General features: G+C 40.0%; 3 protein-coding genes across 4 annotated transcripts; 2 read left to right on the top strand and 1 right to left on the bottom strand.

Moving 5' to 3' along the window:
• Positions 1 to 12,259: 12,259 nt before the first annotated feature.
• Positions 12,260 to 15,821, top strand: LOC308135295 (adenosine receptor A2b; the record flags this gene model as incomplete). The annotated part of the gene is made up of 2 exons (XM_080503200.1): positions 12,260 to 13,061; positions 15,526 to 15,821. 2 exons carry the CDS (start codon positions 12,260 to 12,262, stop codon positions 15,819 to 15,821), a joined length of 1,098 nt encoding a protein of 365 aa, XP_080359326.1.
• Positions 15,822 to 21,380: 5,559 nt separating this feature from the next.
• On the bottom strand, positions 21,381 to 26,298 carry cyb5b (cytochrome b5 type B). Of its 2 annotated transcripts, none has more exons than XM_080501147.1 (5): positions 25,882 to 26,298; positions 24,552 to 24,680; positions 23,493 to 23,519; positions 23,169 to 23,200; positions 21,381 to 22,920 (listed from the first exon to the last, which is right to left on the bottom strand). In XM_080501147.1, the coding sequence occupies exons 1-5, from the start codon at positions 26,071 to 26,073 to the stop codon at positions 22,830 to 22,832; spliced, it is 471 nt and encodes a 156-aa protein (XP_080357273.1). In that variant the 5' UTR covers positions 26,074 to 26,298; the 3' UTR covers positions 21,381 to 22,829. The 2 variants fall into 2 exon arrangements, with proteins under 2 accessions (XP_080357273.1, XP_080357274.1); XM_080501148.1 differs by having other exon boundaries at positions 23,493 to 23,511.
• Positions 26,299 to 27,593: 1,295 nt separating this feature from the next.
• dhx38 (DEAH (Asp-Glu-Ala-His) box polypeptide 38) lies at positions 27,594 to 46,200 on the top strand. The gene is made up of 27 exons (XM_080502204.1): positions 27,594 to 27,757; positions 29,214 to 29,562; positions 29,863 to 30,059; positions 30,370 to 30,525; positions 30,621 to 30,783; positions 30,938 to 31,056; positions 31,150 to 31,223; positions 31,347 to 31,502; positions 31,587 to 31,748; positions 31,897 to 32,004; positions 32,524 to 32,648; positions 32,758 to 32,895; positions 33,026 to 33,212; positions 34,071 to 34,256; positions 34,396 to 34,536; positions 34,859 to 34,969; positions 35,194 to 35,310; positions 35,426 to 35,533; positions 35,651 to 35,763; positions 37,310 to 37,518; positions 38,734 to 38,888; positions 40,072 to 40,227; positions 40,486 to 40,620; positions 41,056 to 41,181; positions 41,265 to 41,360; positions 42,293 to 42,414; positions 45,227 to 46,200. The coding sequence occupies exons 2-27, from the start codon at positions 29,219 to 29,221 to the stop codon at positions 45,306 to 45,308; spliced, it is 3,786 nt and encodes a 1,261-aa protein (XP_080358330.1). The 5' UTR covers positions 27,594 to 27,757; positions 29,214 to 29,218; the 3' UTR covers positions 45,309 to 46,200.
• The last annotated feature ends 20,186 nt before the right edge of the window (positions 46,201 to 66,386 follow it).

The following is a 66,386-nucleotide window of genomic DNA, read 5'->3' as shown; positions in this document are numbered from 1 at the left end:
AGCAATCCAAACACTTGTTATGCTGTTAACTAATGCCAAGTAGGTAATTAAGTGTGGCGTTAGAGGGGATGCCAGCCCCTCTTGCTAGCAAAATGACCAAATTGCATGTGTGTTGTTAATGTCCCATCCCCCTTCAGAATCTCAGCAGGTAGCGAGTGCATAGAGGCAGGCGAATGTGCTGGATTTAGTTATATCTGATCTCACGGGTTGTCTGACATATTGATTTTATGCATCGATAACGTTTGTGTGTGTTACAATCGAGGCTCCCCTGCATCAACACACCTGTGGAATAGTGTAAATACTAGACACCTGTTTTGTGTCTTTGGAAAACAACATGGCTTTTATAATTGCTCTCACAGTGCAAGACCCCCCCCCCCCCTTGAAGAAAAGAACAAATTGTCTGCTGGTACTGCTTACCACAGATGTGCAGCTCCAGCCAGCTGTAACGGCAAATACAAGTATGAATGTGGTGTGCTCATACCAGCAGGCCCATGACTGACGGGCCGTGGGCTCCACACTTCATTGTCCTGGTGAAGAGTTCTCTGTTTGAGTGCTTCATCACTGTGTTCTCTACTTTTACATCAAAGTCAACTCATACTTTTAAATGTAGCTTTTTTTCCCCTCTCAAACTAACCCGCACCTGAATATAATGCTGTTGTTTAATCTCGTATTCTTTTTCTCCGGCACTGCTTTGATAAATCACAGGTGCTGGGGGAGCGGAAATGACAGTAAATGGAGGGGATGAAAGAGAGTTGTCGAGTCTGTGACACATGGGATGCAGCAACAGCCGCCAAAAAAACCCACATTTCTCACTCCGTGTCAGTACGCCCATACTGCAGTCTTCATTTGATGGAAGTGATGCTGCCAACATTCATATTCATTAGCGCTATTGCTGAAATATTAATGATTCATTGATGGGATCATTGTTAGGATATGAGCTCAGAAACAGTACAACCTTTACATTAAGTGCGAAGTCATTTGACAAAGTGTAAAATGATAGAGATATGATTAATTGGGGCGAAAAATATGTTAAAATAAAGAAAACACTTTTTGCTTATTTGGTTGGTCAAATGCTTTCTACAGGTGGAAGAAAACGGTATAAATGTTGTATATTGTAGTGATACTGTGTTTCCTCTTGACCAGACTCAGTATGGACTTGCCTTTGTGAGGCTTGATTTTAATTACACCTAAATGTTTTATCTATTTCATGGCCAAACTAGCTTCATGTTTATATACTGCAAAAAACAAGTAACGTAGACAAATGGTTTGATGAGATATTAATGTGAGTGAAACCTGGAGGTCTGATTAGACCTTGCAATCCAATTTTCAGTGTCTCCTAATTTCCTTTTAGGAAAGAATAAATATAGAAAGACTGTCACTAACATAGTCATTTATTCTCCTATTTGTTGTACTTCATTGGCAACAGTATCAATCCCAAACATTGATGGGATTAGGGAAAGCGTGATTCAAATGTTTATCTAATTAATACTGAGCTCCTGTATTTTTGCAAGATTTCATCAACTATTTTTTTCCTTCCAATGCATGTTGCCTCCTCGTTGTCATAGAAGAGGAGTGGTCCTGGTCTCTGCAAACAATAAATGGCCTTACCTGTACCCTCAGGTGCACAGAGGTAGTAACTGATGTGGCAGCAGACCACACAAAATACATGATATGGACGCACGCAGGTTTTCATATTTTTTTAGAAGAAGAACAAAACCTTCTATTCAGTTTTTTGGTTAAAACTGAAAATATTGGCTCAGTAGTGCTTCGTTAGTGATTTAGTATACAGAGTGGTGCTGGTACAACAATATGTGAGCTGGTGCACAGAACCGCTGTCATACTTCCAGTATAAGTAATGTGTTTTGCTGAACCCCTGAATTCAAACCACATTTCTGCGCTGCTGTCTTTTTCACTTGATTTATGGTTCATTCATCACAGCAGAAACATGATGGAGCTGTCCCAGTCTTTGATTTTTTTTCAAAATGTTGACCACCTTTTGTTTTGACTCATGATACTCTTTGCTGAGATGTTATCCTGCAACATAACATTTGTGTAACTCATGTAACAGCTACTTCAAGATTTTCTCGTTCGAATCGAATAATTGCAGTTTCTAATTGTGAAACCGTGACTGGCTTTGTTTTCTGCTCATCTGTTCTGGTCTATAAGGCCAGTCCAAACAGCTTAGACGAAAACCTACCAATTGAAAGACCATATACTGTGTGTATTTTGTATTTTGTGGACTCAACCTTTTAGATATAGAAATTAATTGTAGGAATTGGTGCAATCTTTGTCAGCAATGAAGCATTTTGCAGCTCTTTTGGATGGGAAATGCATTATGACTCACCACAGTCCAGAGAAACGGAGGACGGGCTGTTCCCTCAACAGGTCAGACACAGACATCTTGTGCCTTCGCAAACTGACAGTGGAAGATAGTTATCATGGAAAAAAAAATTGAAGTGTTGCATTTACACAAAATATTTAAAAAAAACAAACAAGGCGGATGGCTGTAACACACTGACCGTTATGTACCGTGACTATGTGTGAACACGTATATCGTGTCAGCTGCCATTTCTTTGTGTATTTCATGTCTTGTGATGTTTGTTAAAAGGAATTGTATAATTGTTATGTTTATTCTTTTTAGTCACACACAGATAGCAAGGGCTTCCAACATATGAATGGCAAACAAGGTTCATATGAAGCTGAAATCCTGTGAGATCATGCTGCAAGCAACTACACCGACTTAGATAAACAGCAGTGAATCCAGAACAGGAGGGGATGTTGATGGAGGGGGAGGGGAGAAAAGATAAGAAGGGAGGCATGCTCTCTAAATATAGGGCTGTTATTCAGTAATGACAGATTGTAGATGTCTGATGGGAAATGGACAGTAAATGAGCTCAGCGTCTGATTTTACATTTCTTTTCATTCTGGATGGATTTGGTTGCAAATCAAAAATGGAATTGTACCTCTGTTTAAATCGGAGGGGGGGATTGCCAGAAAATGCAATATTAAACTTAAATGCTTATGTACGCATGGTAATAAATCGTACATACTCAATTAAAATCCTATATTGCATGCGATTGAATAATTTTTTTGTTTAACAACTCCAGGAGTAACATGTGACAGCTTCGATGTGCCATCGTCAGGTAAAATACTGACAGTCAGTTAACTTTGATAACATCAGCTGGAAAAAAAAAAGCTTCAGAGTCAGACAGCGCCATTACTGATCCTTGACAACAACCAGGGCCACCCCACTGAAAATATTGCAAGAAACATTTTTCTGTGTGGAAATGAAGCCTCTTATCTTATTTTGCTGCTAAAGACTCCTGTGGCAGATGAAAACGTATCTCTCTAGTCACTGATCTTTTCAATATGTTCCTGTTTTCTCCCAACAGATTTTATCGATATGAATGTTTTGTTTTCATGATAAATAACGTCATTTTAATCATATAACAGATGGATTTAATAGATGCTCATTATAAAGCTTGACAGCACTCCTCAGGCTGGAGACAACAATCTGACAGAATGTGATATTAACGCTGCTTTTTTGTCTTCATATGTGAATGTGAAGCTGTTGAATTGGGCTTTCCACTTTAATGCACGCTTAAGACACACTTAACACAGTTAAGACAGTGAACCAGTCTATGTGCACATGTGTGTTTCTACAATCAGAGGGAAATGAATCATGGGAGGCAATACCACAACATACAATTAGTGTAGCAATTAGTGTCTTTAATTGTGAACATACCGCATTTATATGTAAACTGTGGTGCTTTAATGTTGTTTTCAGATTGAATTACTCATCTCCATTCAAATACATAAGCGTGTCTAAATAAATAAGCATTGGACTTTACCTAATTAGATTATGAAACCCTTCAGTTTTAATTTCCTATCAGCTGTTTTAAACTCGTAATTTAGGCCAGTAGCTACATAGCTCCAGGCATTGGAGAGCTGATAAATTCAAAGAGTCTGCCACTTTGATCAAGAATGAAATGTCTTTGAATAAACTGCATATATGCAAAGCACCTTGGTGATCCATATTCTTTTCAATCTTTAGTGTCACTGTGAGCTTTATGATTTTTTGTTGAGTCAATGTGCTTTGATTTCTAACCAAATGCATTATTATAAACCTCTCTGCCATCTATGTATTCATACATTCTTTTGATAACTATCAACTACTTCTAAAAAGCAGGGGGCCACCTGTCATCACATGATCACAATGTAAAGTTACATTGTGAACATGCTGCCATTCCACCCAAGGTTCAACATTGAAAAATGTGCAATCATACCCCCCAAAGCATGTCTTTTAAACCCTCCATTTGGGAAAGAATGCAAACACACAGACACAAAGAAAGATCCACTGGCCAACAGGTTTCAGACGTATCGGAAAGGTGACGTAATACCCAACAGTGCTTTTTTGAAAGCATCGGTGCCTGGTGACGTCTGAAGGCAAATCTATTTTTATAATTTAAAAAAACAAAACAACAACAACAACAACAAAACAGCCTGTTGCTGGATGGATGTTGAGTGAAGGCATATCAGGTTGGTCATAACCTCAGCTATTTCTGATGAAAGTACAGAAATTGAACAAAACCATTGCCAGAAATGTAAGGGCAGAAATTTCCGGCACAATATTCACTCAGTGGGCTCATTGTTATTCTCTGCATGTTACTCAGCATCAAAGCCGTGACGCACACATGGATGACGTCACATAATAAACATTTCTCTGCACAATCAACAGGAACTGATGGAGGAGAAAGCCACTAACTATGCTGGCAGACTTGATTTTGATTGAAGCTCGTCAATGCTGCTGTGCTATGCGACCTGAGATGTGAATTGGTTATACAACAGGTTACAAGGCAACAGACAGATTCTATCCTTGTACTTTCCGTTTGGGTTGGGGAGAAGCCCTATACGTTTTTACTGGAGTCATGCTGCAAACAATGTTTTCCCTTCCTCTGCTACCTGACTTTTTGCCTACATACTGACATAGTGGCAGAGGTCGGATGCCCAGTGCATAAAATGTTGAGAAAACTGAGCAATTCAAGGAAAGTTAGTAGTATCTCCTGCTTTTTCTTCCCTTTTCCCGCCCCCCCAACAATGCTGCTACTGTTTTTCATTTATGATTAAGCATGTTTCTACATAATTACCCTCACTAATTGAATTAATCATCTCACTGGCAACATTTACTAAAACAAAGGTAATTATATTATTGTGGTTTGAATAATTTGTGAATAGAGGAACACAGATGAAGAGTAGGTGATGGCAAAGAGACAACTACTGTACTGTGCTGTGCAAAAGACCCATGAAATGTATTAGTGTTAAAGTTATGATTCATTAATACTGTCTCTCAAAGGTCTGGCGTTACAGTAACCCATTACTTTAAACTGAGTTTATCAAAACATTGGTCATTAGTAAAATGTGACAGTTAATTCAATTTCCAATTTCCAATTGGCAGAGCAGGTTGTCTAATTTTCCCTATCTCACCCTTGTCTCATTGTGCAAGCATCCTTGAACAGGAGACTGAACTTCAAGTTGCAACCACTTGCCTGCCATCCATTCTGATCTGCTTAATTGAGTTTATGTGGATATTGTATGTTTGGGAGAATTGGTCTGATCATGTAATGTGCACTGCAAATGTTGAAGCAGGAGGAGTTTGGTTTGCAAATGAAGCCCATTTACCATTTAAAACATGGTGATTTTGGGTCTATCTATATAAAAACAATAGTGTTTTTGTCCTATAACTTAAATGCAGAAATGATGATTGTTGGGTTTTAATGCGGAATGTACAATGAGTACTCGACATCAAAGAATGCCGAGTTACAGTAAAATCTTCCCTAAACGTTTCTGTAGAAAAAAACATTCTTGCAATACCTTGAAAATGGCCAGCTCAGTGGGAAGGATTCACAATAAAACTACATATCAGCAAGGCTGAGGATGGATAGTGGTTACCTTGCTTGTGTGCTTAGGCTTAAATTGCAGCCACTGGGAGAAAATTAAAGATCAGTACCAAAGCAGGATTTTCCCTGTTTAGCCCAACACTACCCCAATGCCTGGAAACCTTTTAGGGAAGAGAAAATGAAAGTTGTGTTGTTAAAGCATAAAAGAACTGCTGAAATACAAGTAATTTTAATCCACGGGTGATTTTCCGAAAACAAGGCAAAAAGATCTTTCAGGATATTTAATACCCAGGATTTTAAATTAGGAAGGGAATATATGTTATGATGAGCTGATGCTCTCGCCTCACCATAGATATTTTTGTACAACAAAGTGAAGCAGAGGCACTATGACATAGAAATATTGTGTAACGAGGTCAATATGTGCTGCTTAAATTACAGAGGATTCTTTAGCAAAGAAGAGCTCACCAAGTATGTTTCTCAAACCCTTTTAACAAGCTTGCATCAAACTTTTAAAATGCAGGTCTCACTGTTGTCCTGTTGCTTCTGTCTTACATCTGGCATATTTCAAAAGTGAGTATCAAAAATAAAGGAAACCTCCTGCTTGAAGCCTTTTTTTTTTTTTTTTTTCACAGAAACGACATTGGACATCTTTCTCAGTACTTTGATAAAGACAGTCTTTAGATTAAAGTGTGGAATCATGCAGAAGTAGATCCATATATGTTATTATTTGCTGAAAATTTCCAAGTCAGTTGTGAATATGAATAATATATACCTCTGGCTTTGATATGCTGTACAAAGCACTACACCACTTACAGGGATCTCTCTATTCAGCTTCGACACTTATCTCTGTGCACGGCATGGGGTAGGCTTCCGTATTTAAGTCCACAGGGAGTATATTTCAGTCAGCACACAGAGGGTATATGTTAGACGCCGACTTAATAACTTCCTACCTGCCAGGCTGGTTTAGTGTGTGCTGGCAGAATCCTGTTATCAGCTCGATGGACTGTCAAAACAGGCATCAGGTTTTCACACAATTGTCCATCAAACGTCTCCGCGATACTATCTCTTTCTAAATATCATGCATCGTCTCTCATTGGTAGAATCAGATACCGTTACTGCCCACACAAACACTCACACGCATGAGCATGGATGCACAGACAGATCAAAATCAATGGCTACCTTCCTCCACATCAGGAAGTGCTGTACAGTAGGTGGCCAATGGAGGAGTCCACCCACTCACAGGATATTCAATTGCAAGCATGTACAAATTCATCCTCTCTTTATCTCACTCGTGTCCGCCTGGGATCGGCCGCATTTATACATGCACCTTTGGGCAAGTGCTGCTTGTGTGTACACACCCACACATGTAGACCCAACATAGAAACAAGCTCACAACGCTTGCACTTTGTCACTTAAAAACACCTCAGGATTTTGGCCTCACAGAAATACTGAATTCATGAATGAACTGCAAGGTCACGTAAACAGGCGGAAGTACTCATTCTTCTTTAAAATGTGCTTAAGGTTACTGTACATACTCACCAACTTTATCTTTGCACACATCATGACGAGAAACATCAAATGGTCTTCTTCATGTGAATAACCATAACATTTCATGGACAAACTAAATGAATCAGTACTGGCAGAAAAGGAAGGTAAATAAGGTTATTTACAATTTTGAGTGATTATTATTTATGTTATTCTTCTCAATTACTTTGGTCATTTTCAAAGGAAATACTATATTTTTTTCTATCTGTATTCAACCATCTTCAGGATATGTCTTAATCTGGCTATGAATAATATTAGAAATTATTTTATCATTAACAGCTTAAATCTAATGTGCCACGATATAACAGACATCATGGATGAAGAGACAATATGAATAATCTAGATAGGCCAGTATACAAACATAAAATAACCTGGTAATTACATGCAGAGCCCCCTGATGCCTGTTTGGCCAGGATTTGGTCTGGATTTAAAAGCACATGATGAGTCTCAATGGCAGAGTGTGTCTCCTGTAACAGGCTGACAGCTTGTCCTGGGAGAAGAAAGGTTTCCTCATAGGTGTCAGTGCTGGGCCGCAGGGGAAGCTCGGTGTGCTAAAAAGGTGAAAGCCACAAAAGATGAACCAAGAATGTGAGGTCTGTGCCTGTTACATTTACTGCTTCGCTTGTTATAAATAACGACGTCCTGCTGAAAAGAGAGTCTTCCTTTCAGTGCCTTACCTGTATTTTTACACCCATACTCAATTAAACAAATAGAAATAATGCAATTATGATAAAAGCATTTGCCTTGCGGGTTTGCTATTTCATAAAACAGTGGAGTTCTCCTACCCCTCAGCAGCCTTGAGAAAATAACTTTTACTACATGCAGCATCTTGTAATTCATGTACGAGTGCCTGGTGCTTACACATGAGCCTGGTAAGGGAAATGCAATTGACTGTGCAATGGACACAAAGTAATGAAACCGGGGGAGGAGAGTCAGAATATTAACCCAAAAGCCTCAGTCCAGTTCCTCCTCCAGGCCTCGTGTTAGACGTTACCAAGAGAAATGGGCTCATTAGGAGCGTGAGAAACACATATATCAAACACAGATAGCTGTCAGTTCTCCTCTGGGGGTTCTAGTAACAGCACCAGAACAGCAAAGCTCTATACCTCAGGCCTATGTACTGCATATGTATATTTACTGCCTGTCCTATGTGTATGCAGTAACTTGTGCAGGACTCCCTTGACACAGCGTAGCATCTGCTGTTAAAAAATTAATAATATTAGCTCTGAGCGAGAGGATTGATGACCGCTGCAGGATTCTGCAGTGAAATAGAATCGCACAGTTAAAAGTGCAATAACGTGATCCAAGTTTCATATTTAAAAAATACACCTTTTCATTAATCTAACTGTCCCATTCACAATATAAAAGCATGTTAATTCGACTGATTACATGCACGTGTCTTGTTCACTTCCACAAAGCGCTTTGCCTTAAAAAAAAAAAAAAAAAATAGATAACAGTTGTAGTTTGAATGGTTCATTAGGGGCTACTAAGATGTGTAAGATTGTTCAATAAATCATTGCTGGGATTATTGTCCCTGGAGATGCAGAGAGGCAGATGGAAGAGTCTGCCAACATGTGTTGTTTAATGAAGGGACTGTCACACACAAGAATACCTCTGAACCAGATGGTTACCTGAGTTGGAAAGGTCAGTGACTATCTTTGCCGCTCTTTCTTTAGCCCATTGTGCGATGTTGTAATTTTTTTTGAAGGGGTAACATTCGCCGCCGCCACTCCACAGTGTAGCCCTCAAAAACAACAACAACAAAAACACTTCAGTTTGAAACAGCAGGTGAAGGAAAACCGGTGGTGTGTTATTGTTGAAATTGAACTATGATTGGTTGTGATGTGTCAGGCTGACAGAGTTTACGTCTTCAGGGGGACCTCTGTGGTGGTGATAAATTGTTGACTGACTCATTGTTATTGCTGATGATGAAACCTGCCAAGATGGAGAGGCCTGCAAGCTTGCTATGTGGAATAGGTTGGGAGTGCAGTTAGAAGTGGCCTTTTTCATTTGCTCTCACATTGTTTTGCAACAAAAGCTACTTTAACAAAATAATGGTGATGAAAATGCTACATAAGTTCATATGCACAGCAATTCAGGCGATCTCGTACATGAATGTAGTTTTAATAGAATTAGATGACCCATTTAAAACACACAAAGAAGGTTTATTTGCTCCAAACTATAGGATGCAATGAAAGCCCAGAAATGTGGATAGTGTCTCACTAATAGCATTAATAAAGCAAAGGAGAGAGCAAACAGGTCAGCTTCTACATACCGTTTGCTTAATAGTAGTTTCGCCCACTAACTATGCATAATGGACTGATGACTAACATTCCACTGTGTGCAGTTTGAGATTTGCATCTAAAATGTCCATGTGCTCTATATTTATGCAAGACCCACATGTCATATGCATGAACTGAAGGAGTTATGTCTCTCATCTTTACTAGAGCAGTCATGGAAAAATATCTAAAAATAATCCAGTATTTCACTTACTATGTAAATGGAATAAGAACATTTCACTAATATTCATATGCTGAAACACAATTCTATATGAACCAAAGTATAAACAATTCAGTGATTCTAACTATTCCCCCATCAGATAATCTCTTACTGATACTTTGTACTATTAATTACTTTACCTAGTAGATCAATTATATCAACATATTTGTATTATATAAAGAAGGCTAAAGGGAAAAAATACAATCATATTTCCATATACATTCTGAGAATTGTGAAAAAAATACTTGACAAAGCATAGCTTTTTCCAATTTGAAATAATTGAAAATTATTCTGTTCCTTATTCAAAATCTGCCGGAGATATCTTCTGTATTTATAGAAATATATCCACCCTATACATATGAATAATTCAAACTACCGTAAACATAATGAGGAGATGCGGTGTACCCAGCCATTGTGTCAAAAATGATATAGTCTCAGAGAGATAATGAACTAAACTAAATATTTAAATTAATAAATACCAGAGAGATATACTTCCAAAACAGAACACTTCAAAGAATGTAAATGTGATCAAATAAAAAAATTAAGTCAATGAATCAGCTCCAGCTCCACACATATTTCATCTGCGTGTATACCAAGCACATTTTTTAGATACAAACAAAAACTAAACAACTCTTCATTTCCAGGTTAGATTCATTTACTGACACTCTTGTCACAATTATAGTCTGGTATGGTACTTTGACTGAATTAGAGTGGTACATAAACTATATGGACACACGTATCCAGACACCTAACTGTGACACCAACAGGGACTGTATTGCTCCAGTATTCAAATACATGAACTCCATCTGCAGCTATAACAACAGCTCCTCTTCTCTGAAGGCTTTCTAACTTTATTGAGTACTTCTATGGAAATGAGTGCCAATTCAATCTGGAGAGCATTATGTGACCTGCGAATGATGTTAGGCCAGAAGGCCTGGATCATAATCCAGTTCATGCCAAGATTGCTTGAGGGGTTGAAGTCAGAATTTTGTTTAGTCCTTCAACAGTAAACTCACCAAATTATGTCTTAATGGATCTTGTTAATTAAATTTGACCTTGTACATTCAACCCATCCTATTTATAGTTAAGCTTAACTACACCTGCTATATGGTGGACTCGGCTGCTCAGTGAACTGCTGTCAGGAGTGGGATTCATCGCTGACCCTGCTGTATGCAATGGGAAACTGTTTTCCAAATTTGTACTTTATGTTTATTATTAGTACTTGATATAATGGGAATTAACATTTTGTAAGTTATCGTTGTTTCATGCATGTCTATTATAACCACTGTTCACTGTTTCACACCTGCAAGGGCACGAGTCTTTGTATTATTGAAACTGTACCACTCTGAGACTCTTCAAGGTCTCTGGCCTCTGGGCCGGGGGACATCCTATCTGAGACTCCTGCTTCAACTGTGTGAACCATATAGAAGTGTAAGCACACACACACACACACACACACACACACACACACACACACACACACCCACACCCACACCCCCCCCCCCCCACACACACACACACACACACACACACACACACACACACACACACACACACACACACACACAGGCCTGGAAACCAGTGTTAACCTGCTTTGTCTGTGTATGAAAATGTAACCGCCTACTCTAACTTTGAATAAAACGGGGCAGAGAAATGAAGATCGGGGCAGATCGGTGAACTTCAGCTCCTGAGGTGAATTCATTTCTCTGTCCTTGTACAAGCTGACTTATTGTTTTGACTCTTTATTGCTCTCGATACTGGGGTTGTCTCTCTTTTCATTCTTACAGGTTTTGAACCTAACAGAAACCATCATATTGAAACAGAGAAGGCCATTCCCCAAACTGAAACCACAAAGTTGGAGCCATACTATTAATTAAATAGACCAGTGCTGAGGGGTCGGATTGAAACATTACAAGTTCAGTAAATATCAATTACAAGTATTTCACGTAGGAGTATTGGTGGATTTGGCCTCTACTTAATTGTTTTGATTATTTCTTAACATAAGTTAAAGTAATCATGCAAGGAGAGCACCCCCAGATCTTTCCTGCTCCATCTTAAGAGTTTTCTGACGCCCCCCAGGGGAGGCAAAGGGCCCTCGCTTGAACGCCCTTAATTGAGAGGTTTTTGAGCCTTAACACTTTCCGTCCAACACTCATTATAGCAGGTGTGCAGATAATTGTTGAGGTCGAACTAACCTGCAACTTTCAGACTGAACTCGTGTCACTGCACGTCGGCAATCACACTTTTGATATATTTTAACTTCCCATCAATGTTTGTCCACTTTTCTCTCCACCTGTCTGATGGTTTGTTGAAGAACAATGTTTGTGCCACTGAACCTCACAGCTCCTGACGCATCGAACCTGTCGGCTGTCGAGCCATTCGGTCTGCACGAGCTCACACACCGGACTGTCAAAATCACCATCATCGTAGTTCTGGGCGCCATGATCACGTTGGGAAACATCGCCGTGCTTCTGGTGATCACTTCATCCGTAGCCGGATGGTCGAGAAACTCCCGGTACTTCCTCCTGTCACTCACCGCTGCGGACTCCGCGTTTGGACTGCTCGTCATGCCCTTGAACCTGCTGGTGAGTCTGCTGAAGGACTACACGGAGGGGCCGGACGCTCTCTGTCACCTCGTGGCCTTCTGCAACTCTACCGTCTACTCCACGTGCATGTATTCTCTGGCCTCGATCAGCCTGGAGAGGTACATCGCCGTGTTCTACCCCCTGCAGTACTCCACGCTGTTGACCAGGAAGAGGACGCTGCTCCTGATCGCCTTCGCCTGGTGTTTCCCTCCGTTCCTCCTCATTCCAATATCCTTCCCTCAAGGCATCATCGAGGTCCATTTCTCCACCGCGTCGCTCGTCTGCAACCCTTCCTACTCCACGAATGTCGGATACAGCCTCAGCTTAACGTGCTTCATATTCTTCCCTTGCTCAATCGTCATGACTTATGCAAACCTGAGAGTTTGGTGCGCCGCCAAGAGACAGAGACTCAAGCTGCGCAAATTCGCCAGTGCGCGCAGCAGCCGGCCCAACGTGGCTGCCAGGGTGCTGGTGCCTGTGATGGCAGCCTACTACACCTGCTGGACCCCCTGCATGGCCGTCATGATCTACAATGGTAAGCACAGTAACCGTGTGCGGACTATTAAGTGCAGGCCACATTTTTCCAGGGGTGAGGCGCATTATTTTCTACATAGTGCGTGTTACGCTGTGCGTACAAGGTTTCATCGTGGAAGGTGCTGTGCACACTATTTTTCACAAGTTATACACATTACTTTTTTTTTATCAGATTAAATGGTACAGTAAACATCTGTTTGTGTAATGGATTAATGCCATATATTTATAGTAATTAATAGCAATATTTCACACCATCTCTTTCACACCTGGACATGCCTGTTTGCTTTGATGTTCAGGTCTAGTCAGGTCGCCACAGCAGGGGGGCTGGCTGGCTGGCTGGCTGGCTGGCCGGCCATCTCTTATTCACACCTGGAAATGCCTGCAAGATCTAGGATGAGGCTCGATGGATCATTGCTGCAGCTTCCACACAGTAGAACGGCTCTGATTGAGCAAGTGGGAGTGAGATAGCACTTGGAGGATGCTTTTCCTTCAGTGCATTTAAAATACTTGACTTGGTTACGGCCCATGGTTATTTATTTGCTGAATTAAAACCTCAAGGCTTTGCTCAACAAACACAACAAAGCAATAATCACATTTGCAAAGTTCCAAATATTTTCTCAAATACATGACTTGAGTCATTAACACTAAATTAATATCAACAAAGCACCTCAACAAATGTAGTTTGGTTTAAATACACATAATACTGTGCAAATGTTTGTGTCTATTTGTGTAAATATATCGCTTTTTGCAAATTGAATCAGCAGGACAACTCTGACTGTTGTATGAGGATTCGTTGCTTTCAATGCTCACAGTTTTGGAATTAACTTGCACAGAGGGTGATTTAAAAAAAAGGGTGTCAAACATACAGCAACGGAGTCAAATGTAGGGCATCAAGGGTCCAGTCTGGACCACAAGATGCCATTGATTGAACTTCTATACTGCTTTAATTAGTTTAGCCTCAAAGGGCAGTGCATCCAATTCCAGCTGATTTGGGGTGAATGCAGGGTATATCAGTGATGCAGCAGTAAAAGATTTTGACGAAGTAGCATCAAAACGATACAGCGAGGGAGAAATTGTAAATATGTTTGCTGAAAGCTATGACATGCCACAAAGAGCACTGCGATTTTACACGTTTGTCTATTTTGCAACCACAAGACATTGATTTAAAAAAAAATATATACAAAGTTCACGTCTTTCAAAAACATTTTCCAATAAATGTAAAGTTTTCCATAATGTATTCGTGTTTCTTTGCACTGGCACAAAGGAAAACACTTGCTACCATTTTACTGCTCTGGCCCACTCAAGGTCATATTTTGGCAGTATGGACTACAAATGGTTTGTCAAACATCTTGGATTTGCACAGATTTTCAGAGGATGTAGTCTGGTTCAGATTCTTCTGTCTCTTCATGTAAACCCACGCAGACTTTGTGTTTCTATCTATGTGAAGATCAGGGCTCTTTGGGGCCAACTTCATCACCTCTAGGACCCCTTGCTCTTCTTTATGCTGAAAGTGGTTTTCAATAAACACTGACTGTTATGTTTAGGGTTATTTTCCTCTAAAGCAGAATACATTCAGAGCCAGTCCAACACCTTTCTGCTGATATTACATGATCATCCAACATGTAATATCAAGTGTTACACAATACCAAAACACAATTCTGTAAAAAATAAAATATATATATATATATATATATATATATATATATTTGTTTCTTAATTTGGATATGTATTGGAAATGTCACCCTAATGAGGAAGAAATACGTGTAAATATTGAAACATCCATCTGGTTAATGAGCTAATCAACACTGTTTGGCTTTTATAATTCATAGACATATGGAAGCAGTTGGCCATATGGTGACAAAAAAAATAACCCCTAATTTCATTTTTTTTTAATGGTGTACATAATATATTTTGTGACTTTGACATTGATGCATTATGTGCTCTCGTTTCAATTTCAAATGGAGCTTAAAGTTGGTGCAAAAAGTTTGACTTCAAAAAACTTCTTTCGCCATCTAGTCACAATTCATCCCTTCACTAAACATTCTGTGAATTTTATGTAGATCTATGCTAAGTCGAATGGCTTTTAAGGTTATTTATGTAAATATGGGCATGAATATACAGCTACAAGGCCAGAAGTGTGACTCAGCCGATGATTGGAATAGTTAACAAATGCAAACACTTTCTTTCTTCAAGGAATATACAATAAAGTTTTAGCTGCAACATTTTTAAGTAAATACTTTTTCCAAAAGAGTCTCTATTTAATGGGAACTAATTATAAACTCAGCAATATGAAGTTCAATTGGGCGCAACTCCAAAGTGTGCTGCTGTAGTTTATTCCTCTGTTATGTCAATTGGTGAATTTGACAATCCTTTATCGAGATACAATTCTGGAGGGGATTTTTTTTTTTTTTAATATATATTCTATTTTTTTTTTTTAACTTCATTCTTTGTTGTCTGCCTTCCAGCAGTCTCAGGCAGCAGCATACCAGACTGGATTGAATTTGTGGTGGTGTGGCTGCCGACCTGCAACGGTTTTCTCAACTGCATCTTCTACTTCTGGATAAACCAAAGCTTTCGGCGGAAATTCCACCTGGTGGTCCAGAGGATGTCTCTGGCCATCTGTCCGGAACTCGCCAACACCCTTGGGTACTCTGGACATTCAAAGACCCAGTTTGTATCGGGAATTCTCGACAACAATAACAGTGTCCATGAACGGTCCTCCAGTGTGTCCTCCACCTGCACCATGTTGAGTTTGGCTTAGAACCTCTGGTCCTGAAGAGCACCACTGGCATGGTGGAGGAATTGGTCAGTACTGTCTTCTTTGTGCTTTGTTGTGTAGCGTTGTTGTTTGGTTGCGTCGTCTGGCTGGCTGGACAACCAAGACGACGATGTTGAAATGTCGTCACACAACGTATCAAGGGCAAGATGTGAAGTGTTGGTTTGTAGTGCAAATGGGTAGATACTGAGATGAGATGTGATGGCTATTATTTCAAATGACCACTGTACAGTCTACATCATTATATTCTTAATCTTAAATAATGCATGGTTTTCCCTTTTTTTATTTTTTTATTTATATAAAAAAAATCAATCTATAGACAGTGTTCAGTTAGCTGAAAATGCATCAATTTAAAGTGTATTTAGTTTTTTGTTTGTTTTTGTTTTACTCATTCACTCTCCTGCTAAGATTTGATATACTGTCAGAGACGGTCTCTTAAAACACCTTTTTATTTGTTTTATGATCAGCCATCAAACTCGTATATTACCTGGAAATGCCTGCCATGATTCCGCATACATCTGCATTGTCCATCTTTTTAATAGTGTCCACCATTGCCTATTTAAGCCTGTTGCTTAGGCCAGCATATGACAGACACAGACATTTCAGTCCCATCAGTTAGTTCATCACAAGAAACTGATATTTTAGCTTCTTCTCATATTGGTCGTTTGTGAACGTCACTATCCGATTACAAGCACTTTGAAGAATGAAGGCCATCTCCCTCTTCTTCAATTTAAACTGTGCATCAAAGACCTTGGCATAAAACGGCTCCGAGAAGTTAACCTTTAAGTCATAGCATTTCAGTGTACACAAGGAGGAACGTAATTAAGCAGCTACTCTGGAGAAAGGTCACCACATTTGAGCTTGGAAGATATACCTTGGGGTAACTTCTCTTGACTATGATTATTTATTTTGAAGTATTAAACCCAAGCTCCTTCTCTCATGTTAACCTTCAATATGGATTCACCTTGAGCGACACACGTCTCTAAGTAGTTTTCTTTTACATGAAGGCTAATACTGAAATATCTCAGGAGTGTAAACAAACAGAAATGCAGTCACATTTTATTCAGATTTTTTGTTTTTTGCCAGCTTCAGGTTATTTCTTGTAGTTGCTGGAGCTTGTGCTGTGGCAAATGGTAGTTGAGCATAAAAAGTTGCTGAGCTTAAGGAGGAAACAACTGACTTGATATTATGATTATGTAAATATATTGTTTCTAAATGTTCTTATAAATTATGAAAAAAAAGGATGTTTAATAATATTAATTTGTGGACACTGTATAATAAAGCATTAATGCCTTTGAATTGTTTGTCTTTCATATAAGTGGGTATCATTTTTGTCATTGCAGGATTGCTCCAAGGACGAGGTAAGTAACTTAAGTGCTGCACATCATATTACTATAGAACAGAATGGTTCTGTCAAAGTAACCGGGCATATCCGTGTAACATACTCCAAAGTCTCATGAGGTATTTCACTTCTGTGGCATCATGCACCTGCTTGAGCAGCTCTGCTATGTCGGGCTGAATTCAGTGTGGTTAGATGTCGGGGGACATTTCTGCTTCTGTATGCCGAGCATTTTTTTTTCCAGAACTTGTAGACAGGTACAGAGTGTAACATTGCAATGAGTAGATGCCATTTTTTATTTTTTTTCTTCTTCTTGAAAATGGAGTGTCATTGTGAGAATGGATTTCTGTGTCATTTGTTGACAGGGCTTTTCTAGGTGGATACAATTTCAATTAATAGGTTTTCTACAAATATTCTACTTTCAATCTTGAGATATTCCTGTTGGGCAACTGCGACAGTATATTGGCTGTAGCTGCAAATTTGCATATCTAATTGGAGTCTCTCTTTAACTAACTGGCAACCTGGTCAGAGTACATGAGCTCTACACAACCCATCTAGGAAGAAGTAGGTATGGAAGATGGATAGATGCTGAAAATAGATGTGGACGCCACAATTCCCAATGTGCCACATGGTCTTTTCTCAGTTGTGTACAGACAGAGTATGGTCTTGCATGAAGTAGCTCATCTGAGTTGTTATATTCTGTGTACTTGAGATGAATGAATAATCGAAAAATATAATGCAGCACATTCAAATAGTTTTTTTTAGTCGGACCATCAAAAAAATGTAATTCACTAGGTTTAATTTAAAATGGCGGAAAATTATGACTTAATGTTCCATATGCATGAAATATGTAATCTTTGTGTTTGCACACTCTTCTTCTGACAACCTGTTGACTTATGATGATGAATAATTACATTATGCTAATTGCTACCTACACGAGCCATGTCAGAGTGACATGTGGACTTGAAGTCCATTGGATAATATAATAAAGATGTAATCAGAAAATAAGCTAGTAATGTTACTGCATAATGAATTGGAACAAAGTTGATTGTGCACCTGCTGTTCTTCACAAAGTATTAACAATAGAACAGTTTATATAAAAGCCAACAAATGATTTGTGAGTCAGTTTTATAAAATTAGTGTGTCAAAGTATAAGGTTAGTCATTTTAGTTAAGTACTATTATTTCCTGTTTGAAGATGGGTTGACTCTGTTTCACAAATTAACAGTGAAGTAGTTGTTGGATAAAATAATATACAATGTGAATGGATGTAAAGAACTTGTATATTTAGGAAAATTAATCTTCTCTTGTTTGGGTCTGGTGTCGCAGTGAGAAGATGTGTCAGATTAGCTTTTTGGCTTGGAAAAGTTTCGGTGTGGAGATTGTATGTTCTCCCGGGGCTCATCTCAAAGAAATCAACAGCATGTGTATTCGGGTAGATCTGAGCCTTTCAAGAGTGTGTTATTCTCTCTGTCATGGAATAATGACCTGACACTGACTACAGTGCCCCACATCCCTGAGTTGAGAAAATGTCTAGAGAGAATAGATAATTGGAGGGATGCTGTTGTTTATCATTTAGGCCCATGCTTCCAAATGTTTTTAAATTCAGAAGAAAAGATCACTTTATTCCTTGGGCAAACATGTTTTCATTTGTCTTTGACCTTCATTTGAGAAAAAGCTTCATATATACTCAGATTTTATTTTTCCACCAAACCTTTTAGGCAGTTGTTGGTGCAAAAACCACATGGGAGAGTTTTTTTTTTTTGGGGGGGGGGGGGCAGCATTGTGTCTCTGCTACATCAGTGTACACATATGAAATCAAAACACAAATCTCATTCAGTTTCCATGTTGTCCCCTGCAAACCAATCACTCCAACTCTGCTTCCCTAGTATGTGACCTTTTAAGCAGATGCAGACCTTGTTGAATATCATGTAGCATCTGCTAAGTGTTTTTCCAGCTGTTTGAGGTTTTTGTCGAGCAGGTCTCTCTGGACCCTGGAGTGTTTGTGCATTAGCAGCTTGAACTCTCCTTGTGGATTTCTGCGAGTGGAAATGACAAGCTATCCAGTCATGAGGAATGACGTGTGTCTGTACTGTCTTCTAAGACTTGCTATTTTTTGTAGTCAGTTTATTACCAAAGGTAGACGTAAATGGCCTCGAGCGTCTATTTTTCCCTGAATGCTGAGGACATAGCAATAAACTACATGATGTAATTCCAATTCATAGAATTTAGTTATTAATTGTATAAAAAAATAGGTGATAAATATGTGGATGAAATGCCGTTCATGCACACCAAACTGGTGCAATTCTTCTTGAGATTGAGAGAAATAAATCAATTTCACTTCTGCATTTCACTCAACCACAATACAAAATGTGCGGGTTGCTGTTTTCATCACTGCAGGGCTTTTATGGCTGTTGTAATGATGTATTTGTGCACTTTGCCTATAAAAGCGAACAAATTCAGTCATAATCAGAAATGAGTGTATACATCAGATTAAACATGGTAGTAACAGTATAGTTTCTAGTCTTGCAGCTTCTGGCTAAAGGTAAGCGATTATTGGTTTTGGCTCTTGGTGTTGTAGTGCCATCGTGTGTTTGTATTAAGTATAACATCACAAAAAGTACCGTACAAATGTCTGTTCATCCACCTCGCACAGGAACAAGGCGACCATGCAAACTCCACACAGAAAAGCCTTCAAGTCCAGACTTGAACTGGAAGTTTATTTTACAACTGCGTTATGTTTTAATTTATGGCCGACATTTAGAGGTTCAGTCAAATCTATAATATAACACTGTTACTGATTTCTCATGCACATCAAGTGATTTCTTCCTATATAATCAAATTATGAGTTCTTAACTGGGGAGGTGAGGATCTCGATGTGTTCCACCTGATTAAAAAAGTGTGATTGGATGAGTGAGTACTGATTGGTGCTTTCCATGGTTTGCTGGCCATGAGCACTCTGGTGAGAGGGCCCTTGTGGAGCTTGCTGATGGAAACGCATGAATTTTAAACACCCCTTCCAGCTTTTCTGTACTTATAATTCTCTCTTTTCTATGCAACACAGGGAGGCCGTCATGAACAGAAATCAGTTATTATTCCAGTATTCCCTTGTATCATAGTAAAAAGTGTGAACCCTGAAGAAATTCAATCGGACGATAAAGTGCAAACCCTTCATCCGCTACCTAACTCTAGGAGTTTACATTATAGTTTACACTATATTTGGATTTCTGCCACTCATCTCTATGCAGGATAAAAAGTTGACCAACTCTGTTGTAAATCTGTTTATCACAAATGTGTGTGATACCATGTTCGATTGTCAGCTATTTGTCAACAATGTTCATTGCGGAGATACAAAAACCAGAGAATAGAGTACAGAATGAAATTAAACCTCGTTAAATATTTCATAAACACGGTCTTTTAAATTACCAGTGCTCTAGTGACATACTGCTCAATATTAAGTTCATGAATATTTAAAACCGAAAGAAGACCATATTGTCTCATTCATTATTGCGAGATTCTCCCTAAACCGATCAACCGAGTTGAGGAAAATGCAGTGGAGTTTTTCCTGTAACTGCAGTGGCCCTACGGGGCACAGAGATATCTCACTGCTTCAGAGGCAGCTCCATTCACTCCAGCTGCTCTGAAGGCAAACTAATGAGGGTGTGAGAGCAGATCACTTCTGGCTATAGCTGCAATTTAAGGTGTTAGTTGATGCAGACCTCCAGACTGCTTGACAGTAGTTTCACTCGCTACCCTGTAATTTTGTGTGGGCTTGTTCCCATCATTATTCTTACATTTTCCAACTCAACGGTAGTGGCGGTCGAACTTTTGGCTTGAACAATTCAATTGCGACCATAACATACAATAAAAGTACTTCTCCAGAGCAGCACCAGCTCTACAGTTTGATACCTGGTGTCAGACAGATCAGTCCTGCTTGTAATAACTCTTTTAAAGCTGTGAGAATGAAATAGATGTTGAGAGCTCGCAAATTTAAGCAAACATTTTGTTGTGATTAATCCTGTTCATCAGATGCATGGCCAACATGTCTTCCATTAACATACAAATGCCACACCAACAACACCCAGACTTGAAGCAGGAATAATTGACATCATTCCAATATTCATATATCATTCCTTGTTTAAAATGATAAATTACCAGTCAGGCTCAGTTTAGTTTTTTCCCCAAAGAGGCTTTTATTGACAGGCAATGGCAGTTGAAATGCAAATGTTTTGCTCTTATGTGAAATCCAATTTGAACTTTCACATCAGCATGTCATCACATGTAAAAATAGCAGCAAGTTCTATTCATAAACTCAGGAATTGATGGGTGGTAAATTGACTTCAATGATCCTCCTAACAGTTAAATACACTTTAAAATATCTAATATGGAACATAAAGAATCTTATTTTATATTCAATAAACCTAATGATTTTATAAATGTTACTATGCAAAGATACTTAAACCCAAAACATTTTTTTTCCTTCCAGGAACCAAATTAGCAACCCAGAGAATGCATAAAGATTTAGTTCGGATTGATTATTACCAACTATGGCCCGATACCCCACAATGGCTTTTCATGTCATCTAGTAAGTCCCACAACAGCACCCTTACATAAAACACCCCCCTGATTTTACTGAAGACAAATCAAACTGTGGTACGAGTCACACGCTCCATTCTCCCAAAATGTAAAATGAAGAAGCAGAACAATCAAAATGCAGTGACAAAGCATCAGTTAAATAACAAAGACATAATGAGGAAAAAAAACAAGTCATGATTTCAAAACATAACTCAAATAACAGAAGCTGTTATGTTTCAAAGGTATTATGTCAGTCATTCACTAGCATCTGTTATATCTGGGCAATGAAACGGTTAAGTTTCATATATTGAAACGATCAGGCATGTTGAACATTTATACAAATCCCCAACAAGACTGTAGGGGGGAAAAATGAGGGGGCAAATCAAAACATGTCTTAAATAATCTGTGACAATATAATTCACAACGATTTTCAAAAAGCACCAAACAAATGTTGACATTGTATTTACACAACTGGGAAAGATCATGGGTTTGTAATCGAGTGAAAAATGCGAGAACTGCTTAACATAACTGCAGGAGGGAGGGGATGAACTTAAGTTTTTTTCTTATTGGAGGTTTCATAGTGCTAAATGTGTCTTTTTAACCTGCCTAAGGACATATTCAGTTTATGGAAATTATCAACCGGTATAAAAAGTACAACAGTGACAGCCGACAAACCTGATTTCATTGCAAGGCTTGCAGATCAAATGTCTTTCATTTTGTCTGTAACATTGATATGATGAATGGGGAAAAGGCTGCTGAACATCTGGAGACCAAACTAACTCAAATGCATATGAATGTTTAAGTTAAAGACAACGCTGAACATTAATGACAACAGGCATAGTGGCAGAAAACAGAAAAACAAAGTGAAGGCAGACAATTTAATAAAGTCTCTGTCCGACTATCTATTTGAGGCCTCCTGTAAATGGACAAGGACAAAAGTACTTTATCAAACTGTTCTCTCACTCTTTCTTGTTGTAGACGATGCGACACTCGCGTGTGCGTTCAGTGCGCGGAGGGTTTGGTCAAGCATTTCAAGGCCTCCAGATTAAAAGAATTGCATGAAAAGTAGGATGCTCGCACTCATGAGGACTTGTGTTCAAACACATAATAGCGGTAGACGATGCCAACGACGGCTGCAGCCACTGCAGGTAGCAACCACATGGTCCAGGAACTGCAGCAGAAGAAGACATCAAATCAAAAACACACACTGAGGTGTCCTTTCTCCTCATTTCTTAAAATTCCATTTTCCAATCTCTGAAACGTTAATCTGAAACATCAATATTGCAATAGGACTTTGTTTACAACACACTGCTGTGATCAGTGTTAATTTGCGGCAACCTTTTTTAACTATACGATAATTAAAGTAAAAATACTCCTGTGAAAACTAAACTGTGACACTGGGCAATTAGAATGACTCACCTGGACTCGCTTGAGTTTGTGACTGGTACATCCTGTAGAAAAAATAAGGCATTTGAAAGTGGATTTGTAAGAAAAAGTCAGATAAAAAAAAAAAAAAAAAGAATCCCATTGAAAGTGCACATATGTTAATCCAGTGATTCTTGAAGACAATATCTAGAAAACCCTTCATGAATCTCCTGCTGTAACCACCACAAACCTCTTCACCACCCTTTGCCTTCACTCCATGATTTCACCACAGAAAAGAATTACATTGTGATTTCATTGACTTTTTTTTTTTTCAAGCAATCTTTTGTTTTTAATTAAAAGAAATGTAATGCAACTTACCGTGGCAGTGCTCTTTTTTCTGTCATCCTAAACCAAAAACACAAACATTAAGATCATAGAATTTTGAACAAGTCAATACTGAGAATTTTATTTCAATCAAAATACAGAGTAATTCAGCAGCTTAGTATCGTCTTCATTCATCATCATAATAGTTTAGAACTTTGACCAGTGCTGCTGTTAATAACCAAATTACACCTGTTGTAAAGTATCATTATTCATTCACGATTTCTTTACCGGAGAGTGAGACATCGACGCCCATCAATTCTAACATATAATTTCCCACACCAGTGTATATCACAAAAAAACATGCATGGTGTGAAGTCAGTTTCCAACAGAGACAGACATGATATCTGTGTTGGAATTATGTTGTCACTCAGTCCATCAAAAGTCACTGAAAGGACATCAATGTTCTGTAAGTTTTTTTTTTTTTTTTTTTTTTTAACTGTGAGAACAGTTAAATTAATAATAAACAACAAGGAGGAGTTTGCAGGGTAGTAGACCTCCAGGGAAAGCATCACTGGTTGAAATCAAAGATCTACAGCCTCATTTCAGCACCAGTTGAACTTTGGAAAGTAATTTTTACTCACAACTTATTTTCATTCATCACAGCCAATGAAAGCACATTAAAAAGGGATTTTCTCCAAAGTCTAACATGAACAAAATGTTTTTTGAGTAAATTTCGTTAATCAAAGCTTATACATACCAAGACCAACTTAATAAATGTGAAAACATTCATTAATGTGAGGCTTGTAACTGAGAACCATTTAGCTTTTTTTTTTTTTTACAAAAGACAATAGAAAAAATGAACGTTAAACTGAATGTGCTATAAAAGGGAGATCTAAGCAAGCGTGCTTTAATATATTGTGGCATTCCTCAATAAATCCACCACAATTGTTCACTCTAATTCTTATCAAAACTTGAAACCTTAAAAGCAAATAACCACTGGACCTTCTTGTGATTTCAAGCTACTTAAAATCCAAACAAAATAATCAACAATGGTTTTAAGGAAGCAGATCAACTTCTGTAACAAAAGGAAACCCCAATACAAGTTGTTCTTACCATGTGAACCTCTCCAACGTAGTACTGCTCCAGCATCTCCCTGGCATCCGTGGAATGACCAACATCCTCAAAGCTTTCTGAAGCGTCTGCGCCTGCCTGCTCCAGCAAAACCTCCTCTCCTCCAGGGTGCTGAAATCGTACAAGTTCACAAAGTAGTTATTTTCCCTTCTCTGACTCAAATGCTGGCCGTGTTCCCGAGCCTGATAAACATTTTGTGACAGAAGAAACATTTTATGATTGTCTTATTTTCTTTGCATAATTCAGTGATAGAATAAACTCTTTAAGCGAAAGATCTTTATTTATGATCTGGTTTACTTCTAATTCTTTCCATGGGCTAGGGTCAAAAATGGTTGAGCAACTTGAACTCTGCTCCCTTTACTTATGTACCACATGATTATCTTTGTTGGGTTACTGAGACAGACTGGCTTATTTCACACAATGGCGCCCCGACTCCATTCTTCACAATACATTGGAAATGTTTGAGAACTCGGTAAAACATTTTCAGGCAGCTCAGTTAACGAAAAACAAAAACGAGAATAATTGGCCAAGTAATCCACAATATAACAGAAAAGTGGGTGGTTTATAAAGGGAAAACACAGGTTGTGAGATAGTTAGAAATTGAGGAGCTTCCTTTGTGTCAAGCTTGAATAACTGAAAATAAAATACTGAGAATTTTCTGTTTTTAATGTTTTACTTAAGTTATATAAACAGCACTGCTGGACAATCTTTAATCAGGATTTATGCGCAATGGGATTAAAAACCATAATCGGAGCAGATTTAAGAGACTTTTACAAACTTTAAGGACTTTCCCATTTTGCTGCTTTTCTTCAGATCTAAGGGTATTGAAATAATCATTTCTACTTTTGATTGATAAGCACGGTGGAGCAAAGTATAAAAGGTTAATTAACCACTTCATTCAAGTTAGTAGATGTGCTTTATATGCAGAAACTTGTTTTTTAATCTACATACAAGTCAAACTAGATCTACAACAAGCGCTCCTTAATCATCTTAATGCAAACAACGCTGTCATGAGTGGAGGAACTAAAACTGCTATTAAATTCAGCTAATGTAAACATAAGCTAATATCGCTTGAGCGAATTTAGCATTTCCGAGAATATAAGAGAGACTTTCACCGGAAAACCTGGTTTGACCCGAGATAACGAGCTTTTTTTTGGTTAACTCGAGGTCAGTGCTTGTATTCCGAGGTCGGGATAACAAACACGTCAATACAGTAGTTTGGCACTTCAAGGAAATGGTCTCAGCCAACAACACATAACCAACAACAAAACTTTTGATAGGATTAAAGCTCAAACCAGACAGTGTTACCCACCTCTTCGAGGAAACATGTTATGTCATATACTTTATCGTGGATGATGAGCCATGTGTCATTGCTCATATTGTGCGCTCGGATGTCCTCCAATGTGTAATATTTCACACCACTATCCACCGTTTCTCCATTTTCCTCAGCAGCGGTGCTCTCGGTGTCTGCCTTCACAGACCTGTCGTTAGTTTCCTCTCCCATCGTAGCGTTCTAATCTAAACAGTAACTACAGCTAACTGGTGTTAGCTTCAGCTAGCCGGCTGATGACGGAAGGCTGGGCAGCTCGCTCGATTTATACTCCGTGTGAATACAGTTATCAGTGCTCGGACAGCTTTTAATGCTACCGCAGAAAATAGATACCGCGAATGCCTCTCAAATCTGTTAAACAATGTTGTATTACGAAATCTTCCGACAGCCAGCACCCGGTTCATCAGCAGACATGTAAGCGGACCAATGGCATACTTGTTATTGTGCCACCAGGCGCAAACATGGCCGGCGACCAATCAGAATACGACTTCCAGAGCGTCAGCCAATCAGATTTTACCCGTTTATGATCACGAGACGTGGATGTTTGGCAAAGGTCGTCAAGTGTGCGCAGTCAGTGCGCATGTTGAGAATAATGCGTCACAACTCATAACCTAATAAATATAAAATACTCGGTTTGTCTGAAATTTTAGATATAAGAGAGAAACTTTACATAGTTTTAGAATTTTAGTCGATCTAAAGACTTTTTCCCGATGAGGGTTGCAAGACAGAATTTAGTCCTATTTATTAGAATTTAAGATTGATAACAGAGTTCTAACATAACAGATAATGGAGTTTGTTTAAATCAGCATATTTCTTCGCTTATATTGATAATGTCTCAAGACAGTTTGTCACTTTCTTCGCTGATGGGGCCCCTTCCATTGATCACTGATAGGACCATATCTATGGATAGGACAAGGTTTGGGCCCTGCCCTATCCTCAACTTTACTTAACTCTTCATCTTCATCTTTTTTTTTTTTTTTTTTTTTTTTTATTAAAAGAAAGACATTTTTAAATATATTACAGTCATTCCAATTTGCTTTTATAGAGAAAATAGAAAAGCCCAACTCTTCATCTTTAACCGAACATACACTCAGCATCCCAACTTCCACTGGACCTCCATCCCTCTACATCCATGCTTAATTTTCTTTGGTTATTTTCTTTGGTTCTGTGTACAATATTTTCAGTTGCAGTTCTGGAAAGCTCAGCCATCTGGCGGTAAGATGGCGTCATTACTCGGATCACAAAATGGCTTAATTGTGGTAGGTGTATGTATACCTTTGTTTCAGAACTGTGCGACTTTATTTGAGCTCTTGCGGGCCACGTAATTTCCTGTTAAAAAAATCGAATTTGTTTTGGTCTGATTTAAAAGAGGTTAAGGCAATAGAGTCTCTGAATGAATGGATGAATGAGACAATTTCAGAGGATGGGGCAGCAACAGGAACATATTTATCCCCTCATGTACTTTGTCCCAGTAGATGAGGTGGAGATCAGCTGAGCAAGAAGGCGTTTAGAGAGAGAGACCACCTTCACCCCCACTCAGGTAACGTAACTGGTTGAATAAAGTTTGAATATTTTGGCTCCCTCGCCGCAAAGCATTGTGGGATTGCAAATGGCTGCTCCCTTGTCTGTAAACAAACGCGTTGCGCACACGAAAGCCGCCATTTAATTCTGTTCTTGGACAGCAAAGAACCGCATTTTCTGCACTAATTTTTCGTCTCATAGTATACATTTTTTTACGTCCATGTGAGACTCCCTGCGTTTCCGACTCAAAGAAACAGGGGGCAGTTTCCTCGCAGTCTGTCGCTCTTGTGAAGAGAGACTAGCTCACAGGCTAGCAGCGCTAACTGCTCATATCAAGGTAAAGAAGACAACAAAAACTACTATTCCGTGTTTAATTAATCTCTGATGGCTCATTTATTAACCACCAGTTGAACACAGCCTCGGCAAAAAAGTCACCTATGGTGGAATTATGTATATTACCCGCAAAAAGTTTGGATGTTTGGCTTTCGGATGGAATCTATGGAAAGTTGACGCTATAGTCTAGTTGTCTCGGATATAATATGAAGTAGAAGCATGGGATGGTGATTGTCTCACCTCAAACAAATATTCTAACAAAAGCCAATAACAGTAGAGTGTTGACCACGACAAACGTGTCATGTGTACACAATCAAAAATTACAGCTTCACAACGACATGCCTTGCTGCTCTAGTCTGCCGAGGCATCAGAGCATCCCGCACTTCTTGATGGGCGTGAGGTTCTGAGGTACAGAGTTACGAATCTCTACACGGCAAGGTTATAGTACAGGTTTGGTTCATCCTGAAATTTCACCCGAACGCCAAATATCTCTTCCTGTTGTTGTCTTTCAGCAAAGAAGGGGTAAGATACCTTTCCTCATCGATTCACGCTTGGTTACATTTAGTTATTTTTCACATAAGAAAATATCGTTAGTTATTAACTAAAATTAGCTTCACATTTTTTTTTGCGCAACTTCAGTTTAAAGTGAATAGTTTTAGCTTTATTTATTTTAGATATTCAACAAAATACTAGAGTCCTTTGGCATAATCTAGTGAATGTGGGACTGAAATAAGCTCATCTGATCAGAACGATTATTTTAATATCATTCAACTATATGAATGATTTATTATTTAATAAACAAGTTATTTATGCCTTGCTCAGTTGTTTGTTTATTGAGCACGTAGTGTGTAATAAGTACAAATGATAAAGATTACAGTTAAGTTGTGGTACATTAACAGGACTGCCAGGATTTTAATCCACATTAAAAAAAATAAAATAAAATAACTGATGGAAAATATTACTTGATATGTAACAACAATTATCAATTGGTAGAAACGGTAGGTCACTGTAAGGAATGCCATTTTTTTTAAAGGCTGTGTTATTATCGATGTATTACTAGTATGAATGTAATTGTTGGAAAAGGATCACATTTGATTGTGGAAGCATTTAATTCTGACTTAGCATCCTCTTTCAAATTCAAAACTGAACAGATCATTCTTAAAAATAATAGAGATCAATTTCTTGTTGCCTGATCTTCTACGATAGCAGAGAAGGTAGATTTAATGGTCTATGTGCTTTATAGAGTGTCTGGCTGAAAGGAGCCCATAAGAGACATCTCCTTGATGTTTCATCATAACGTCAGTCATTAGTATATTTCTAGTTTCAAATTCCATGCCGAATCTGCTACTCTATAATCTTACAACATTGGATAGAATCTGTTGAGCAATAACTAGGTATTGCAGGAACTGTCAGAAGGTTTTTAACATATTTTCACGGCTCTCGCATGAATATTTCCACAGGAATAATGGATGACGATGTGTCCATGCACAGACTGGAAGGGACAGATCCAACCGCCCAAGTTGGTGGGCTGATTGTAAAGAAGAAGAGTGCAGCTGCAGAGGCTCACGTCTTCCGGGCACCGACACCCCGCACATCTTTACTGGGCTTGGATCTTCTGGCTGCTCAGAAGAGGAAGGAGCGTGAAAACAAAGAACAAATGGATATCGGCGATGATGACAGAAACAGAAAGAAGTCAAAGATCTCTTCTTACAAGGACTGGGAGGAGAGTAAAAGTGACTCTGGGTCTGATGATGATGATGATGAGGATGATGAAGACGATGATCAGGACAAAGATGCTAAAAAAGAGAGGTAATTGAATACTTGTCATGCAGAATCATATTTGTGAATGGCAGTGGTATGCAAAATATGTATGCAATCCTTAGAAAACAAATTAATATACACTTGTCTTTATATAGTGTAATCTTTCATGCTGTCGTTTTTATAGATATGAAATGTTTTGGACCGCCTGCTGCGTCATAATTTAATTATTTTTGGCAAATATCAAATCCTACAAATATTTTTTTACTGTCAAGTTTTGTTTTGAAATTTTCATCAGTGTCCAAGCTTTTTGTATCAATTGTGTCATTTTTCCCCCTAATTTCTTTAAAGCAGGACATACCGAGTGACGGGGTCTGAAACGCCTTCCAACCCCGGAGGTGTGAGTGAAGAGTTCAGACGCAGACACCAGCAGAGAGAGAAAGACAGACGTGAACATGGAGTCTACGCATCGTCCAAGGAGGACAAGACGAGAGAAAAAGACAGAGAAAGGAGCAGAGACAAAGGACGAGACCGACGGAGCGAGAGAGGTCAATTTCTCACGTTAATTTAGTTTGTTCCGGACTCCGGAGTAGCAACTGGTTTTGGAAACTTTAGAGTAATATGTAAAAAAAAAAAAAAAAAAAAATCAACTGTTAGAATATATATCTGTTAGGTAATTTATCGTTGTACAACAAGTAGTCACATTTTGGACTCAAGTGTCTCAAAATATGCAGCGGTTTTTGATGCATTTCTATTTTTTAGAATTGGCTTAAGTCTTTTAGCAAGTTCGATTCATTATTGATTACCAACGGTATAATTCCTTTGTAATGTTGAGAGTAATTTGTTGCTGCCTTGTAGATGAGCGTGACAGTGGCCGCGGCGGCAGCAGCAGCCGGTCGGAGCGTGGGGAACGCAGTGAAAGAAGTGAGCGTTCGCAAAGAGATGGCTGGTCTGATCGCCTCAGTCGGGGTAGTAAGAGAGACGAACCCCAGTCACCACAGCAACGTCCCAGAGGTTTGGGGTTTTTTTTGTTACTTCTTTAGTGATTTATTATAGTCTTCGTGCAAATGATCATGGACTCGAATTAAAAAACAAATGTTTATTTTTAGATGGTTTTACACCTTCACGCTCCAACTGGGAGGAGGATGAAAGTGGTTATGCCAGTACGAGGCATTCCCAGTGGGAGTCTCCATCCCCATCCCCGTCTCACAGAGAATCGGATCGCTCCGAGAGAAGCCATCGCTCCAGCCGAGAGAGTGAGAGAAAGGACAGGTAAATAAGCCCCTGATTTGTCTTCATACAGGGGATAGTGGAAGTATGACTGCAAATCAAACAAGAAATTGATGAAAAGCTCATGGTTTGCCATGTTTCCCTAATATTTCTCTGCTCTGTGTGTGTGTGTGTGTGTGTGTGTGTGTGTGTGTAGGTCGGTCAGAGGTCGTTACCCCGACGACACACCCCTCCCTACCCCATCTTACAAGTATAACGAGTGGGCCAATGATCGAAAGCATTTAGGCTCTACGCCTCGTTTATCACAAGGAAAAGGTACCATTCAGGGATAAGCAGGTTTCCACTTGCATGCAAGATTTTGAATTCTCCATATCTGATTCCATTTTTCTTTTCTTGCTTCTTTGTCAGCAAGGAAAGATGGTGAGGGAGGATTCATGTTTGATAATGAAGACGAAAAAGAACAGTGGGAAGAGGAGCAGAAAGTAAGTGTCACTATTATCCTTCACTTATGACTCATTTCATTTTTGAGCATTTTCTGACAAAAATCATAAACGCAACACATTGTTCACATCTTCTTGTTCTCTATTTGCTTCTCCGAATTGCAGCAAGCTGACAGAGATTGGTACATGATGGATGAAGGCTATGACGAGTTCCACAACCCTTTCACTTCCACCTCTGATGATTATATAAAGAAGAGAGAGCAGACCCTCCAGAAACAGACTCAAAAAAGAATATCTGCACAGAAGCGACAGATCAATGAGGTGCAGCATTTCATACAAACCCAATTGGGGGGTTTTTTTTGGGTTAAAAACTACCTCTGCTAACAATTATGCTTTTTATCTCAGGATAACGAACGGTGGGAGACAAACCGTATGTTGACCAGTGGTGTTGTACAAAGGCTAGAGGTGGATGAAGACTTTGAAGAGGACAATGCTGCAAAGGTTCACCTTTTGGTTCATAACCTGGTTCCTCCCTTTCTGGATGGAAGAATAGTGTTCACAAAACAGGTAGGAAAAAAACAAACTTTGCCTTCAACAGTTTCTCATCACTTGGGTTTTCATCCTCTTGTGTGTCTGACACGATACAAATATATATATATATATATATATATATTTAGCTTTGCATGATTGTTTTTATTCTGCTGTCTTCCTGCAGCCAGAGCCTATCATTCCTGTGAAAGACGCCACCTCCGACATGGCCATCATTTCTCGTAAGGGCAGCCAGCTTGTTCGTAAACATCGTGAGCAGAAAGAACGTAAGAAGGTAAGCTGGATCAATAATTGTGCCCAAAGTGGTGAAGATTAAGTATCGGCACTCAATGTGACTGTGCTTCCTTTGTCGTTCAAGCACATGCACCCATGTACAGAATATAAAATATTTAGTAGCAACATAAACAGACATACAGTTGCATAAAAATTGTTTAAACTATTAGACGTGAAGTAATTTTTACAAGATAAATTGTGTGTGTGTGTGTGTGTGGGGGGGGGGGGTCAATTAATTACCACACTAAACATGCTGTCAAAATATGGAAATTTAATTTATTCTTTCTTCCTTCTTGTACATCAGGTGGTTTGATGTCATTTCCATTGTTAACTGTAATCTGCTAAGTGAAACAACTTGACACCAGATGTTCGGTAGATAGAAGCATTTGCATTTTGCAAGTGGAGATACAGGCAGCTTAATTATAATTTACTGTACTGCAGCCATCCATCCATCGTCTTTACTGGTTTCCCCATTGTAGGGTTGCTTTGTACATAACTAGAGAAACGTTTTTTTTTTCAGGCACAGCACAAACACTGGGAACTGGCAGGCACCAAGCTGGGGGATATCATGGGCATCAAGAAGACGGAGGAAGAAGATAAGTCTGGTGGCAAACCGGTAGGAGAGGACGGCAAAGTAGACTACAGGTGAGCAGACATTTCACATGTTCCTTTCAGTGACTAATTGGGATTATTTGATAGATGTGGAAGTTTGTATTTGGTTCGTTATCTTTTTTTCCTCTTGTTTTTCTTTCAGAGCAGAGCAAAAATTTGCAGATCACATGAAAGAAAAGTCTCAAGCCAGCAGTGAGTTTGCTAAGAAGAAGACCTTTCTGGAGCAGAGGCAGTACCTGCCTATATTTGCAGTCAGGCAGCAACTTCTCAACATCATAAGGTATTTGTATGGAAACTGTCTTTCCCTTTACAAATTCTTAAAAAAAACAAACCCCCAACATTACACTTTTGACACATTATTTTTTGGAGTCATATTTTTGAAGAAACAAAAATGTGAATGCCATCTGCAGGGACAACAGCATTGTGATCGTTGTTGGAGAGACGGGCAGTGGGAAGACTACCCAGCTGACCCAGTACCTGCATGAGGATGGCTACACCAGCTACGGCATGGTGGGGTGTACTCAGCCTCGAAGAGTGGCGGCCATGAGTGTGGCCAAGAGAGTGAGCGAGGAGATTGGCACCAACCTTGGAGAGGAGGTGAGGCAGCTCCAGCAGACTAAAGGAAGCTGGAAATCCTTTCTATGCCAGACCCAACCTGTTCACTACATTCAGATTTGCGTGTTGTTTTAGAGCAGCAACCCCCGAGAGTTCATTTCTCTGTGGTGTCAAATCCTGGTTGTAGCAGAGAAACCATCTAATGTAAAAACTATCGAAGTCTAGAGTGTAACTGGGAATAACTTGCTCTTTTGTAATTTCAGTTCAATTATGTTCAATTATTGAGCATTTAAGTTTTGCCATTGAATATACACAATTTAAGTTAAGATTTGTCTGTGGAATTTTTGCTTGCATCTTTAATTCTTCATTGAAATTTGTTGTCAAATCTTTTCTCACACAAATTACATACATGGACGTGATGGTAAAAAGAAATATAGACAAAATATTTGCAGATGTTCAATCAGAAAGGAGCAGCTGTGAAGTAGAAAATAAAACTTTTTGATTTAATACTTGATGCACTTACTGTTTTCACCTTCAAAAGCAAATACATAAATATAAGGACTTGTTTAGTTTCATGAAGTTGGCTGAAACAACTGTAACACAATCTCTTTCTCAGTCTGAGGGAGTATCTCCCTGTCATTTTCTGGATATTATCGCCATCTAGTGTCCTAAATAAGGATCTGCAGTTGGTAGTGACCTGGTGCCTATCACACTATGGAGAAAAAAAAAAGAAATGTATGAAGGCAACATCACAACTGGATATCTCTCCAAGGTGTGAAGGAACCTTCCCAGGAAGAAGTCAAATTTAAAGTGATCCTTTTTATCAGATATGCATGTGGCTACAATGGTGGTTTAGCTCATATTTATTCTTTTGCGTCATTATTTTATTGTTTCTTGCAGGTTGGTTATGCAATCCGATTTGAGGACTGCACATCTGAGAAAACACTGATCAAATACATGACAGATGGAATTCTGCTCAGAGAGTCACTGAGGGAGTCGGACCTGGACCACTACAGTGCTGTGATAATGGACGAGGCTCATGAACGCTCCCTGAATACAGATGTGCTGTTTGGCCTGCTGCGCGAGGTTAGTACTCAACTTCCCAATATAACTCACAGCAAGTTCTCTTCTGCTTCTTGCCAAAATTATTAAGAAATTCTCTGCTTCGATGGGGAAAAAAAACAACAACTATTAAATGGTCTCATTCTTACCGTCTTCCTCCCAGGTTGTATCTCGACGTACTGACCTGAAGCTCATAGTTACATCTGCAACTATGGATTCAGACAAATTTGCTGCATTTTTTGGCAACGTGCCCATATTCAATATCCCAGGAAGAACCTTTCCAGTTGACATCTTGTTTAGCAAGGTATGTTACTTCCTCTCAACAGCTTTGCCATTAGATCGTTTTGTGGACTTATTATTATTGATAATGATTTTATATATAGATGCAGTTTGTCATAGGTGATCAAATATATTTCATAATAATGGGCTTTTATTGCAGTCCTGGGTACTTTAAAAAAAAGAGAATTGTATTAACAGGACAAAAACATTTTTTTTGTAGTTGAGTTTTCATTTAATACCCACCATATTATTGACTATTGCCACAGTGTTATAATGTGAAATATTTTAACTGTATGTGTGTTTATCTATTGATATCCAGTCCTTATGTGTTTTCTTTTTCTGTGCAGACACCTCAGGAGGACTATGTAGAGGCGGCTGTGAAACAGGCTCTCCAGATCCACCTCAGTGGACTGATGGGAGACATCCTCATCTTCATGCCTGGACAGGAGGACATTGAGGTGACTGACAGAGTTACTTTTCAGTGTTTGGATGTAATATCCATGACATATGCATAATACATTATAATTTGATTTACATTTATATAATGTCACTATAATAAATAGGGATGTTGTTTTTGTTCCTTACTTTTTTTCTCCCAGAAGTATTTCATAGGGATTGAGAGGAGAGGGGTTGGTGTTTTGAGAATGTATTTTTTTTTAATAGAATTTGCTTGTTCTTTCAGGTGACATCGGATCAGATTGTGGAGCGTCTGGAGGATTTGGAGAATGCTCCTGCTCTGGCTGTGCTGCCCATTTACTCTCAACTGCCTTCTGACCTGCAGGCCAAGATTTTCCAGAAGGTTTGTTTTCTAAGTTATGTTTGTCGACACATAAAGGAACCATCTTAATTGCATATGCTCTTAAATGTTCTCATAGACACTCTTGACTACTTGGCTTGATTCCATTGTTTACTAGGCTCCAGATGGTGTGAGGAAATGCATCGTTGCTACAAATATTGCTGAGACTTCCCTCACCGTGGATGGAATCATGTTTGTTGTTGATGCAGGATACTGCAAACTTAAGGTACTTCCAACACCTTTGTATATTCATCTTTTGGTAAAAAAAAATGTATATATAATTTTCTTGTGTTTTAGGTAAGCTGGAACTGTTCAATGTTTAAATGATGTTGACTTTCAACAGGTTTTCAATCCTCGCATTGGAATGGATGCTCTTCAGGTTTATCCCATCAGTCAGGCCAATGCCAACCAGCGAGCAGGTCGAGCAGGACGTACTGGACCAGGACAGTGTTACAGGTAATACTCAGTCCCTCATTACTCCAAACATACACAAGACAGACTAATTCCTGTGTGTTTTCACAGCTTTTATTTCTTTGTGTACGAACTGTATTTCTTGTTCTTTCTTTGCTTCTGCTTCTTCCACAATTGGAAATGAACCAATGATACAGGGTGTTTCTCTTGTTGCGGTGTTGCGTCATTCTGTCATGTCTATTGGTCAAATGTATTTTTTTTCTTAGCTTGGAGTCGGTAGAGATCAGTGCTGTTTACGAATGTGCACTCTGGGGTTCTAGATGTGTGACAAGGCGAGGCTTTCAAAACAGTCGCAGACAGAGGAGAGTGAGAGAAAGCCAGGACTTTAATCTCCAAAGGATTTCATGCAGTTTAACTCTGTTTATGGCAGGGAAGTGCGGAACAGTAGATCCTGTTGGAGGTTTTACTTGACCTCTCTCTATTGCCGCATTAAGTAGAGACTTGAGTGTCACACATGCATGCATAGTTAAACATTTTGCATCCCTAATGAGATGGGATTCTTCTCAAAGTCTGCATTTCAGGATAAAAATCCAGCCTACCTGCACTTACACACAAGCTCACAGAAATCTATGAAGAATCAGTTTGAAGCAGCTTTAACACCGAGAGCACAGTCAAGGTGTTTGAGTATCTGTGGATGGGTATATGTGTTAGAGAGCTCTCACCGAGTGAGTCACGCTGGTTTACTCGGCTTGCGTGGAGAATTTTCCTCTCAAAGAGGCTTTCAGCTGTGACTGCAGGCGCCCACATGCAAGCTCCAAACCTTCATATACATTCAAATCACTCTGTAATTATAAGCTCCGCCATCACACAGCTGTAATTGTTTAAAAAAAAAGAGAGAGTCCTCTACTTTACCGCAGGCTCTGGATATGTCCCTAAATAAATTCTTGCCTCTTTAATATGTTTGGGAGTTAAACTACTTCATGTGCTCACTTTGAGTTTTAAGTGTGTGAATATACATCAGAACAAAGTCATTTATGATAACACCATGTGACTAACGGTGTGCAGGGAAGTATATTTCCTGTCACAGATTGTGCAGTGTTTCACATGACATAAAATTTGAAAATATTTACACATGGTCTGACTGATGATTTTAAAATCTATCAAAAAAACCCAAAACAATGTGAGAGCTTTGTATAAAACATTATTATATTCATTTTGAGTACCTCGACCTAACATCTAGCAAAGACTTTGCTAGACATTAGTGTGAGCTACTTTGGACTACTATTTACGGGAATGGACTCTGCTGCAAATTCCATAGCTGTAAACTGATGAAAGCTGAAGGAGTACAACCAACAGACGTCTGTGTTTTGGTAAACCAGTATCGATATACAAACTAGAAACTGATTTTAATTTGCACCATTGGAGGGTTGTTAATAAAAGCATTTCGCTTTACTTGTTTGCTTTTGTTGACCATGTGTCCTTGTATTTTCACGTGAAACAGGAAATACGTTTAAAAGCGGGGTTGATACATTTTCAAAGGTCAAACTTATACTTGCCAAGCACCAATCTGATCTTATTTTCCTCTACTCAGGCTGTACACACAGAGTGCATATAAAAACGAGATGTTGACCACCACAATACCAGAGATCCAGAGGACCAACTTGGCCAATGTCGTCCTGTTGCTGAAATCTTTGGGTGTTCAGGACTTGCTCCTCTTCCACTTCATGGATCCACCACCTGAGGACAACATGCTGAACTCCATGTACCAGCTCTGGATCCTGGGAGCTCTGGACAACACAGGTGAGTCTTGGAAAAGGAAAAGGTTGCAGAGTGTTTTTCGTAGGTATGATGCACAGTATTAACAATCTTTACTTAATTAGCTGTGTAGCTGTGAACTCCGTTCACTTATATCTTGTATGAGACTTTTTCTCCCTGTAATTTGACAGTTTTTAGATAAAACTACAAATTTACCTGAAAATAATCAATCCATAGGACTTTTGTGACACTGTATCCACATTTTTTATTTATTTTTTTACATTGTAGCTGAATTGATCAAAATCAGTGTTCAAAGTCACTGAACTGTGGCTCATTTGTGGTTTATTTGAGTAATATTTGATCTGTGTTTGAATGGAAATGGACTTACATATGCACACTGGAGAACAGTTTTGATCTTTTGCACACCAATGCACTTTTAAACATGGAAATAGACGTGTATGACGTACCAGTGTCAAAACTGAAAGACAAAATTAGTCTGCAAGCATTTTTTAATCAGCTGTAGAAGGCTGTACTGGGCCTCTCTTGTATGCAGCAGGGCCAGTGATATAAATCATCCTCATGGTGTCATGACAGGGGAGGATATTGGGCATTTGAGGGTTGCATCTCTCCCTCATTGCCACTTTTAGCTTCTCCATAGTGATGGTGACACCACAAACGTACACAGGAGACCAGCTGTGGTAAAGGATATTGCGTTCATAATGTAGACACTGTAAACAGCCCTGGAGGACGTAGTTGTGAGGTTCCGCCAGTAGAGTAATTGCCTGGTAACTGATCCTGTGTTTGATTTGACTGGTCGGGTCTCATTTCTGTCTCATCCATAGCCAGATTCCAAGGGATTTAGGGATTTGGGGATAAGAGGTGACTTTTGATGATTCCCTGTATGGTGTGTTAACAGCAGATTATCTCTGATTAAGGCTTACCTGCCCAAAAACTGGCTGCTCTGCTACTCTGCTTTCCCTCGTCATAAGCTTCTTAGACTCTTTCGTCTAATCATTTAAATCAGGAACTGAAAAGTTTTTGATCTCAGCCTCTTTTTTTTTTTTTTTCAACCAAGCATTCTCAGCTGTCAGCGGTTCATCCTCTTCTTTCATGTTGATAGATAAATAAGTGTCAGGTAATGCGAGCGTCTTCCTTACGCAAGCACACTTTTGATGAGGGGGGGAAAAAAGGGCTTTTAGCATTTCATGTTTAATATGCATTTATTTTAAACCTTGTAATTATACTTTTGTGTCAATTCAGGTGCTTTGACACCAACGGGGCGACTGATGGTGGAGTTCCCCCTCGACCCCGCCCTCTCCAAGATGCTGATTGTCTCCTGTGACATGGGCTGCAGTGCGGATATTCTCATCATCGTCTCCATGTTATCTGTGCCAGCCATCTTTTACAGACCTAAGGTATTTAATAAAATTTTATTTTATTGTGTCAACATTTATTTTAAGCTTATATCTTTCTAATTTGAAAAGGACTTCAATGATCTTAATCCGTAACAATAAAGATGTACTGCCTAGTAATGAAAAAGTCCAAATACATTAACATCAGTAAAATTCTTACTTTTAAACAATGCAACACTTAACTCTCTCACTTTGTAGCCAAATCCTCTTGGTGAAAACTGTTATTTTCTTTATATAGAAGCTAGGCATGTATCGGGACATTTTTTATTTTGAAACATGAGGCTTTAATGTTAAAAGTTACATTATCTATTCATATAGTCATAGTGAATATTCCTTATCAAAAGAGCCAAGCGAGTCAGGGGTCTTTAGAAGAGCTGAGTAATGAGTGGATGGACTTTGATGCAAACACCAGGGATGATGCAGAAAGACAGAAACACATGCAAACACCCACATCGCCTCTAGGCTCAGTTTAATGTCACCAATGACAAGCAAGCATTTTTTCTGTCTTTTGAAGTTTGAGAAAGAAGCTCTTAAATTCACACAAGCACATGAAGAACATGCAAACCCCACACCCAAAGGCTCAAGTCCAAAATACAATCACAGACTTTCTTGTGATGTGACAGCAGCACAACGCCATCAGAGCAACTCGTATTTCATTACGAAGTCACACCATCATTGCTGATTCTTTTGGACTTGAATGAATATTTTGTTAACTTAGAAATCACTTTTATGTCAAAGCAAAATAGTTCAATTTTACCAAGTGTATGGCTTGTACCATATTTGTTTCCAGCTCAGAAATGTCCTTTTCTGCTCTCAGAACATTGTTTTTGGCCATAGCTGACAGAACATTTAACAATCCCCGGTTCCAAACAGCAGACAAACACAATTAGTCACAAGCAGCTTAGGAGTCAAATAATTCCCTCAGGAATTAGCGCAGATTAAAGCAGAGCTAAAAAGAGTGAATGCACAAGTTTTGTGCGGAACATGATTCTGTATGAACTCTCTCGTAACAGATTTGCTTTTTTTATAAAGTCACAGCATTTCCCCGTCGTGGAGATGGAGCTTGCTTTTGCCTTGTGGTGGAAAATTTGTCTATCCATCCATTTCCTACTCTGGCGCTATCCAATTAAGGGTGAAGGCAAGCCAGCGAACACTTTTGAAGAAATAAATCTGTCTCTCTCTGCAGGGTCGTGAGGAGGAGAGTGACCAGGTGAGGGAGAAGTTCTCAGTCCCAGAGAGTGACCACCTCACTTATCTTAATGTCTACATGCAATGGAAAAACAACAACTACTCCAGCATTTGGTGCAATGACCACTTCATCCACACCAAGGCCATGCGCAAGGTCAGAATCAAACAACCTCACTCAGCAGACAGCCCTTTGTTTTTTATGTCATTCAGCTGTTCAAGTTTTATGAAATATTACAGCTATGTACTTTCAACAAAAATGTTTTGCTATTTCTCATGTGGTTTAAATATATATAACCTGTATTTTAGGTCCTATAAGGCTGCTGGGTATTTAAGACTGATGGTTATATGTCCACAGGTATTCACATTTTTTTCCACTGTGGTTGAGTTTAAAGTAAGTCTTGTTTTGGTGCAGGTGCGTGAGGTGCGATCCCAGCTGAAGGACATCATGGTGCAGCAGAGGATGAACCTAGTTTCCTGCGGGTCAGACTGGGACATCATCAGAAAATGCATCTGCGCTGCTTACTTCCACCAGGCTGCCAAGCTCAAGGTGCTTTCTGGGTTCTCCTTGGTTAATGTGTTGCGCCTAGTCATGACTGATTGTGGCAGATTTATAACAGCATAATTACAGAGTGTTGAAATACCCCCTCTGGCCTTGCATTAACACAGTGGTAAAATCTGAAAGAGAATTTGAAATCATGACTATATAATCAAGGTTTGTGGTTTGACTTATGAGCAGCCAGATAACCGAAGCAATCACTCTAATGTTGGATATACTTTAAATTTATTTCCCTCCTCTCTGAGGCAGGTGCAGAAGCAAATTAGCCCAGATGACCCGCTTTTCTCCTGACCTTAAAGTGCACAGAAAGATGCAGGAAACAGTTGCACACACATTTCAACTTCGCCACACAGTGTACAGCAATCCCAGTCCTGAAATTCAGAGTCATGCATTTAATTTGTTACTTATGCATGTGTTTGCTCCCAGGGCATTGGTGAATATGTGAACGTGAGGACAGGCATGCCGTGCCACCTCCATCCGACCAGCTCCCTATTTGGTATGGGATACACTCCCGACTACATCATCTACCACGAGCTCGTCATGACCACGAAGGTAAGAAGTCAGACGATGGCACCACCACATAGATAATAATGGTGTTGATGTCATTGGTGTCTAACTTTGGCTTGTTTCTGCAGGAGTACATGCAGTGTGTGACAGCAGTGGACGGAGAGTGGCTGGCAGAACTTGGGCCAATGTTTTACAGCGTCAAACAAGCTGGAAAAAGCAGACATGTAAGTTAAGATGATACTTATGAGCTTCAGTTATAATACAGAAAAAAAGGATACACGCGCATAAATCATTTAATTTTTTGTTTTTATGTATTTATTCTCGTATTTTCTTCTTAATGTATTGTTTTAGCTTGTAAAGCACTTTGGATGTCACCGGGTGATTATAAAAGGGCTATAGAAATAAAGTTGATTTGATTTGATAAAAGCATAGTCCTTCTATCGCCAATATTTGTTTACTTTGTACTTTGTCTTGTCAGCCATCAATATGGTTTTTAAATATATTGAGTGTTAAATTAAGAAAATAGGAAAACACTTGTTGATCTTTCAACAGAATAGTTAAGTGTCCACCATTATCCAGTGATGATACCTGGAATAAATGTGAACATGTGCTTTGATTTGGTGGAGTACTAGTTAAAGCAATAATATTTCCAGATCAGGTCTGGCTCAAGTTCTTTCTCTTGTGTTTGTCTGTTTTCTCTGGGTACTCTGGTTTCCTCCCACAGTCCAAAAACATGATTGTGAGATTAACACCAAAACTGCACCATTCGAGTGTTTGCTCTCCCCGTTTGTCCAGTGATTGACTGGTGACCTGGCCTGGGTGTATCCTGCCTTCGTCAGCCGCGATCGCCACTTGTCACTCATGACGAGCAAATAAAACTGTCCACTGTGGCCTGAGTACTCACTAAAGCAAGTGAAAGCAGCTGAAGAGAATATCTTTGTCTCCAACATCCTCCCTCCAAAACACTCCAAGAGGAGTGATTAATTTAATATCGCGTTAATGCCCATCGATGCACTTGTAATAAGACATAAACAATCACTTATATCTGTAAAGCATGTGGCTCCCTCTTTTGCTCTTATAAGCTTGTGCACATGTGGCTTTTCATAAAAATATAATTCCATAGTTTTCTGTATTGCTTTGCACGTTGCTCTTGTAGGAAAACCGTCGCCGGGCGAAGGAGGAGGTCACCAACATGGAGGAGGAGATGGCCCTGGCTGAGGAGCAGCTGCGATCCCGCCGGGAGGAGCAGGAGAAGAAAAGCAACACTGGCAGTGTTAAGTAAGTCAGCAGCCCATCTCTACTCCCCCCCCCCCCCCTCCTGGTCTCGTCGCAGGAGCGCCATCCAACAATAGCTCCCCGTGGCCCTCATTTTCAATACACAGGCGAGATTAGAACCCTTTAATTTACCTACGCCACTGCCAATCCATATCTTCACTCCTCCCTCCTTCTCCTCCTCTCACACTCTCTCTACTCCACCTTCCTCACTCTTCATGATGAGCTTTTCTCACCTCTGGTCCCTCCAGACGAGACAAAAAGAAATAATATTGACTCCTGGCTGACCCCCATTACTGCAGCAATTTAAATTGTGCCACAGCAGAACAGAGGAAGGAGGGGAACGTTCATTTTCAAATTACACCCCAAAAAAATTAATTTCACACCCATCTGCGAACTTCACAGAGAGAAGTAAAGCTATGAAGACAGATTTTAAAAAGAGCTTTTATTGTTAATTAATCAGCTGGTTTATCTGTCTTGAGTTTAGTGAGGCCATGTCTTTGACAGATATGTTGAAAATAATCACAGTGGAGGTATAGGAGTAAGAATTAGATTTCGGCTGAGGAAGTTGGGTGTGTGATAATGAAGTTGAAGATGCTCCTGGGCTCATGGCTGCCTTTGTCCTCCGGCACGCCTCACAATTATGTTCTGCCCTCGACTTCAGAGCAACCAGGATGAAACATTTTGTCGGGTACGCCTTCATGCACTGCTTATCACCCGTCTCCCCGCTCAACAGCACAGATCAGTGCTGCGAATTGGTAAATGCCACAGTCACCTGTGTTGTCGATAAATGTAGAACACTGTGAGGGTTTTATCGCAGTGCTTCGGTGGTAAGAAGGAGCCTGAGGAGGTCTGCGTAGTTTCAGATGAAATACTGAAAGGACGGTGCCAATCCATCAATATCTTTAGTTTAAACAGGTGAAAAAGCTCGTTTAGCGATGAGAACTGCAACAAGAAAACAAAATCAGTGAGCGCGTTACAGAGCAACAATAAAAATACAGTCTATCGCTCACTGCAGGAGAACAAAAGCACATACAACAAGGTAATCACAAGAGAAACGATAAGAAATGCCTCTGTCTTTTTGTCTTCATGAGTTCTGGTAGTTGCACCTCATTCCACGTAGAGGAGACACAATTAAAAGGCCTTTTCACCCAAAGGCTGTTCTGACGCTTGTTACCTCAATTCTACAAGTTTTAACTTTATATACTGGCCACAATGCGTAGGCATGTGTGGAGGCGACTAGTCCATCAGTTCTTACCAAGATGAAAACATTTCCCATTTATTTTCCCATCACTTGGAACTATTTTAGAGTTTTAGAGAAAGATTAGCAGTCCTGGAAGTAATAGCATGGCCTTACTGAGTCCTGATCTCAGGACCCAGGGATCACTTTGGCTTTACACAAAGAGAAAGAAGAATTTGATCCAGTCTACAGCCACAGAATATCTGTGCATAGTCCTGAAAGAGGTTTAAAATGACCATCCTGTAGATTTTCATGATAAACTGTCTGCGAGTTCACTTCCAAGAATCCTTGCTGTGGTCAACGAGCGAATACACCAATTTGTTTGTGTTCTTTCATTATTCATTGTTAGGTGATAAAAATTGATAGGTTGAAATTCAGTTTAATTTTGTTTCCATAAATAGTACTATTATAGTTATAATGAGATAATTTATGTTTAAGACGTTTAACCAGAACACTGCAAAAGGCAGGTTAACTAAGTTGGATGTATTACGGCGGATATTTTATGTTCTGTCACGGAATTATATTAACCATTATAGTTTGGACCAGTTTGTCCGTCCTTCCGTCATTTTACAACCTCAGTATATTTGTCACTCATGAGAAAATATCTAGTGTTGACAGGTGAACTTGGCACAACAGCTTCTCTGCGATTGTTCTTCTGCAGTAAAACTATTTAACTTCATGAGTTAATAGCTATTGTTCAGTTTCACATTTGACCTATACTTAACTGGCACATAAACCTGTTTGATAAATCCTTATAAGTTAATACTTTAGGTCCATCCAGTGTGTCATGTCAATAGTTTCAACACTTCCCAGATTTCAATCTGGGAGATATAATTATTTTGTACCGCAGTCCATACTGCATGGAACATAACTGTTGTTGCAGCTGTGTGCTCCTGTTCATTTCTGTTATCAGGAGTCGGTTCTGTAATCCAACGCATGTATTCACCAACATTTGTTTGTGTGTGTTTATTTTTAGATTTACTCCATTACGCAAGTCATAGATGGTCATTTTACACAGCAAATAACAAAATGCAAATGAGCAAAAACAGGCAAAATTAAGAGTATGTCTCTCTGAGATTCAAACCCTCGTTCAAGCATTGTGTGTTATGCAACAAAATATATGTGGCTTTGGCTTCGTTTGTACGAGTTGCTTTTTTACTGAGGGGATCTCAACAGTCTCGCCTGGTGAAAATGGAGAAAGAGAGGGAGACACAGTGACAAAAAGGGGTTATGGCCTGATAGTTGCAATTGGTGTGTGTGTGTGTGCGTGCATGTGTGTGTGTGCGTGTGTGTGCGGGCAGTGTCAGAGTGTCACGCTGCTGTAATTAAAGATGATAGATTGTGCTGTCAGAGGCGTCAGGCTCTACGTCCCAACACTCTTCACAGACGCCCGACTGCCTTTTCACTCTCCTGCAGTCCCGCTGCTTTCATGTCCACATTACGTTGATCAAGGCCATTTACACGTCACTCTTTGTTTCGATTCCTTGCAATGTAGAAACATTAGGCCATTAAAAATGAAGATGGAACTCCTGCTATCATGGTAAATCCTTCCCCCGTCTGATTCTTCTCTTGATTCAGGGCTGTAAAAATCTGCACACCAGGAAGAAGAGAAGAGGCTCCCATGACGCCCAGACGCACACCGGCCCGCTTCGGATTGTAAAACTCCCTCTGGATGTGAATCCTCAGCATCCATGTTAACTTCATCAGCGTCATTGTCACCCACTCGCAGACCACATCAGCATAAGAAAACACAACGCTTCAAGCAATGTTCCTTCCTTCCCAGCCATCAGCTGCAGTTCCTGTACAGTCCACTAGAGTGAGAACTTGTATAAGGCACAAGAATGGGAGACAAGCCTCCCTCCACCTTCATCAGCCATTTCCATTACACATTTAAAGAAATAAAAGACTGTGCTGTTTCTGTGTATATGCAGTATTTCTTTTTTTTTAATCAAGATGTCTCTATGATTATTTCATCTGAGTTTGAAACTAAAATGTAATCTTGAATATCCCCTGAGCGTCATGTCAGAGGGCAGCTGATAGTCATCTAATTTCAGTGTTCCTTGTCTTTCTGCCCTTGATTTACTAGTTCTCGTCGTGTTGTAGCTTGAACTGCATGTGCCACCTTGAAGTGCTTCTCCACAGACTGAAGCACTATTCAAACTGTACTTGCAGCACAAGTGTCCACAGACTCTAGAGCTGCATTGTTCCACTACCTAACACACACGCATACACGCGCGCACACACAAGCACAAGCTTAGGCAATTGACCCTCTTCTACTCTCTGTTGACCTTGTTCCAGCAAGGTAATGTACCACAGCGTTGCTTCATAACTTTACCACGCTGGATTAAACATATCAACTGTTATTTTCACGGTGCCCGTGTTCAAAAGAGCATACCTTCCTTTGTGATTCTCCTCCAAAACAAATCTTCACATATTTGTCTTCTTAAAGGGAGCGTTTGTTGACGTGTGCCTGTTCTGCCCTCTCAGCTGATCGCGCAGCTTCAGACAGACCAGTCTGCACGGAACAAAACTGTCAGGTGAAGGCCGGCGACAGTTATGGTGTTTTGTCATTCCATCATGATGTTGGGTTTTTATTTCTTACATCTTTTTGTACATGGAAAAAAATAAATAAATGTTAACTATTTTTTTTGGCGTAATCCAAGGTCATTTCTTTTGGAATTTCAATCAATGTGTTCATTATGTGATTTAAAGGTATTTAAGTTAGTTTGCTTGAATGATTAGATAAAATGAAGTCAGTTCAGGCCAAAGATTCAACAGTGTGGCTTCAGTGGAAACTCTTGCTTGTTTATGTGTGTATGTATGCCAAGAAAACAGGTTTTCAGCTCTATAGAGTATATCAACATCTGGGGGATTAAAACGTTTGATTAACCAGTAATTTAGATGTTTATTCATAATTGATCTTCACTCTTAACAAGACAGCAAAAACATTCAATCTCTTCGTGCCCATGTTAGAAATGGCGTGTATGTTTAATAACAAGCCAGTTTCCTAAATAGAGCAAATGAAACTGACCAACCAAACCCAAAAGACTGTTTTTCCAAAGGTGGTAAATCTTGTCATTTAAAGAGCTATGACAAGAAAATCAGTACTTAAAGCAACAGAAATAAGCTATGCACATTAATAACTCAATCATCCCTTGTGCATAAACACAAAACCTGACAAACTTTGGTTCAGCGATAAAAACACTGATTATTTGATTGAATCATTTGAAATTAAGTTAAAACAACCCAAGGCCGCTGCATGTATGAACTTGGGTCAACAAGCTCCATGTTAGGGTTGTTTACTCTGTACAATGTATATCAACTGCAGACATACCTAAAATGGTCACACTTAAATTCACACCATGGATGTTTTTGCTGTCAACGTCTCGATCACGAGCTGAGGCACTGAAACTGATCAGAGGGAAACAAAAAGCATGTCCCTCTTTTTACTGAGGCTCTCACACCCACATCTGCCACACATCTACATGTGTGATCCCTGGGCTTTGAAAACCCTCAGCTGTAAAGACGTTGATACGCTTTAGATGAAGAGCCCGGCTATATGTGGGTGCATCTCATGTCTGGCTTTATTGAAGCTGTATGTAAATCTTCAGGTCATAAGACTGTTGAACAAAAGCCTGAATGGTGTTCTAGTGTCTTCATCACAGTTACGCTGACATTTCTTGATGTCTCTTAGCTGAAAGCTCTCGCTGGTATCAATTTAGAAGGAGAGGCAAAAAAAAAAAAAAAAAAAGCAAGTGTGCCTGTGATTTCTTCAAATGTAGTGAGCAACAACTAGCAATGTTTTCCTCTTGGCTGACTCCCGCTGCCGCACTCTTTTCTTGTTGGTCAGCCATTGTCTGTCTCTCTGTAACCCTCATGCAAATAAGCATATTATGACTGTCCCCTCGACCCCCTCAGTTCTCCAAGTCGTCTTGATTGAGTGTGGCAGGTGGAGGAGGGGGACTGATATAATGGACTCCACCAACTTTAATGAGACAAATCTCAGCTATGGGCTGACATTTTGAAATAGTCCTTGTGAATGACAGTGTCAGCAGTCACCTTTACTAAAGCTTTCCAGGGAAGGTCCCTGTAATGATGGAGGGAATTAAAATGGCCTCCAAGGCAGCGCAGGCAGGAGCCGCGGGATTAGGGTGCAAAGCCACGCCTCTGAAATGGGCTCTTCAACCACAACCCGCCCCCCCTCCCCCCCCCAAAAAAAGAAGCTGCCTTTTCAGAAGAGCATCTGTCCTCTGCAGGCTACATATCATCACCCCGAGGTTTGATGGAGGGATTATGGTGAATGTTAGTTGTTGACCACCGCGAGATTTGTTGAAATGAACTGTCCCTCACTTGAAGTGCCCCGCCTTTGCCTTCCGCTCCCTGCTGGTGGAGTATGTGGTGGCTGACAGGGACGAGCTCCGCTGTCATTACAAACTTAATAAGAACAAAAGTGAGATTGATGAGGAAAACAGAAGCATCAACTCTTCTTTTAATTAACTCTTGCCCCATAATGGTGCCAGGACAAAGGCACTGAGCAAAGAATGAGACATTTTCTTTCTCCTGCCACCCCTTTCTGTTTTGTTGCCTCCGTCACCCGCAATAATGAACAGCCTTCTGGGACCCAATTACATCCAAGGCTGCATTAAGAGCACAGCAGGGCCCAGTGGAAACTTCAGCTGAGTTTTCCCTCATCCCCCTCCCGCTTTCACATGCTGTTACCCTGCTGGAGATGGCCTTCACTTGATTGAATTTTGAATGTTACACACCCCACCTCACCCCCTCGTTTTCTGCAGCCCCTTTACCTTCAGCAGCTTTGAACCATGTGTGGTTTATGATAGAAACAGGGGCGATGTATGCTTGTTGTTAGCTGTCCTTCACTTTGTGTACAATGGGTAATGGCCAGTGCCAATTGGTGCACAAAAGCCTGCCAGTTTCTGCAGAGGAAGAAAAAAAGAAATCATCCAACAATGACTGAACTGTGGAGTTTATGATTCAATAGGGCTGAGGGCTGATTAAAAACAAAATCACTCTTGTCAGTGCAGAGAATCACTCAAGGATTCTTTATTGTCCTTCTCGTACCTCTTTTACATGTCCTGGTATGAAATTCAGTAATCGAGGCCCGAACGACACCAACACATGAAGAGTAAAGAGAGTAAAGACAAAATAGAATAGAAATGTTATATGAAGAGTATATAGAGTGACTGTGCGTGGTTGGTACTGTCCATCAGGATGCAGAGTCCCCTCTCTTACATCTGCTGGTGTAAATCTCTCAGGTTGGTGGCGGACTGCAGCCTTCACCACCCTCTGCAGAGCTTTCCTCTCTCTCTGATGGACCTTCCGGACCAACAAAGTGCTGCAGCTCCTGGTGAAATCTTCAGTGAGACGTGTCTGCCCATCCACAAGCATCTCCTTAAGCCTTTTATATGTTGTATCATAGCTTGTTTTCTCTGCACAGACTCTCCAGATGTTCCACCTCCTCTCTGTATTTGAACTCATCAATGCTGCTCCTGCGTCGTCTGCAAACCTCTCTATATGACAGCTCGGGTGTTTGGCAGAGCAGTCATACATTAGCAGGTTGTTCGGCTCAGCGCACAGCCCTGGGGGGAGCCAGTGTTCAGGGTGATGGCGGAGAAGATGTCACGGACACTGATGATCTACGCCCTGTGGGTAAGGAAGTCCAAGACCTCGTTGCCGAGTGAGGGGCCCAGACCAAAGTGCTGCAAGTTTCTCTACCAGGGTCTGTGGGTTGATGGTGTTGAAGGTAAGAAAGGTCCAGGAAGCACAAATGGACTTTGAGTTGTTGCTCTCCTGGTGGGTGATGGCTGTGGCTCACTGACAAACTGGCATCATCAGTGGAGCCATGACCGTCGTGGCGAGGGCAACCAGCCGATAGTCGTTTAGGAGTACAATGAAAAGTCAGATGTGCATTTTAAGAACCCGAGAACCAAAACACTACTATCACAATAGGAAACTGAACATTTATTAACAAAATCAAATGGGGGTTATTTAGATTTCGCTGTGCAGTTTGTACACAGGCGACTGAATTAATGAATTGATGAATCCATTTAAACAGCTATAGTACATTCAATTTAAAAATGTCAATGAAGATAAACCACCTTCTATAAAATATGTGAATAATACATATTCGGTGGAATGGTTTGTTGAATTAAAGCTGCCTGGCTTTTCCCCAAGCCTCCTTCCACAATCCAAAGGCATGCTTGTTAAGTTAATTGGTGACTTTAAATTGGACACGTGTGTATTTGTGTGTTTCTCTGTGTCAGCTTTGTGATGGACAGGCAACCTCTGCCGTCTGAGAAGGCTCCTGCTCTCTGTGACTCGTCCTTTCAAAACAGAGAAGAGGAATGAATGTTTAAATTGGGACTTTAATGTGGAACAGAAGTGAAAAAAATGCAAGAATTCCATGTAAAGCCCTAAAAGTACAATGGTGCACTATATTAGATTTGTTTGGAGCCACCGTGTCCAACAAGACATTTTCTATATCAATCCATTTATTGTGCTGACATTCTGGTGAAGAGTATTCACTGACAGGAGTTACTGGAATATGTACAGTATGTTACAGCTGCATTTCTGTTAGTTGCAGACTGCTTCTAAATAAGCTTGCAGGGATATCCAATGCATTAATAACAATTATTGGTATTCCTTAGTTTCCTCAGACACCTTAAGTGTTGTGTATTGACTGCTATGCTGGAAAGTCTGTTCCCTATTGATTTGGCCAAGGCAGCAACTGATGGCGTCCTCTTGGTGTACAGCTGGAATGAATCCTTCGATGCCATCAGTGAGGGGAATAACTTGCCTATAAAAGCCCTTCAGTGAGATCTCACGTGGGATCCCTCCCATCAACTTCTGAAAAAAAAAAATCAAAAGAAGAAAGAAGAGATGACAAAGTATTATGAACGATAGGGTACTGCACAAAAACAGAAACACTCTACCATCAGTGGGAAAAGCAAAGATTCTGTGCTTTTAACGCTCCTAATAAAAGTGTATCAATAGATTTTTTTAGTTTTTTTATTATGAGATTTGATTTTGTCTGTAAAGCTAAATAGGAAATTACCAAGCAGATACATCTGCTATCAGCAGCAAACAGTAAGAAATTTAAGCGTGTTGCAGGATCCTGTAATGTTTTCACTGGTCCATTGTCTCATCCCTTACCAGCACTTTGTGTGTACTGTACAACCATGCTTGGTCTACCTCCCTGTGGACTGCATGGTTACTAACAGCTCATCCACTCTTGCTTAGGGGTCTTATTTTGTTCTAGAAGAAAGACTTTATACTGTCAAACTCAGACATCCCATGTGATTGAAGGCCGATGGGCATGGAACTCTCAGAGCTGCCCTCAAAGATGCAACAATGCTTGCTTGTGGTGGGTGGAATAGAAGAACAAAGGCAGACTTGTTAGGGTTTAGATGCCTTTATTATTCTTTTATTTGGCTGCAATTTCTGGCTATGTTCATTAAGATTTTAGCTACATTGGTTTGAGGGTCTATTGTTTGGAGTACTTGTTCAACACAGAGGACAAGTGCTCAACTTTCATTTTGATCAGAATATAGTCTCCAAATTATAAATAAGAAAAACAACTAAAAGTTAGTTATATTCATATTACTTTTAGCTCATCAATAATTTGCACTTACAAGCATTAGTTTTTACCAAAAAAATAAATAAATAAAAAATGGCTGGGACTTTACCATCCTCACAGAAACAACTGAGTTACAAAAATAGAAATCCACCTACACTGAAAAGATGCCAACTTTCTTGTTTGATGCCCTGTATTGTTTCTTTCTAGCTTTTACTCTTCTTAACTCACCCGCTACCGCAGGAAGGCTATCACATCTCAATCTGCTTCTGTAGCCGTTCCTTTCTAATGAAGAAACAACATTAATATTAAACTGAATTGAAATAAATTGGTTATTGCTAATTGAGTTTTAGATTCATTTAATTTTCTGTTTTGTTATGGCTTTATGTGCAAAGAAACTGTGGCAGGGCCTCTATCTGGTTGTAACAAGAAAAACAATCAGTACATCTTTAGAAGTACATAAAAACCCAACCAAACAGTGTACGCAGTGACATGTAATAAATAATAATTTATGAAAATGTTTTGACACAGTTTACAAGACTTCCTTCCTTCCTTCCACTTACATTTTTTTCCCCCCGATTGGGTTATTTGATGGTAAAACAAACCAGAAATGATCATCAAAGTTATGACTTCTTTTCATTTATTTATTATTTACATGATAAACATTTACATTTACAAGAACTGTTTTCTTCACACATGAGTTACAGCTTATTCATCAGGAGGTGACGAGGTGAACTTTATAAAGTTTTACTAAATAACCCCTGATGACATTAAAACGTTAATTAGAAACGTATGTGACTTGCATGATGGGAAGTGAATCATCCAGTATATTTGGAGCCTGAATCACTCTTGAACAAAATATGGCCTCAGCTACTAAGAGCAGAGTAGCAAAGTATCTCTTCATCAAATTATATAAAAGTTCTTACATGCGCAAAGCTATTAACAAGTAACATAAGAACTCTGGCTTTGTGAAAAAATAATCTGCATATGGAACTATTCTTAATATTCCCATAAGAGTGAGTTAAATTTGTCGATCTTTACAAAGTAACATTTATCAAATTGTGATTAGGTTTTGATTGGTACCAGAATAATTTTATTACCAGCTTTTAATGTAGTTTAAGTATAATGTCACAGAGCTTGGTAAATCACAGCTCTTTATGCTCACCACCATCACATATGCTGTGAAATGAGTCGCCAGTGCACTGAGCAGGTGTCCAGCAGTTGCTGTGTCACTAAAGCCCGGTCGATATACAGTAGCTGGAGAGAGAAAACATTGACTGTTAGCTGGCAAAATTACAGGACTAAAATCCTGCTCTAACAATGCTGCCCAAATCTCCAATCAGCAACTGCTTGTTATACTTCTTTTTGTGTCAAAACACTCCGTCATTACATGATTGGACAAAAAGGTTGATGGCTTTTACATTTGTGAAACAGGCCTCTAACCAGATGTAAATTCTAACAGAATGCAAATTTGCTCCGCTCATTCTGGCAGGGTTTCGACAGCGTCCCAATCCCTCTTGAGCTTCTTGTTGACCGCGTCTGCCAGCTTTGTGTACACAATTGGCTCCTCAGCTATTCCAACTGCATCGTTAATGTCTGTCCTTTTGTACTGTTCAATTCTACCGGAATAAACAGAATCACACGTGCAAAATTATTTTCGAACACAGATAATTAGCCAAAGAAACAATCCCTACTATGAATAATAATGTGCTTCGGTAACATTATAACTTTTAAGCATGGGAACAGGAGGGATTTTAATGCCGAGGGAAATGAGCTTATCAAATAAAGCTTGAAAATGTGCAGTGAATGAAATGAGTCAATCATTTTAATGTGAGATGGGAGCCCTGAGGAGAATAAATAAGCAATCGTCACATCATGCAGGGAGAACAAATGAGCATGGTACACAATTAGGCAGGGTCACATTCTGCCAGAGCTGTGAGCGTGGGATGAGCTAATGAGCTGTGTGAGGGACTGTGTGTGTGTGAGGGACTGTGTGTGTGTGTGTGTGTGTGTGTGTGTGTGTGTGTGTGTGTGTGTGTGTGTGTGTGTGTGTGTGTGTGTGTGTGTGTGTGTGTGTGTGTGTGTGTGTGTGTGTGTGTGTGTGTGTGTGTGTGTGTGTGTGTGTGTGTGTGTGTGTGTGTGTGTGTATAGGAAAGGGAAAAGGAAGTGGGAGATATAAAAAAAAAAAAAAAAGCCGATCTCAAGCCCTCAAAATTCTGATGTACAGACTAAGACAGCCAGACAGCCAGACACACAAGCGGCAAGTCAGGCGAGAGACAAAGATAAAAGTATGAGGGGCTGAAGAAGAGGTGGGCTATCTGTCGACTTGGCATCTGGGGCAAGTAGACATGCAGGCAGACAGAGCAATGGGCAGGTACAGCAGCCCAACAGACAAAAAAGAAGAGAAGTGCCTTAGAAGAACCAAGGCACCAAGCTTTCAAAGGCGACTCATAGTTATTAACTATTCAATCACATAAAAGAGAGCTGAAGGCGTGAAAGGTTGCGGACCGAAGCACTTTTGCTTCAGTGCATTAAGAGCCTGGTCCAGCACTCGGGCTGCGTGAAAGAGAAATAGATTGCCTCCCAGGAAGATGACTGCTCAAAGGAGTTGGCTTTTTCTCCTTAATAACAGCAATCTGCTGTGAAAATCTAATCCCAAGTACCATTTACACTGAATCTAGATAACTTCTGCTCGAAAAAGCGCACAATATGAATTTTTCATTCCCTGATATACAAATAAACAGAACAAGCCCTGCCATCAATCAGGGGACATTCTCAAAGTAAGTGAACTGAAATAGCAAATTGCTAATGAATACCATGCTGCTAGAAATGCACATTTTAAAATAGCATTGTGAGTATTATGTACAGGCTAGAATAAAAACAATTCATCACAAGAGTGTCAAATGTGTTTGATCATACAGAAGTGGGCACACATGACGCATATGGGCATTATAAAAGAAAAGAAAAGAAAATCTTGCAATGTTGACAACCTGACATAAATGAAAAAACAAACCAAACATGGACACTGTCCCTCGAATGAAGTAATAGCTCAATTTTTGCCATTAAAGTCAGATATGGACGCACCCTTAAGCCCCCTCCTCGCCTTCTCACTGGTCTAATTCCCCCTCCTCAGTGGTGGATAAGAGGGATCAGAAATACATCCATATGCATGGCCAACTATCTGTAGAGGGGATGTCAGGTCTCAGCCTAGCCAGCTTTCTGAAAGTACTGGTAATGACACTTAATGAAAGCAGGAGAGCCAGACTATGAGAGGGAAAGCCACCCCCCCCCCCCAGCCCCCCGCCCCGCACTGAGACCAGGCCTTCAGATGCCATAAATAAACAAACGTGCTGCGTGAAAATAGATATGCTATTTTCCTAGCTTTCCCCATGCCATTACATCCCTTATTTATATATGCATTATTATTCCCTGGATTTCTGGTTTGCTTTTAAGCTGGGCTCTATAATCCTGGCTCCCCCGTAGGCTTTCTGAATGCCCTGAAACATTAGCTGGACTTTGCTCCAGTAACCCTGCAGTCCTTAATGGGGCTGAGTGTGCGTCTAGTCTCCAAATATACACTCATGAAGAGCTGTCAGGCTGTTGTAAATTGAGCAAGTAGTGTACCATGTCACAGATTTACTTCCATTGCTAATCAAACTGCTTACTCCACTTCTCCTAATGGGCAAACAAACTCACTCCAACCTTCTCCAGCCGTAGTTAAGGTGTCATTTTCAAAATTGGACTTCGTGTCATACAAAGAAGCGCTTGTGTCTCTTGTGATGAAAGTGATATGAGTAAAAAAAGCATAGCGAGGGCACACTGGCTGCAGTGATTCCTGTGTTCAGATGGGTGCTAGGGTCCAAAGTAAACAGAAGGAATGAAGGGATCGAGAAGCTCTTCTTAGCACAAGCCCCTAATCAGTACAGTCAACACATGGCAGATTGGGTCCACATCTCTCTTCCCTCACTTTCATGCTGCCACTGTCCTTCCATCGCCAAAAACCTATCCCTTCAATCAGCCTCGATTTCCCTGCTTTCAGTTTGAGAGGATGTCAGACAGGAATATGTTGCAGGCAAATTCCAGGCAACACAAACCCGGCTTACTTTCAGGCAGGAGGATATTGGCTGAAAAGATGAGATGGCTTCAGCTGTGGGGCAGCATTTCACCACCAAATGACACAAAAATGTTATATATTATTAAGGAAATGTTCCACGTTTCCATGGTGATGGCTGAGGGACGTGTTTACTTAAAGTGTCCAGTGGGGTCTCGATGAACACAAATAGTTACTTACACCAACTGTCTGGCCAGAAGCTAGGGTGACTTTGGGTCAGCCGGGTGAAAAGTGTGCCAACTCCAATGGATTTAGACAGTACCGAAGGTTCGACCTGCTCTTCTTCTGCCTTTCTATGTCCTTTGATCACCGGCTCCTCTGGCAGCCCTCAGCCGTTTTGAGCTAACTTCATAAATGTGTCTTCAGTGTTAACAAGCTTTAGCCATCAGCTAAGGTTGGGCCACAAAAGTGAAGCTCACACCAGCTCACTGGAGTCCAGCAGATTATGGTGGGGGGTCATTGTGGGTTCAGCAGCAGAGAAGTGCTAAACATGGTTGTATGTAAAGGAGAGCCGATGTTTGGAGATGGAGAGAGAAAGAAATGTGCTGGGGCTGCATTAGCAGCAAAGCCCAGAGGAACCACCCAGAGGGGGGGGGGGGGGGGGGGGGGGGGGGGGGACAGGCTTCAAACACTGATGTGCAGGCTGTTCAGGCTTCTCATTCTGCTGATTTCACAGCCAGAACACACAGACCATTAGCCACACAAACACACTGAGGCCAATGCTAATCCCAGAACAAGAAAAAAAAAAAATCAACATGACAGCCAATAAATTCATGGGAGTTATGCAGTCTTTTTGTTTTCCAGTGTCTCTGATGTGCTGGTGAGTGTTTCTATTGACCAATATTTTAGACAAGCCACTCCAAAAACACTCATGCTCTGTCTGAAAGCTCGCCTCTTTATCACTGACACGGTCCCTGGAGTCGAGCGGAGCAAAAACAGAGACCATGTATACACACAGAGGGACTTGTATAGATTTGCTGTTACTCTCGTGGAGGAGAAGTGGGGCTTTTGCCAGGGAAGTGATTGTCACCAAATCATGAACTACATCAGGTCAGAAGCTCACTGTCAACTCAGTCAGAGGATGCAGAGGAAAAGATGTATGTGTAAGACAGTGTCTTAGCTGTCAGTTGCACAGTTTTTACAACTTGTGATCTGAAAAGTAAAATATTTAGTTTCTTCATGAAGCACATTAAGTAACAACTCATCGTAAACTGTCATAGTTGCAAATGACCAACTTTCCACTGTGAATGACTGAAGGTCAAGTTGTTGCACCACTCTTTGCATAGGCCAACAGAAAGTTGCAGTACATCTCTGTTTTAGGTTATAAGTTCTTCTTATGTACACTTTTGTCCAACATAGGGCCATGGGAAGCGGATACATGCTCTCAATGGTTGAAAGGTGGGGAACACTCTGAACAGACCACCACAGGGCAAACACAGAAAAAGAGACAACTACATATACAGTACACACTAATTCACAACTAAGGCCATTTTAAAGGCGCTATTTGTTTCTAATGTTGGACTGTACGAGGAAACTGAAATACCTGGAGAAAATGGGGAGGAACATGCATCGTGTGGAGATATCTCGCTGTCATACACGAGTTGTAACTACTAATTGATACGTTACTTTTTTCTTTCTTCTGAACGCTATAACACTGAAGCTAAGAATTTTAGAGTTTCTTTGATCAAACACACATGTATAATCACACACACACATTCTCACCTATGGGCAATTTTGATTAACCAGTTAACCTCAAATGTCTGTTTTGGGACGGAGGAAACTGGAGCGCTTTGAGAAAACCCATGCAAAACAAGGGTGAACATACAAACTACGTAGAAAGGCCCCCAGGCCTCGGTTCAATATGTGATGATATCCCTCGGAGGCACGATAACTAACAACTGCACTATTGAGTTTTTTTTCTTGCTTTTTCATATATTATTCATTTAATGAACAGAGTAATCAGTGAAAATGAGATTCAGCTATCATGCTACAACAAAGACGCCAAGCAGTTTAAGTTTCTTTGATGGTTCTGTTTGACAAATGATCAAACATACATATATGAATAAAACTAAAAATGAATGTTTGATGAGCGACTAGTTTATTTTCTCAACATATACCTGCATATTCTCCTCTTCAATCTTCTCATCAAGCTCAGCTTTGATTCTTCTGACCTCAATTTACTGAGCTCCTGCATCTGGTTTCACACATGTCTGTAAATACAAATAAACACACACACACACACACACACACACACACACACGCACGCACGCACGCACGCACGCACGCACGCACGCACGCACACACACACACACGCACACACACACTGCAGTATTTCCCAGGCATTTGAGAGAAATGCACATAAATATAACTCTCCTCTGTCCACCTTCTCTGTCTTGGCAGAGACGGATGATCTTTGTGCTTTGCTCTTTTATTTTCTGTGCCAGTTTTTCATTTGCTTGCCTACAGCAATGTTAGGATATGATAAAATGTGCATTAGCTATTGCTGGGATAAAAACCAATTATTGTGCATTTGCGGAGAGATCTCAGTGGCGGAGTGGTGTGCATCAAAGCCGTACTTACATTCCAGGACCAGCCGTATAACAGTGGAGAGCATCTTATGGACACAAAAGCAGTGTGACTGAACACAAAACCTTCAACTTGCACTGGGAGGGAGGAAAGAACACAGACATTTAGTAAAGGACAGAGGCTTAAAGTTAAAAACAACATTACTTTTAGAGGTTGTAGTTTGTGGGGATGTTGACCTGGACTGGATTGTAGTGAGAGGTGTTAGTATCACTCTCTAACTTCGGTGTATGTTAATTGGGTAGCCTATATATATTAGAAACATCTTTCAATGTGAGGCTGCCCAACACTGCAACCTCAAAAATAGATTGTCAGGCAAAAAAGACAAAACAAGACAAAGAAATATAGAAATACAAAAGTGAACTTTTATAAAGGCCGAACTGCTGTGTAGAATTTAGTTTTAAGTAAGTCTCTGTCATTCCTCTTTTATGAAAATGGCACACACCTCATCACTGGCAGGAGTGGTTCCACTTGTCTGTACCTCACTCCAGGTTGGACACTCACATTTCAAGTCCTTCTCTCAGTCAAACAAGCCTGCTGGGAGATCAAAATGACAAACAACAGGAACAGATAAAATGAATGACTTCAAAACATTTACATCAAGACAATAATAGCCCGTTTACTTAGTACATCCATGTATTGTTAGCTCAAGGTCGAAGACCACAAACACTTTTGAGAACAGATTTTCAGTGTTTTGCTTAAATACCTAAAAGGTGAGAAAACAACCTCAGCAGACATCTCACAGAGTTTTTAGAGAAGTTATTTCAGTTTACCGGGGATGACAAACTTTATTGTATGTCAATTCCAACTGGTCGTCACTTGAGGATCCTGTCACAACTCCAACTTTATGTTCCTTAGTCTTGTGCAAAGGGGATGCAATAAAGCACAAACATGTTTCTCATCTCAGGGCTGCCAGCTCCTTGATGCTTCTGCATAAAGAAATTGCTGCTGTCATTAACATTCCTGGACAGCTCCGCCTATTCGCAGCTAATGAAATCATTTTTAATAATCATGCATTTGCTTCCATCATTCTACTTAATAGTTTGCACTCAGCTACTCTGAGAAAGAATCTATAGCTCCACCACCAAATGAAATTTCTCTTATTTATGTGAATGACACTGAGCTGCATTTAAAAATATAATCCTGCTGTTGAGCGTTTTAAAATCATAAATAATGGACCCTGCGTTGAAAATCCAGGAACACCCAGTCAGTGGCTATGCTGTTGTGTCACTCATTTCCCCACCTTCAGCCCGACAGCCATTTCCTGCAAGTTCGAGAGATGGTGGCTGCCAGCACACCACCGCCATCACAATGACCTTTCCACAAGCCCAGGGAGCACGCAATGCAGAGGAGAGGCAATAAAAGTAATGAAAGAAGCAAAGGCAATTAAAGTGGTGTGTGTGTGAGGGTAGCGTGGCAGAGATGAGCCTAACTGGAGGCGGCCCTGAAATGCACTACAGCCCCATATCCCCCATAATCCCTATGTGATCGCAGAGCAACCCTGGTGTGCTCCCAGTCTGATCATCTTCTTGCAGCATTCACCAGCTAATCCGTGAAAAAGGACAGCCACACACGCACGCACACAGTCGCACGCACACAGTCACACGCACACAGTTGAAGTAATTATTACAGGCTGCATACAATATGTACAGCACAACAAAGTGAAGCAACGACTAAAATATATTACCAAATACAAAGAGGCACACATACACACACGTTTATTTCGACAGTAGAAAATGAGTTGCTCTCCCTCCCGCCCTCTGCAGCGCAGTGTTTCCTTGCGGCCAGTGAGAATCATTAATGCCCTTCCTCTGATGCTGCCACACAACCAACAGCAATTATTTCTAAAAGCAAAAAGTGAAAACAGCAAGCACACAAATATACACGGCACATAATCATTATTTTTTTGTTAGGCTGGCTGTGTGGGGGTTGAAGAGGTGGCAGAAACTCGGACTTCATTTTCTCGTGTGTTTACTGACCGCAAAAATGACAAGGAAGCTTTTCCTAAACCAATTAAGAGGCGGCAGCACTGCTGTTACCACGTGACATTGACAGCACTTAAGGATGCCGACGCCAGGACTTACAGATAAGCCAGAGATGTGCTGTTGGTTCAGGTTTCAGAACACACACGCGTCTTTGTGATCATGCATGCAGAGTCACTGACAGCAATGAAAGTTTGACCACTGTAGAGTAGAGAGCAAGCAACAATGCAAAGCAACAATGTGGACCACATGAACTTCACACCAAACAAATATATCACTTTAACAACACTGATCAGCAAAGTTTTGAGCAAGTGGCGTACATAAAATAACCCAGACACTTGTGGTATCAAGAAGTTTTTACAGCTCACTCAAGACTTGAATCCCAAAACAGACCTCATTATTTAATCAGCTTTAGGAATACATAGAAAGGGCAACATTTCCAGTCTCCCCTTCTCCTGACGACAGTATCAGATCGTGCATGTAGTGTACAATTAGTGAACAGAGTGACCTCTGGAGGTTACTACTTTTCTTGAGACAGGCTGCGTGGTCCACAATAATGACCGGAACTCTCAGTGGAGCAGCTTGCACCGTGCCCTTCTGTCAGCTCCGACTATCTTAAACTACTACCGCTGTTGAGAAAGGAGATGAGACTCCTTTTCTTAGCAATTTTTAAGTGCTCACATCATAGCTGTGCTTGAGGCTTTCTGGGGCACCGATTGTTCAAAGTGCTGCTTAAAAAGATGAGAGAACTGGTGTGTGATCAGCATCAACCGTGGTCCTGGCCTTCCCGGGTGCTTGCAGAAGTTCAGAGCGAATGTGAACACTCTGAATCACCATGTGAGCAACTGCTGGTGGTCTGTAGTCTGATCATCTCTTTGGTTTCATGCCTAGTCCTCTCCCGCTGGCCCTCCCTGTCAGCTGGAAACCCCTCTGCTGCAGATGAGACGTAACACAGAAAGGACTTGCCACCCCATGATTCTTTTCTGCCACAGAGGACACACACACACACACACACACACACACACACACTACACACACACACACACACTACACACACTTGGGCTGTTTCTACGCTTTATGGAGACAATACATCTATTATATTTATTTTCTACAGACTAACTATAAATTCAGCCATGATGACTGGCAAAACCCTCACCTCCATTTATTGCTAACCATAGTCAGACCCCAAAGTTTTTCTTCACCTAAAAATGTTTTATTGTCTATTAATGTGGACCTCCATTTTTGTTCCCATGTGACACAACTTTGACTTGAGTCTCCACCACCACAAAGACCGCAGTCAGTAAATACTACTTGTTTACCCAAACCACAGTTTAATTTAAAAACAAAATCTCACTCTTTGATTTTCTTCATGTGGACTTGCTTTTTGTCACTTACAGGCCCCATGATGCAATTGGGGTAACAGATCCCTGTGACAATGATTAAAAACCTCCTACACACACACATGCACAAAAAAAGACCCTTCAAAAGTTAAATCTATTTGAATCAACCATCTTTACATTCATTTTATCAATATGACCTTTGTTAGGTGTCCTATTTGAACAGAAATGTTTGGCTGCTAAAGCCCTCACCAACAGTATTGTTCACCACAAGAGGCACCTCACCATGAGGAAAAAAAAACCCAACAAGATATCCCCTTCAATCTAATTCAACTGACTAAAAATTAATTGTTTTGATTTTGATGGTGGTGATGCCAATGAAGGATGGCATGTCTGAGTTTCTCTTTCCAGATTGCGTCATTTTATTGAAAACATACCAAAACAAAACAAATATTTAGAACTCTGCTTTGCACAGCTGCATCTGATCCATGCCTGCCTCTGGATGGCGCTCTGCAGCTCTGTCACACTTTCCTAGAGACTCCTTTCAGTAATTCACCAGCGACAGAAAGAGATAATGGACGGCTGCCAGTCATGCTTCTCTGTCCTCATCTCCCTTAGATCAGCTCCCTCATCTCACGGAGCCACACGGGTTTCTGAGTTTCACCTACTGTAGTTTTACAGTCACGTTCCATCTCAACTCTGTGGTGGAGATTTAAAGCACATAGGTGGAAAGATGAAAGATACCTCTCATATGCATGAAAGAGATCAAATTGGGATTAAGGAGATTAATTTCAGATGGTAATTGAGAGAAAAACTTTTTCATCAGATTTATCTAACTTTGTAAAAGATGGCAAATGTGGTGTGATTTAATTTGCTAACAGATGAATGCTTGGTAAATTGCTGTGCTTCAGGCTTGTGTCCCTTTGGTTGGTGTTAAATCATACGTCGTCAAATTTCATGACTTGTGGAGATCTGACTCATTTCTCCTGGCTTCCTCTGGGGTTAAAAAATAATTACTAGTTTTGAAACACAAATTCAGACTGAAACTAATTCAATTTGTGAGCATGGCTGGAGGGTGACTGAGTGGTGTATAAATGATCACAGCCTGGCTTCAATCAGAGGACAAGCATAGAGAAACAATCCCGCTTCAGAGTTCACAAAATGACCTTGGAAATCACACGGATCAGACACTCAGATGCAACTATTAATTTAAAATACATTGTTAAGCCTGATGTACATTGTCACCATAAGTGTTGCCTTTTTTCAAGGATTAAGTCATGGATCAGGTGATGTGCTTTTACCTTTCTTTGAAGCTATTCTATGATTCCGAGTATGCAAATGATGATTTCCATGCCCATTTCATCAGCTATACTAGCAGAGAAGATGTATTCATTGATTGAAACACCAGCAACCTTACTTTGGATAAAGTTGGTATGGAAACTAAATGAATGCAACAACTAACCTTTAAGCATTTTTTTGATTTTATGATTTGACCCCACGCTTTTGCTTCCTGTCGTTTTGTAAATACTGACAGGTTGAATATAATGCTTCATTGCAAAGATGCATGAGTTTGAACATCTGTGTTATAATCTTTATGAATGTATGCAATATGAGAAAAAACAACAAACAGCTTCCCATCGTGACATCCTCATGACAGACGTGCTTCAATGTCAATACGAACATTTGAAACTGCCAACCCAATTTCTTTTTCAGTCTTGTGATTCTGCAACCTTTTTTTGGGTTCATTATATTTACCTCTTTCAGAAATATCAGATTTGACTGTGTGCCGAGTCAAAACATGTCTGAAATCGACCATCCACTCATTTCTCTCATATTTTTCACTGATCATCCTGACTTGTAGGTCCTGCAGCCAAATCTGTATTTTGTACATAATACATGCTTCAGCTAAAACATCGAAATGTATTTTGAGCTATATCCTACATTGTGGCTCCCTCAATATGCATACTATATTGCATGACAATAAACAGAGAAGTTATCACTTAGTGGAATAAATAGTGAAATATTAACAACATGATGGTATTCAGAATTAACTCTGCACATCAAATATCAAGTGATTCACATTGTCGGCTTGAAAAAACCGCCAGCATTGCCACAGTTAATGATACTGAAGATGAAAAGATTCAAATCCTGATAAGATTCAAGCAGATAAAGCATGCACAACCAAACCAGCTGTGTGTTTACAGAGCAGTACACTGAGACACTTACTTCAGTCAATATATTGATGTTTTGTAATAGGCTCTAAATGACTCAGCCTGAAGACTGCTGGGAAGCAAACCTGTTCACTGCTTCGCTTTCTTGTAGTTTATTTCAACACAAATAAAAATAACACATACAATTTCCTGAAAAAACTAAACTTTTAAATATCATGCTCAAAGAAATGTCCACTTGATTCAAATAGCACGCTTGTAAGAAGCACTGTGACCTTGACGAAGCCAATTCCTACGTGGGCATGATTGTTTGAGCCCCATGATGTTGTCCTTGGCTCTCTATGCCTCGGCGACGGCGGAGATCCTCATTGGAAATGCGAACAATGTAAGATGGGATACTTTTTTTTTCTGGTTCAAAGTTAGGCAGAATTTTAAAAAGTTTCCTGCATTTCTTCAGAGGTAATTTCAGTTATAAATGGAAGTAAAAGCAATTAGTGAAGTTTTCTTTCTGAGAGTTGAAGAACCCATGATTGAAGGGAATGTATAATAATTGACACACGATGGCTTGCAAAAGTACTGTTGTGAATATTGATCTGTGTGATCAGTAAACTCCAATAAACAGAATATATACATGTATATTTTGAAACTCATAGGGTCTGTCAATATTTCTTTGCTTGTTTCATAAAAAATTTGATTCAAGTAAACACTGACCCCCCCAATTGGCCAGAACCAGCTGGAAATGGTGCCAAAACCAACGAAACAATTAATTTGTTTTGCTGGTGTTCCTGAAATTATTGGGGAATTAAGCACAAATTGGTTGGATGAAAGTGTAACAAGACGACAGCTTCAGGGTCTGCATGAACAGAGAAATTTGGACGAACAGAATGATCCAATTTTTTATTCTCAATCCTGGAAGAAACTACTAATTTCTCTGTTCTTGTAGGATCTGTATCTACATGTAGAGCAAATATCCACACCATTAATGGCAGAGTTTGAATGCCTTTTTCTTGTCTGTTATACGTATCACTAGCTCCTGTATTCCCAGTCATACTGTTAAATTACAACACGGCAGTCAAACTCGTGATATTAACAATTCCTTTTCCTCCAATTCCAAACAGCAACCTCAACATCACTGCTTATTTTCAATCAAGATCTTAAGATTAAACTCCTTTCAGACGTCTCATAATTGATTTCTTCCATATTTCGTGCAGCAATAGGGAAATTAAAGTGCTTTGACTGTGCCACGCATAGAACTGAATCAATACACAGCGATAGGTTCACATGTGACAGTTCCAATCTGACCGGGAAATCTTTAACATTTAATGAGAGGAAGTTTAATAATTCTGCCTGGAGTCTTGTTTTGTGCTGCATGCACGTTGTTTTCTGGTGGTGTGTCACTGGAGCATGAGTGATAAAAATCAAAGAAGTGTGTTCTTGCATGTGAGAGAGCTCTTACCGGGGTCTATTTACTGCCAGGTGCAGCAACTAATTAAATATAAGGAGACGTGCAATCTCAATGCCCTTCTCCCTCAACATGAACAGATACTACCACAAACGGGTCAGACTACATCCACACTTTATCACCAAAAATGGCAAAATTTGTGATGTCCAATATATATCCACAAAATATCAATAGGTTTAGCTGGTATTTACTTTCAGATATCTCGGACTCTTAATTCATGACTTAGTGTCTTTTACTAAGTAAAACTCTGAGCCACAGAGTGGCATAGTCTACACCACTATCAGGGGATCTGTGTGGAATTTACATGTTTTACATTTTTAAGAACATTCACTTGAGGTCAATTGGTGATTTACTGCAAATTTAAATGTGTGTGTGTGGTCGTCCTTCTCTCTGTTTATCCTGCAATGGACTGGTGGCCTGTTGAGGGTCTAATCTGTAATCATCCATAGACAATTGGGAGCACTAACTAAAACAGATTAACTTTCTGTTACAATTTTTTTTTTGTGCAAAAACGAAGTTCTATGAGAAACAGTTTTGACTTCTGCAGGAATTTGAGCTACAACAGCATCAGTTGGATTGGACCACACATGCCAGCATTTGCTCGCACATCAATCAATGACATTGACGTACATCAATGACTCTTGGCTGCGTTTGACTGGGTTGTTGGTTCACTTCTGTATACTACTTTTATTATTTATTGATCACTGCAGACTAGAAACAGCCAACAAAAGCTGCAGTTTGGAAGATGCTCTCCCACAATTATCCAGCTGTCACAATTTGGCCCTCAACGAGTATCCTTATGCTTCCTTTTCTGAACACAACAGTTTTGAGGACAAAATGTCCTCTTGCTATCTGAAAAATCAATCCATGCATTTGTTACTTCCAGAGTAGAGTATTGTAATTTCCTATTATCAGGGTGTCCGAATAACAACGTACTTAAACGTCTTCAATTGATTCAAAATGCGGCAATGAGAGTACAGACAGGAACCAGCAGGAGAGATCACGTCACTCCAATATTAGCCTCTCTTCATTGGCTCCCTGTTAAATCTAGAATGGAATGGCAAATGCTGGTTTTAACTTAACAACCAGGCTCCATCATATCCTACAGAGCTGTTAGTCCCATTTTATCCAAGCAGAAAACATTGTTCTCAGAATGCTGGCTTACTGGAGGTTCTGAGGTTCTCTACAAGTAGAAAGGGAAGCAGAGCTTTCAGCTATCAGGCTACTCTCATGTGGAACTATCTCCCGGTTTCAGTTAGGGAGGTTCACAGAGTCTCTACTTTTAGGTTAGTCTTCTATTAAATAGAGCTTCCAGTTTGGACTGGTTCAGGCCACCCTGGACCATTGACTAATAAAGCTGCCATAGTTTAAGACTGCTGGGAGACCGACACTGAGATTATTTCCTTTCTCCCTCAGCAAGTTTTCATGATTACATGCTACTAACATCTCTGTCTCTGTCTTTCTGCACAATCTCTGACAGTTTGTGGTTTCAGCCTCCTGCCCT

Source organism: Blennius ocellaris (genome assembly GCF_963422515.1).
Source record: "Blennius ocellaris genome assembly, chromosome: 1".
NCBI classification, from domain to species: Eukaryota; Metazoa; Chordata; class Actinopteri; order Blenniiformes; family Blenniidae; genus Blennius; species Blennius ocellaris.
The sequence above is the reverse complement of the archived record's forward strand: the minus strand, read 5'-3'. Positions and strand labels throughout refer to the sequence as shown.

Bases quoted from the DNA above. Each gene is read 5' to 3' on its own strand.
- cyb5b (XM_080501147.1), bottom strand. From the start codon at position 26,073: ATGGGAGAGGAAACTAACGACAGGTCTGTGAAGGCAGACACCGAGAGC. The intron at 23,201-23,492 runs GTAAGTTGCATT...TTTTTTCTACAG, and splicing joins GAAAAAAGAGCACTGCCACG to GATGTACCAGTCACAAACTC. The intron at 22,921-23,168 runs GTGAGTCATTCT...CTTCTGCTGCAG, and splicing joins ACAAACTCAAGCGAGTCCAG to TTCCTGGACCATGTGGTTGC.
- dhx38 (XM_080502204.1), top strand. From the start codon at position 29,219: ATGGATGACGATGTGTCCATGCACAGACTGGAAGGGACAGATCCAACC. The intron at 33,213-34,070 runs GTGAGGCAGCTC...TGTTTCTTGCAG, and splicing joins GCACCAACCTTGGAGAGGAG to GTTGGTTATGCAATCCGATT. The intron at 35,764-37,309 runs GTAATACTCAGT...TCCTCTACTCAG, and splicing joins GGACCAGGACAGTGTTACAG to GCTGTACACACAGAGTGCAT.